General features: G+C 37.6%; 2 protein-coding genes across 6 annotated transcripts; both read left to right on the top strand.

The window, feature by feature from the left end:
- The first annotated feature begins 23,920 nt into the window (after nt 1–23,920).
- On the top strand, nt 23,921–43,391 carry wbp4 (WW domain binding protein 4). The gene is made up of 10 exons (XM_053638329.1): nt 23,921–24,061; nt 24,223–24,295; nt 24,439–24,501; nt 24,773–24,896; nt 25,501–25,644; nt 26,512–26,579; nt 28,050–28,119; nt 29,237–29,397; nt 42,733–42,932; nt 43,020–43,391. Coding segments are annotated over exons 1-10 (1,110 nt in total). The 5' UTR covers nt 23,921–24,059; the 3' UTR covers nt 43,225–43,391.
- Nucleotides 43,392–54,934: 11,543 nt separating this feature from the next.
- Nucleotides 54,935–67,553, top strand: LOC128616056 (coiled-coil domain-containing protein 122-like). Of its 5 annotated transcripts, XM_053638528.1 has the most exons (8): nt 54,936–55,045; nt 55,212–55,339; nt 55,650–55,778; nt 55,941–55,997; nt 59,788–59,893; nt 60,701–61,093; nt 65,914–66,030; nt 66,871–67,543. In XM_053638528.1, the coding sequence occupies exons 4-8, from the start codon at nt 55,966–55,968 to the stop codon at nt 67,027–67,029; spliced, it is 807 nt and encodes a 268-aa protein (XP_053494503.1). In that variant the 5' UTR covers nt 54,936–55,045; nt 55,212–55,339; nt 55,650–55,778; nt 55,941–55,965; the 3' UTR covers nt 67,030–67,543. The 5 variants fall into 5 exon arrangements, with proteins under 5 accessions (XP_053494506.1, XP_053494503.1, XP_053494505.1 ...); XM_053638530.1 differs by lacking the exon at nt 54,936–55,045 and having other exon boundaries at nt 55,338–55,399; XM_053638529.1 differs by lacking the exons at nt 54,936–55,045; nt 55,212–55,339 and adding an exon at nt 55,367–55,471.
- The last annotated feature ends 4,536 nt before the right edge of the window (nt 67,554–72,089 follow it).

The following is a 72,089-nucleotide window of genomic DNA, read 5'->3' as shown; positions in this document are numbered from 1 at the left end:
AATCCTGTCTCGGAGGTCTCCAGACAGTTCCTTGGACTTCATGGCTTGGTTTGTGCTCTGACATGCATTGTTAACTGTGGGAAATTATATAGACAGGTGTGTGCCTTTCCAAATCATGTCCAATCAACTGAATTTACCACAGGTGGACTCCAATCAAGTTGTAGAAACATCTCAAGGATGACCAGTTTCCACTGATCACCTGACCTCAACAGGATGCACCTGAACTCAATTTTGAGTGTCATGGCAAAGGCTGTGAATACTTATGCACATGTTTTTTTTTGGTTTTTATTTTTAATAAATTTGCAAAGATTTCAAACAAACTTCTTTCACGTTGTCATTATGGGGTATTGTTTGTAGAATTTTGAGGAAAATAATTAATTTAATCCATCTTGGAGTAAGGCTGTAACATACCAAAATGTGGAAAAAGTGAAGCACTGTAAATACTTTCAGATATATGCACTGTATATAGCGCTTTTATCCAAAGCACTTTACACTTTGTCTCATTCACCCATGGTAGCAGAGCTGCTATGCAAGGCGCTAAATTGCCATCGGGAGCAACTTGGGGTTCAGCGTCTTGCCCAAGGACACTTTGGCATGTGGAGTCACGCAGGCCAGGAATCGAACCACCAACCCTATGATTCGTGGACAACCCGCTCTACCACCTGAGCCATAGCCGCCAATGATGTTTACGATGCAAAATTTGATGGAGAAGATAAAAATAATGATTAATTTTCTTTAGATATTTTATATACGGGTCGTTAGATCTAGAATTCTGTCCACTATAAATCACATACAGAGATAAAGTAGTGCAATAAGATTACATTTATTTGAATGAATTATAATAAATAGTTATTAGAGAGAGAGAGAACGAGCAAGCGAGTGAGCGAGAGAGAGCGCATGTATGAATAACCTGCATCTGTGCTCTACTAGTGTTGGGTCCAAGTCCACCTTTGTTGAGTTAGAGTTGAGACCAAGTCCTTAACCAATCGAGTCTGAGTCCAAGTTGAGTGCAGCAGAGTCCAGAAAGTAATTAAATTGGAAAAAAAAAAGTTAAATTGCAATTGTAAACTCAACACTGAGCTGTTAAATAAATATTTTAACCTTCACAAACTAATGGCAACGTAAACGTAACAAAAAATACCACTATTACAAATCAATGGCACTATCTTGCCATTGCCACCTTTTTTTTTTCCATGTCATCTGCACCTCTACTAGTTTTCTATCAAAAAATGGTTTCAAAGAAAAAAAGGGCTATGTAGGTATATGTAGAACTTTTATTATATTAGAAGTGTATGAAAATACAAATAAACCTGTTTTGTTTTTGTATCACAATATATTGTGTCCTCCAGATCAAGTTGACATTTCAATGATTTGATGCGTCTCCCCCACAGTTATATAGGCTGAGAGAGAGAGAGTACAGAGTAGAGTTACATTTAGCAGCATGTGATAACAAGCTTCATGCTTTATTACTGCTTTTAATCGGTCTATGAATGACAACAAACTCATTTCTGAACACAGCTCTGTTCTTGAACATTTTTAATTTTAATTCCTAAAATGGAAAAAAAAAACCTTCCTATCAGCAGGGTGATGTTTTTTATTATGATATTTACTATGTTAAGAAGTACATTTCACATTTTACGTGAAATTCTAGACTGGAATTACCAAATGCTAATGTTTAGGAGTGGGCGATATGACTACAATCTTATTTCACAATAACGATACATTTTCTCAGGTAGGTCTGTCAGTAGTATTTAAGTAAGAAATTCTGCGGAAATTTAATAAAGCAATTAAATGTAAAACAAAATAGACCACTGTATGACATACACAGTGATTCTTATTAAATTTACTGAATTTATTCCGTCTAATGAGAGAGTGATTGCTTTTCTCTTTGTGTTTTGTTATTTGATTAACATTAATGACACAGACAGGTATATTAGAGTGCTGTCACTTTAAGACCTAATTTAAGACCAACTGTTTACATTCACTTAAGCCATAAACGACTGTGTTTGCATGAATACTTGGCCAGACCTGCAGTTTGACATGATGTTTGTATGTACTTATTTGACCGTCCAAGCGTAATAAGCCACTAAAGAGAATTTAATAGACTATGCATGAATGCTGCTCACGTTCCTATAGTGAAGTGTACTAGCAGCAAAACTCTTTCATACGATTCATTTTACAATGATTAAACTATTATAGTAGTATTATTATAGTGTGTATATATGTATGTATGTATGTATGTATGTATGTATATATGTGTGTATGTATGTGTGTATGTATGTGTATATATATACACTAGTAGAAGATAAACTTCACTACAAAACTCATCTTTCAGATAATCAGTTTCAATACAGAGTGTATATTCCTTGCAGCCTCAATGCCCTTGTTCTCCAGCATAATCATTTCAATCCCCTGAGTGACCATGTCAGAAAGGAAGATGCCTGGTAGCGCTTGATGATGGGGATGAGCTTTAGCTCGGCCCGCAGGCCACCCAGCTTACCCTGTCTTTGGAGTCTCTGTAGATTTTATCAGCTGTGTAAAGTGATCGCGAGGTTGTGATAAACAACCAACCTTAACATAACTAGAAAAACCATAGCTAATCTGGAAAGATGCTGAGCCTTGCATTGTGCACAGGTCGCCATTTTGGTCAGATCCACAATAAATGCAAAATTACCTACTTCCTGTTGGGTAGAACTAATGACTGCCATTTTGAAAGTTGTCCGGCATTCAGTGCTTGGGGCCTAATAAATATAGGTGCAAGCAGCGATGACAGGCCCAAGCACAACAGTGCCATCGCCACCAGGTAGATGTATGAAAATTATGCATAGTGAAGCGAGTGCAGTAGAGTAAAACATCCAAATATACAAAGAAAAGAGTATTAAAGTTGTGTTACCATGTATGATGCGTTACCACTGTAACACTATTTAAGATATCAACACTCCTTTTGCAATTTTACAGCAGCTTTGTCTCAACAATATTGTGACCAAGTTTGAAGCGATTCATGTAAAAATAAAAAGACTATTTGAAGGCCTGTTTTAAGTGACACACTTCCTGCTGACAGTTGGTGGTGCTATGACCGTGATTCACAATGGTCACAGCCATTTGCTCAGCCCCCCATGACAGCTCAAGTTTCATCTAAATCAGTCGCTGCATGCAGAAGATATAAGACACTTCAATTTTTCTTTTTTTTTCGCCAGAAACTTATTGCCTCGCCATGGTGAAACTGTTTGAAATATCAAAAGTCCCTTTGCAATTTTGCATGTTCAATGTCTTGGCATAATGTTGACCAAGTTTGGTGAAAATGCAGAGCCTGCAATTTTCAAAAAGTCCAAAATGGCCGACTTCCTTTTTGGCAGAGCTAATGAATGTCACTGTGAAGAGTGTCTAGCTTGATGAGAACAATATATCTACTGACTATGGTAGTGACTGTAGGTAAAACTGGCAACACCAATTTAGTCAAAAGGGGGCGATACAGAGCCCCCTTCCACTCCCATGCCTTAGCTTTTGCCTATTCTTAACGCCTGACGTGTGTGCCAAATCACATCCTTTTTTTTTTTTTTTTGCCATAAACATACTGCCTCACCATGGCAAAACCATTTGAGATATCTTCATTGTCTTGCCATTATGTTGACAAAGTTTGGTGACAATAGCATGAATCCCCTAGAAGGAGTATTTAAAAGTTCACCGCATGTACTTTTCACCAAATCCAAAATGGCCGATTCCCTGTTGGACACAGCTAATGATGTCCGCGCAAAAGTTGTTCAGGTCGATGAGAACAATATGTGTACTGAGCTTCGTACATACAACTATGTACGATTTATGCCCTAAGGATTTGTACCATGTAAAAGGGGGCTCTACAGAGCACCCCCACCACACCCATGTGCTATCTTTTCCTGGGCCTAATGGCTAACAACTGAATTTCATGAGTTTTTGAGCATGTTAAGGGCCCTAAAAGCCCCCAAAACCTTGAAAAAATAATTATAAATATAGCTTCAAGCAGCGATGACAGGCCCAAGCCCCGGCGGCATGGCCACCCTGGTGACTTTAGGGCAACTGTGCATGGTGGGCAATGTGCATTTAAATTGAGTAAATGTAAAAAAAAAAAATCGTTTGAATATGCCACATTTACTGCAGCCAGCTCCATTTAAATTTAGATCACTTTTATGTCATAGGTCAATATCTAATGACTGTGAAGTTATCATTTGCAGCTCAAAATTTTGAGAAATCTAGTATATGTCTCAAGGTCTTTTTTTTGTTGTTTGGGTTTTTTTTTGTGTTTTTTTTTTTTACATTTTTACTAACATAATTATTAAACTAATTATATAAAACTAGGTTGTCAGTGCACTACAAATAAACTGGTTCTATGACTTTATTTTGTTATTCAAACTTATAGAAAAAGACCAGGCCTAAGAGATTTCTTAATGCAGGCCAAAGCACACAGCAATGTAAGGGTTAAACTCTAGTCTAAACCATTAAGAGTGTAACTAACACACACACAGAGGCAGAGTGAGATCAAATGCTCAGACTGTTTACCAGTTAGTTGAGCCAGAAGATTCAACAACATTTTAAACAAAAAAATCTATACTGTGACAAAAATTAATCTTTGCTCGTGTCTAAATATACACCCAAATGCAATACCTACTAAAAGTAATTATACCTGAAAACAGTGTTCTCGGCAAACTGTTCACAGCAACATCTTGTCTCAACCCCGTTTAAAAATGCTATGCTCCCATCTAGTGGTTATACTTTGTATATACTATGATTTTAGTTATTTAGTCATCTTTCTTTCAAACAGATAGCACTAATCTTCCTATTTTTACCTTGCACATACTTCTTGAATTGAAAAAATAGAATATAATGTGTTTATTTCTAATATATTTTATGTATTATTTTATATAGAAATAAATGTTGCATAATTTATTGTTTAAAAGATGAGACCCTTCCTGTTTCCCTTTTTGTCATTAATATAATCCCTCGCCATGGAAACACCGTTCAAGATATCCAATGTCCGTTCACAATTTAGCATCTTCAGTGTATTGCCACCATGTTGAAAAAGTGTGTGAATCATATAAACCCCCCTAGGAGGGGTAGTTAAAAATTCAGAGCCTGATTTTTCAAAAAAACCCACATTCTAACCAAAATAGCTGACTTCCTGTTGGTCGGAGCTAATGACTGTAAATTAGAAAGTTGCCCGGCATGATGAGAACTATGTCATTTTGAAAGTTGTCCGGCTTGATGAGAACAATATACATTGTGGGAAAGTATTGAATGCGTCAACATTTTTTTCAGTAAATATATATCCAATGAGGCTATTCACATGATATTTTCACCAGACATCAGTATTAACTCAAGAAATATGGTAATATAAAGAATTCACAACATTAAAGTCCATAAATAAAGTTGTGTGTAATAAAGTGGAAAAAAGTATTTAACACACTAAGAAAAAGCAGTTCTCCAAGGCAAGGTAAGGCAAGGAACCAGCTGAACTCCACAAGTAATTATACCTCCTATCTGTGCAAATTAATATCAGCTGGGTTAGTAAATTGATGGTCAATAAAAAGACTTTTTCGTTACCAAGTTGTCACACAAGAAACATACCATGAAGGGTATAAGCAAAGAGCTCTCCCAAGACCTTCGCAACCTTATTGTTGCAAAACATATTGATGTAATCGGACACAGACGTATTTCAAAACTTCTGAATCCTCCAGTAAGCACCAGATAGGTGCCAACGAGTAACAATATAATTTAAAAATGGTATAAATGTAAACATAAATGTAAACATAACATGCTATGACTGAGTATTCAGTAGCTTAGCATATACCAAATATGGACATAGCAGTTATTGTGGTAGCAGCTAGGTAAATTGTATAATAGTGACACTAAATTAAATACTATATTTTTACAACACAGTAGCAGCAAAAATGCAATAGAGTCAATGCAGGAATGTGCAAATATTGCAATGGGAGTGGGATGGTGTTCAGTTCAGAGAGTGTCTGTGTGTGTTTGTGTGCATCAGTCCAGTCTCTGAGTATTGAGGAGTCTGATAGCTTGGGGAAAGAAGCTGTTACACAGTCTGGCCACGAGGGCCCGAATGCTTTGGTACCTTTTCCAGACGGCTGGTGGCTTTGCGAATACAGCGTGTGGTGTAAATGTCTGTGATGGAGGGGAGAGAGACCCCGATGATCTTCTCAGCTGTCTTCACTATCCGCTGCAGGAGCTTGCGATCCAATGAGGTGCAATTTCTAAACCAGTGATGCAGCTGCTCAGGATGCTCTCAATAGTTCCTTTGCAGAACATGGTGAGGATGAGGGGTGGGAGATGGGCTTTCTTCAGCCTTCGCAGAAAGAAGAGACGCTGCTGGGGTTTCTTGGTTATGGAGCTGGTGTTGAAGGATCAGGTGAGGTTCTCCGTAAGGTGAACACCAAGGAATTTGGTGCTCTTGAAGATCTCCATGGAGGAGCCATCGATGTTCAGTGGAGATTAGTCTCTCCGTGCTCTCCTGAAGTCAACAACCATCTTTCATGTCCACATTCAGAGACAGGAATGATGAATAGAGCCCTTTATCGGAAGATTCTTGAGAATAATCTGCTGCCATCCACCAGAATGATGAAGATGAGTCGTGGGTGGACCTTCCAGCAAGACAACGATCCAAAGCATACAGTAAATGACACTCTCAATTGGTTTCAGAGAAAAAAAATCAAGGCATTAGAATGGCCTAGTCAATCACCTGACTTGAATCCAATTGAACAAGATTTAAAGACAATATGTTTAGAAGAATGGGCCAAAATCAGCTGCAGCTGATTAATTTCTTCATACAGGAAGCACCTTGAAGCTGTCATTACAAACAAAGGCTTCTCCACTAAGTATTAAATAAGTTTCAGTTAGCGTGTTCAATACTTTTTCCTGTCATTCCTTTTTATAACACAAAACTTGGTTGTGTTATGGACTTTAATGTTTGGATTTCTTTATATGTGTGGATTTCTTGAGTTAATACCAAAGTCTGGTGAAACTTTCATGTGGATAACCTCATTGGAAATATATTTACTGGAAAAAATGTTGACACGTCCAATACTTATTTCCCCCACTGCATGTACAGAGTTTGGTGACTGTAAATAAAACACGCTTTTGCCTACTCTTAACGACTTACTCTGACGCAGGGCTGCACGGTTATGGCCAAAATGGTCATTTTGATCAATATAGAGATCTCGATTATTTATCATGATTATTAATTGATTTTAGTGACAACATATTTTTATTGCAATTTCACATTTATTAAGTTTTTCTCATGCCACAATATTGTTACACCACGGCCAGCAGATGGCACTGTGGCGCGGCTTCTGACTGGACACATGACTCTTGTTTTGGTTTGTTCGCTTCCTGTTTAGACATTGGCTTATGTCCGAGGGTGTAGCTTAATTTGAGCCAGGTGTCCATGATTAGTTTGATTATGCTTGTTATTTAAACCCCTCGTGTGGCTGCGCACTTCACGCAGTATTATATGTTGTAACGTTAAGGGAGTATAGCTACAGCTCTGTGTGTGAGTGCCAATGCGTGTAGCATACTAGCGGTCTCATGTCTCTGTTCTGTTCTCGAGTGATGCCTAGGCTATAGTTCCATGTTTACCCCAGTTGATCTTATTCAGCATAGACCGCGATCCCTGTGTATCGTTACAGAATACTGCGGGGGGCGGCATTCCAGTGCTGCCGGGGGCGGCATCCAGCGTCCCAGTGCTGCCGAGGGCGGCATCCAGTGTCCCAGTGCCTCCGGGGGCGGCGCCCAGCGTTCCAGCACCACAGGGGGTGGTGCTCCGCCAGTCTGCTGCCTGGCGGAGGCCGCCTCGTTTTCCGTGGCAGCGAGAGACAGCTTTTACAGGGGCCCAGGACCCCATTGGAGGGCGGGTTTTGGCACTCCGGGAGTGGCGCCTTTGGAGGGGGGTTCTGTTACGCCATGGCCAGCAGATGGAATACAGAATGCAGCACTTCGCGCAGTATTATATGTTGTAACATTAAGGGAGTATAGCTATAGCTCCGTGTGTGAGTGCCAATGCGTGTAGCATGCTAGCGGTCTCATGTCTCTGTTCTGTTCTCGAGTGATGCCTAAACTATAGTTCCATGTTTACCCCAGTTGATCTTATTTAGTATAGCCCACGATCCCTGTTTACGGTTACAAATATAACACACAAGTAGGCATGAGAAAACTTGAGCTGGTCAATTATGACAGAATTTAGGAACACAGTGTGAGCCATGACAAATTAATTTGCCTTCTGATAAACTAAATGTAATATTTTCAGTTAATTTTACAGACTGTATGCAAAAAACAAACGTTAACCTGTTCCACCTTGTAAACAAATACAGTAAACATCAATGTTCAGTCTTTGAAGTCTGCTCCTCTTAAATATATTTAAAGCTACACTATTAGACATTTTCCGCTGTCATGGTTCTGGGCTGGAGTCAGTTCTCAAACCGCTCTGTGTATATTGTGTATATATCTGAATAATCTCATATAGGACGTGATTGAGTGAGTTCATTTACCCATCAGATGGGAAGTGCTTTAGTTTAATGGTGTTCATTACTGATGCTCCAATCAGGATTGTTACAGCTGATACCGATCCAGATACCAATCTTTTTTTGTTTAAGCTTTAATCAGGAGGTCATGAACAGTTAAATGTAAGCTCTCTGCTCATGGTAACTGTTAATTGAGTTAAAAATAATAGCAATGAGATACTGTTGGTTAATTGATAAAAAAAAATAAGCGTAAAATATTTCTTTTTAAATATCTTAAAAATAATAGAGAGTCCTAATTAAAAGTAGACTAACACAGACATGATCCATATTAGGAAAAAGGCTAATACCTTACTAAGCATAATGTCAAACTGATATTAAATGCAACCCATAGTAATTAAACATTACTTAATTTCTAATTTTATTTATATTTAATGAAGTTATTATAATATCTATTTTTTATATATTAAAAGATTTATTTATAACTAAGCACATTTTCTGTCTTTACATTTTAGTGGTTTTATTTTTGTTTGTTTATCAGTTTTAGATTGGTTCCCCTAGTACAGTGTACATGTCTGCTGATAATATTGTGTTTTGGGGGAGGGGCTTAAATCAAAACATGGAAACTGAAGTTAACTTTTCTTGTGATATCTGTCAACTGTGAGTTTAAATGAAGTGAATTAGGAAGTCAAATGATGTGCAGAGTTACTCGTCATCATAATGGCTTCTTTGCAGTATTTCCACACTTGTTCGGTTGACTGAGGAGATGAAAAGCAGTGTGAAAGTAACTGTTGCGCGGTGTAGATGCATTTTGGACTTCCTGTAGTTTTTAATCTCGATTGTATTACACAACTCCGAACAGGTCACTCACACCGGCGCGAATAAATATTTATTCACAGTCACACAAAGTACTTTTCAGTCACAAATGCACAGTGAAAATGCCCAAAGTGTCAATATTTTGTGCGGCCACCATTATTTTCCAGCACTGCCTTAATCCTCTTGAGCATGGAGTTCACCAGAGCTTCACAGGTTGGCACTGGAGTCTTCTTCCACTCCTCCATGACGACATCACGGAGCTGGTGGATGTTAGAGACCTTGTGCTTCACCACCTTCCGTTTGAGGATGCCCCACAGATGCTCAATAGAGTTTAGTCCATCACCTTCACCCTCAGCTTCTTTAGCAAGGCAGTGGTCGTCTTGGAGGTGTGTTTGGGTTCATTATCATGCTGGAATACTGCCCTGTGGCCCAGTCTCCGAAGGGAGGGGATCATGCTCTGCTTCAGTATGTCACAGAACATGTTGGCATTCATGGTTGCCTCAATGAACTGTAGCTCCCCAGTGCCGGCAGCATTCATGCAGACCCAGACCATGACACTCCCACCACCATGCTTGACTGTAGGCAAGACACACTTGTCTTTGTATTCCTCACCTGGTTGCCACCACATGCTTGACACCTTCTGAACCAAATAAGTTTATCTTGGTCTCATCAGACCACAGTTCCAGTAATCCATGTCCTTAGTCTGCTTGTCTTCAGCAAACTGTTTGCAGACTTTCTTGTGCATCATCTTTAGAAGAGGCTTCCTTCTGGGACGACAGCCATGCAGACCAATTTGATGCAGTGTGCGGCGTATGGTCTGAGCACTGACAGGCTGACCCCCCACCCCTTCAACCTCTGCAGCAATGCTGACAGCACTCATACGTCTATTTCCCAAAGACAACCTCTGGATATGACGCTGAGCACGTGCACTCAACTTCTTTGATCGACCATGGCGAGGCCTGTTCTGAGTGGAACCTGTCCTGTTAAACCGCTGTATGGTCTTGGCCACCGTGCTGCAGCTCAGTGTCAGGGTCTTGGCAATCTTCTTATAGCCTAGGCCATCTTTATGTAGAGCAACAATTCTTTTTTTCAGATCCTCAGAGTTTTTTGCCATGAGGTGCCATGTTGAACTTCCAGTGACCAGTATGGGGGAGTGTGAGAGGGATGACACCAAATTTAACACATCTGCTCCTCATTCACACCTGAGACCTTGTAACACTAACAAGTCACATGACACCGGGGAGGGAAAATGGCTAATTGGGCCCGATTTTGACATTTTCACTTAGGGGTGTACTCACTTTTGTTGCCAGCGGTTTAGACATTAATGGCTGTGTGTTGAGTTATTTTGAGGGGACAGCAAATTTACACTGTTACACAAGCTGTACACTCACTACTTTACATTGTAGCAAAGTGTCATTTTCTTCAGTGTTGTGAGGGGTGTACTCACTTTTGTGAGATACTGTACATGTGATCAGCCCCTGTGACCAAACATACAGCTCAAGTTTCATTTAAATCACTCATTGCATGCAGAAGATATGAGATACTTCCTGTTTCCATTTTTTGCCATAAATTTATTGCGTTTGTGATATCAGTAATCCCTTTGTAATTTTGGATCTTTAATAGCTTGGCATAATTTTGTCCATGTTTGGTGACAATCACATGAATCATCTAGGAGAAGTATTTAAATGTTCAGAGCATGCAATTTTCAAAAAATCCACATTAAATTCAAAATGGCCGACTTCTTGTTGGGTAGAGCTAACGACTGTCACCTTGAAAGTTGTCCGGCATGATGAGAATAATATATGTATGGAGTTTGGTGACTGTAGTTAAAACTAACCCCCACACTTTTGTCAAGAGGTGGTGCTACAGAGCTCCCACTCCACACCCTTTTCTACAGCTTTGCCAGTGTCTAACAGCCCACAACTCTGATATGTGTGTCGAGTTTCATGTAATTTGAAACATGCTAAGAGCCTCAAAAACACCCAAGAAGATTATTAAAGTTTGTTGCATTGCCATGGCAACAGTATTTAAGATATGAAGAATACTTTCACAGGTCTACATCTGCCATGTTTTGACATTATTCTGACAAGGTTTGAATCAAATCAGGTAAAAATAAGAGGGTGATTTCAAAGCATTTTGAGAAGTTACTCACTTCCTGCCAGTTGGTAGCGTTATGACTTTGACTCACAATAGTTGCATCCATGTGATTGGCCTCCTTCACCAAACATACAGCTGAAGTTTCATCCAAATCAATCAATGTATGCAAAAGTTATAACACTTCCTGTTTCCCTTTTCTTGCCATGAATTTGTTTCAACACTGCCAAACCGTTCAAGATATTTACGGCACTCACAATTTAGCATCCTCAATGTCTTGACTTCATGCTGAGCCATTTGGTGGTGACTGGATGGATCCCCTAGGAGGAGTATATCAAATTCCAAAGCATGCATTTTTCAAACAACCCTAAATAGCCAACTTCCTGTTGGGCAGATCTAATGGTGTACAACAATCTGCCGACTTGATAAGATCCCGTGCCCTTTTTGCCTCTAACTACATAAGTGTCCTTTTTGCAAGATTTTTTTTTAGTTTTTTATTAGTTCCGTTGTGTATCTATTTAAATTTGGCCCATGGCACCAATTCTCAATTAAGTGCGTGTCCGGCAACTGCCCAAGTCTATCTCTCAATGTTTTTGAAAAATGCAGCTTAAATGGGAGTGGATGGTTGTGCGAAGAAGGGATGGGGAGTGGGCGTGGCAGGGAAAGTCTGGGGAGGAAGAGGGGAGTGAGCCTTCAGAACACTCACAATAAAGATGGATAGTGACAAAGATGGGAAAGTCCCGGGACTTAGTACCACATCATTGTGTAGACCCAAATTGCTTTCATGAGCAAGTCTGAAGTCCACCTTTCTCCAATTCTAATAGCTCTCCTGAGAAAACACACTGGAACTTGTACACCACTGAAACAAACACTTGCGACCCATTTGAACGCCTCTCTCATCTATTACGTCTGTAGGAAAGCACCATGTGCTGTCATGAATAATTAAGAGATAGCATCTTCTCATAGGATAAGAACACACAGGCTCATGAATAATTATGAGACACCCACATGTCATCGATGTACTATAGTACATTACCAGAAGATGAAAATAGTGAAAAAAGCTCAAAATTAACCAGTTGTCTCTTACAATTAAAATGAACGGATGCTAAGATAGTCTTTTATGATGTGCGACATGAACACCTCTGTTAAAATCTCAGAAAATGTAGCTTAGTGTTACATGACGCTTTAAGTTCTAATTCTGTGAGACCGCACGAGCCCTTGCTGCTCCCTTTTCGACTTTCCTCGTCAGTCAACACAGTGAAATTAAACCACTATTACAACATCTCAATACAGCCAGCCTAAATTAGTCAATAGTACGGTGGCCGTGAAGTGCAAAACACATTAACAAATCAGAAAACACATTAACAAATCAGACAAAACGGAAAAGGTAGGTACATTTTGTGAATGGATTATTTACCACTGATTGGATGACACATCTTTCAATCAAGATGCACAGGAAGTAAGAAATTGTAAACTTCTTTGCTTCTTGTACACAGAACTTTAAATCTGAGAAGATAAAAGTTTGTATTGGTAAGAAAGGAGAAGATGGAATTTATTAAGCGCTACTTTGGAAGGATATTCATATGCCAGGATTTTGGATATGCTATTAACATACCACAACATAAAAATTAGCTTGTGCTCGCTAAAACACATCTGAAGGACGCAGGTCTGTGTAGAAGAAAAAACTATTCCCCATTAAATGAAGTCAGGAATGCGATAACCAGGGCTGCGTGGACCAGGAGAGTTGTTCGGCTACTAAACAATGTAGTTAGTATAGAAAATATTTATGAAGTATAAACTATATGTGTAACTAACATTTAGAATTATTAATTAAGCATAATTTAATAATCAATATTAGTTAACAAGCATAATCTATATGTATAATCAATATTTAGAAGCATAATCTAAATCCATAGAACACTTTTGATCAGTTATATTCTAAGTGTGTATTAAGTTAGATGAATTCTGTGTCTTACTGTACAATAATTGTTTTTCTGTATCAGCCTGCACCTCTCTGCGCAGCAATAAATTGGCATTAGACATTAGCTGAAAACTGCTTTTGTAAGTAAATATCTTTGAGGCCGGATACCAATTAACGAGTTAGGATAGGGCCTCAGAAAGGGAGGTAGATATCAGCTAGGACAGCAGATAGAAACAGACAGAAGCTCATTGAGACCAAGGTTATTATAGTTTTGCATTTTTCATTAGTTTTTATTTCTATTTTGTTTTGACTTTATGTTTTCAAGTTCAGTTTAGTTTTAATTGGTTTTAAAGTGTGTTTGCTAGTTTAGTTTCTATTTTTTGAAAATGCTTAGTTTTAGTGTTAGTTTTTGTGTTAGTTTTAGCCTTTTGTAATATGGGTTATTTGTCAACGCCAGAAAAAGTATTGTGTAATAAAAACTCAACAAAAACATCATACAATTTTAGAAATATGTATTCAACAATAACACCAGTACATAAAATGTACATATCTGACTCACAGCTCTGCTCTCGCTTTTTATCCCTGAGCAGCCGCACAGCCTTGACGATGTTGGAGCCGTTATCTGTCACAATCAGCAGCACCTTGTCTTCTCCTATACCCCATGCATCTAATGTCTGATCAATACAGCGATCAATGGACTCCCCTGTGTGTGGGTGCTCCAATTGGTGCAGGTTAAGCAGAGCATGGTGAACCTGGCCTCCAGGCGGATGATAAAAACACGTTGACACACCCATGAAAGATGCTGTTAATCCTCTCCTGCTCCAACCATCTACAAATTGGGTCAGCTTCCTCGCATCCTTAATGATCTCTTTTCATTTCTGCTTTGCCGTATCCATCTTAGCCCCGATAAGGCTGTTGACTCTTGCAGCTCCAGGTGTTTTGAACTTTGGTTCGAGTAAAGTAGTGAACTTTTTGAAGGCAATCGACTCACGCAGTTGTGTAGACATCCCAGTATCAATAAACATATTAACCAGCGCTTCCTCCCACTTGTGGTGTTCCTGCGTATTTACTAACCAGCAGCTATCGGTTCGCACTGCTGTAGTGTTCTCTGTCCTGCGGTAGTCTCCGTCATGCTGCTAGCGCTGTACCGGGGTAAGCTTCTGTTTCGGGGGAGGGGGGCTTGGCGTTCTCCTTTACCTTATTAAGGTAAACTAGGTTAGCCTCCTTGTGTGCGCTTCTCAAATGTACATTCAAATTCGTGGGATTTTTCCCTTTAATAAATTGTCCACATATTTCACCACCTTCCACTGCAACACACGTGCTTTTATCTGACACACAGTCATATTCAAAGTAATCCCAAATAGGACTCTGCTGCTTTCTTCCGACTTTCGGTACCGCCATGATGCCAGGCGAGGAGCATGGACTATGCTGTGTTTAAATTGACATGGAATGTCATAATTTCTGGGTTCCCAGTCGGAAATATCAACTCTGAAAGATATTTGCTCTATGAAAGACATTGACAAAGACGAAAACTAAGGACATTTACTCTATAATTGTATTTTATTTTAGTTAGCTTTGCAAACAGACAATACAGTTTTAGTTAGTTATAATTTTTTTGTAATGCCTCGTTTTTATTTCGATTTCAGTTAACGACAATGTTTGTTCACATCTAGTTTTCGTTATTTGGTTCGTTTTCGTTTACGATTATAACCTTGATTGAGACATAAGAAGGGAGTGTTGGTCAGAGAGAAACAAAAATCAAAGACTCTGTCTGAGTGAAACCTTTTTTTAAAAAAAAGAAACCTTGTCCTCATAAAACCTTTTCAAAAAAAACAACTAAATGTGCATGCTCCACAAATTTAAGATAACATATAGACATGAATATTTAATTGTGACAAAGAAGATTCATCTGTTTTTAATGAGAAAAGGTAAAACCCCGCCTAAGATGAGTATGCTGTGGAGAAAGGTATATAAAGGGCTGTGTGTGTTTGCATAATTTAGACTTTCTGCAGACTGTCTCACTTTATTGTTTCAAAAAAGTTTAATTACTTTTTGACATCTACAAACGCTCTGTCTCTGAAGTTTTTTGACTTAGGCTGGAAAGATTGTTTGCCACGACATTAGCACTTCAACTGAAACACAAGTTACGTGTAAAATGTGATGTTATGCGGTTGCTGCAAGTACTTAACCCACAGGGGACAGCTCAGAGGACTTGACAGCTGTATTGATTTGTGCCATTAAAATATATATATATATATATATATATATATATATATATATATATATATATATATATATATATATATGTATACAGTATCTCACAAAGGTGAGTACACCCCTCACATTTTTGTAAATATTTGATATCTTTTCATGTGACAACACTGAAGAAATGACACTTTGCTACAATGTAAAGTAGTGAGTGTACAGCTTGTGGAACAGTGTAAATTTGCTGTCCCCTCAAAATAACTCAACACACAGCCATTAATGTCTAAACCGCTGGCAACAAAAGTGAGTACACCCCTAAGTGAAAATGTCAAAATCGGGCCCAATTAGCCATTTTCCCTCCCCGGTGTCATGTGACTTGTTAGTGTTACAAGGTCTCAGGTGTGAATGGGGAGCAGATGTGTTAAATTTGGTGTCTTCGCTCTCACATTCCCTCATACTGGTCACTGGAAGTTCAACTTCAATTGACTTGACTGATGGGGTTATACCTCCCCCCTGAACAAAAGGTGCCAAGTGTTTCCAAAAGTATATGGCAAAAGAAGTTGGCAAAATCTCTGAATTTGAACATGTCTCTAATTCTGCTGCTTATCCACAGGAAGTCATACAAGGCTCTTTCCATCAGAGTGATGCGCGATTTGTTTTTAACAGAACAGACAGTGTGCAATGAACAGTGTGACAGCAGTAATGATGAGCAAACTGAAGGATGTGCTGACATGGACAACAAATGACTTGGATGCTGTTCTCTTGCATGGTGATGAGCTGTTCAGTCAATGCGATTACAGAGCAAGATTGGTGATCCAACACAGCATGGTTATGTTGTGATTGCAGAATTGCCAGTAATGCACACATTTTTTCAATAAATTATGGTGATTCATACACTGGATGTATTGTTGTTAAATGTTATGATGAAGCACTGCGAGATGTATCTATGTCTATAGAAGAAGCACTTCAGAGGGCTTTGCTTCGGTTTGATACATGTTTGTTGAACTTTAAAGACAACATTTGTGCATTTATAAAGGAGGGATCACTATTTGCTGTAGTTGATTCTTATTCACGTAATGATAAAGGTATGGCTGAATATGCTAAAGGCACAAGCATAGTATCTTACTGTAAGAACATATACATGTTGTTAAGCTTGCTTTGTCACTGAATGCTCAAGGAATACCATTTGAAGTGACTGGCATGAGAGCAAGAGCAATTGGTAAGGCCACAACTATTGAGACAACTTGTACGTCTGGTCAACAAGGCAGTGTTGCACTGTTTCACCTAAGAGGACAGATGAGCTGAGTAAGTCTTATATTGGGACCGTAGTAAACAAAGCTGTGTGTGCAAAACAACGACTGCAAGGAATGAAAGGAGACAAGAGCAAAACAAGACAAAACTAACACCACTGAGCCAGGTACATGTTCATTTACTAATGGATGTTGTCATTGTTGGAGATGCCATAATTAATTACTTCAGTTTTAAACCTTTAACATCTGAAGTAGACCTTTTTGCTGCAGCAGACATTTTTCAAATAAATGTGATGACCTTTAATCCTGACAGATGGAAATCACATATCCCAAGTGGACAGTTATTGACAGATGCAATCTATTTGAAGTACTGTAATGGCAATCACTATGACATAGTTACATGTGGACAAAAACATGGAAAGACAATTCCTTGAGACAAAGAAGCAGTGCAAACAGTGGCTATATATATATATATATGAGTGCTTGTTAAACAAAAACGTGATACAGGTGCAGGTGGTCATGTGACAGTAATATGGTGCAGTGGCTGCTGGGAAATGAAGTCCAGAGTTACCTCCTTGATACATGACAGAACCCCCACCAAGGGCGCTTCTCCCGGAGCACCCAAAAATGCACTCCCTCCATCTGGTGGTCCTGGCTCCTCGGGCAAAATGTCCCCAGCAGAACTAGGAGACTGAGCGGCGTCCTCAGCGGAGCAAGAAAGCAACTCAACGTCCTCAGTGTAACATGTAAGCAGAGCAACATCCTCAGCAGAACAGGTAAGTAGATCGACATCCTCAGTGGAACAGGTAAGCAGAGTGACATCCTCAACGGCGCTGGAGCTCAGAGCGACGTCCTCAGAGGGCCTGGAGCTCAGAGCGACGTCTGCGGGGCAGGACAGCAGGACAACTTCCTCCACAGGACAGGAGAAGGGAGCGATGTTCTCCGCGAGGCCCGAGGGACGCTCCAATATTTCCAAGAGGCCATAGAGGGGAGCGAGGTTCTCCGGGAGGCCAGGGAGGGGAGCAAGGTTCTCTGCGAGGCCAACGGGAGGAACGATGCTCTCCGGGGAGCACGAGGGGGAAACAATTCCCTCCGTGGAGCAGGAAGGGGGAGTGACATACGGCGCTCAGCAATGAAGAGGAATGACGTCTTCAGCGGAACATGGAGGCAGAGGGACGTCCTCAACAAAGCAGGAAGGCAGAGCAACGTCCTCAGCTGAACAGAAAGGCTGAGTGGTGTCCTCAGCTGAGCAGAAAAGCGGAGTGCCTTCCTCAGCGGAGTGGTAAAGCCGAGCGATGCCATCAGCGGTGCAGAAAAGCAGGGCGAGTTCCTCAGCGGAGCAGGCAAGCACAGCGGCGTTGTGCGCGGGGTTGGAGAACGGAGGGGAGCACTTGGGTATGTCAGGACACGGAGCAACGTGTTCAGCCAACCTGGGCGACTGAGCGACGTCCTCAGCTGAACCGAAAAGCTGAGCGGCGTCCTCAGACAGGCAGGGAGGCTGCCTTTCGTTCTCCACTGACTCCGTTTGCTGAACTAGATCCATAATAGGGGAGGGAGGGTAGGAGATGGTACTAGCCCAGACAACAGACTCCCACTTGTACCCAGACTCCTCCTCCTGTTGGCGTGTCGTGGCGTAGTCCTCCGCGAACATAGGTGGTAGAGTGAAGCATGTGAAAGGTACAGTGCATCCGGAAAGTACTCACAGCGCTTCACTTTCTCCACATTTTGTTATGTTACAGGCTTATTCCAAAATGGATTAAATTAAGTATTTTCCTTAAAATTCTACAAACAATACCCCATAATGACAACATGAAAGAAGTTTGTTTGTAATCTTTGCAAATTTATTAAAAATAAAATTTAAAAAAAGCACATGTACATAAGTATTTATAGCCTTTGCTCAATACTTTGTTGAAGCACCTTTGGCACCAATTACAGCCTCAAGTCTTTTTGAGTATGATGCTACAAGCTTAGCACACCTATTTTTGGGCAGTTTCTCCCATTCTTCTTTGCAGGACCTCTCAAGCTCCATCAGGTTGGATGGGGAGCTTCGGTGCACAGCCATTTTCTCCAGAGATGTTCAATCGGGTTCAAGTCTGGGCTCTGGCTGGGCCACTCAAGGACATTCACAGAGTTGTCCTGTAGCCACTCCTTTGTTATCTAGTTTTATTCGTATGTTTTGGATAGCGGAAAGGCATACACCGACTGAGCTTCAATCTGATTGGAGAACCGAGGACCCTCTGCCAATCAGATTGATTTATTATTATTTATTGATTTGATTGATTGATGCTCACAGTGTCTTATATCGCCGTGATCGGGTTATTATTGGAGTGAATGGACTGCTGGAGTGCCTGCTCTGAGCGTCTCTTACCGCCACGGACGGGTTTACATTGGAGTCAATTGAGAACCCAGAGCGTTTCATACAGACGCGGAAGAGTCCCTTTTGCGTCAGTATCAGATGCCTAGGGGCATGACAAATCGTCTGTATTTTACGAGTTAGGAATGAGAACAGCAAAAACGTATGTTAAGACAATAATGCACCTATCACATTCTCGCGAGTTTGACACGTGTACTAAAGTGTTCAACTCATGTTTATCTAAATGTGTTTCTGTGGGAGAGAGAAATAGTTTGTATGGTTCATATCACTAATTGGATAATTGGTTTTGACAGGTCTAGGTCAAAGGTCATCATCAATTATAATGATCTTGGCAGGTCAAAGGTCATCATCATCAAATATCATCAATTATAATTATGTTAGCAGGTCATCATCATCAAATATAATTATGTTGGCAGGTTATCATCATCAATTATAATTATGTTAAATCCGGTTCCAGTGCAATCTCACGCACACACACCACTTCTTTCACATAGATTGTATTCATACATAGTATGGTGCATTCCCATGAATATCCCCTGAGTCAGGCCTAGGTCAAAAGGTTAATGATAATTATCGTTACATGTTCTTTCCTATAGTTTTCCAGTGCATTCCACACACACACACACACACACACATACACACACATACATACATAAGGCTGATGAAATGATTAATAATGAATTTCCATACACATCCAACCAAAAACATCACACATACACACGCACACACACACACGCGCACACACACACACACACACACACACACACACACACACACACAGAAGATACCCTGACCAATCAGAACAAAAGAAATTAAAATTGCTCCATCCATTAGGTGTCGGTATATACACCATAAGTTTATAGAAGAAGAAGAAAAACCCACCCACACCCACCCTCTTGATTTAAAATACTCTGTGCTTACAACAACGTGTATGAGCTTTCAACATGGCTGATGCTTGTCCTAATGACCAAAAAAAAGCTCACTCTTTTTTTGGAAGATTAGAAAAAATTTTAGAGCATGAAAAGATTCAATATTGGGTTATGTCAAACGGATGTACAGCCAAATTTTTTTCCAGTGCAGAAAAAGGGAACCATTTTGCTTTTCAAGTTCTCGGTCCCGGGTCACAACCTTTGGAGCCGTGCTACTGAGAGCGTAATTTTAACGAGGGTGACTGGAAAAAGGTCAGAAAATGGTGAAAGGATTTTGACTACATTGTTAGGATGGACTTCTTTTCCCTGGATGCGTACAGGCATAAATGGAGCAGTACATCTCTGCAATGTAAATACCACATCAGAGCTACAAATTTCTCCAAGAACCAGGTTTCACTGCACTGTGTTGCTGTATTAACCAGTGACGATGCACCGGACCAGCTGGCACAATCTACAACGCTACTTCCATCAAATCGATGAATTATTCCAAAAAATTGGAAGAAACAAAGAAACAACAAAAATAAAACTAAGGCTACAAGATCTCTTCTGTGATCGTCAATATACTACTCTTGAGCAGAAACTCCACCTTCCCCAAGACCCTTCCCCACTTGATATATAAATGAGTCTGACTAGATATCGAGTCAAAGCGTTCTGAGCATCAGCAAGCAATATGACTTGTGAACTCAGCCCCGTTTTCTACAACTCTGATGCTACCCCGGATGATGATGATTATGTGACCAATTCGGGTTTTGAAGACAGCAAAAACCTAGGAAAAAGAAATCTGACCTATCTGACAACGAACGATGAAACTGACGGGTGTATAACCAACACCGTGCTAGCCATCATACGTGCGGTTACAGGAGAACTGTTGGACAGAATTATCCAACAAGATCTGAAGGACAACTGCCACAGCTGCGCAATCGATCACCCGAGTCAACTCCAACACGCGTGTTTGTTCAATCCTGACGAGTACTATCTGCACCTAAACACCTACAGATTGCTGAAAAAAACATGGCAAGAGGTCTGAAATTGTGTGGTATCAAACACATTCCATCCCTGTAAAAAATTCAAGGTATTGCTGAAGCCACAGTGTGTGAATGGCGAGATGAGCCTCACATCAAACCGTGCTGAACGAGGTCAAGGAGAAAACCAAACACATTTTCAGCGAGCAGGTGTATGAAGACGTTGTGGACTACTGGACCTTTCCCTCATCTCTGGAACCCGCTGACCAGCTGTATACATGGGAAACTTCAAAACACGCCATGTCTATTCTGACTGCGAGAAAAGCCTGAAGCCAAACGAAGAAAAATGCTGAAGACATTGGTAAATAACGTGTGTCCTTAACACATTTGTGTGTATCAAGTTTTATCTTACATGTATTGATAAAACGTTTGAATGCAAAACTAATCATGTATCTAAACATCATGTATCTAATCATGTGATTTAAATTGTTTAGAAATGAAAATGTTACTTTGATTGAATTTGTAATACCATGCTCACCTGTTCTGATATAAAATGCTTATTCTACACTTGTGTTTGATCGTTCTTGTGTTGACACTCGAAATGACTGAACGATTGATGAAGAATATATTTTATACGCCATCAGAACCTGGTTCGTATGGTGGTGTTAAGAGTTTGCAAAGAGCTATTGTTGAGGAAATAGGTAAAAGAGCTAATGATACTGAAATAAAAAACTGGTTAGCAGAGCAGGATGCGTACAGTCTACATAAACCAGTATCTATAAAATTTAAAAGAAACATGGTTTTTGTAAAGAACATCAATGAACAATGGCAAGCTGATTTAGTCGATATGAGCAACCTGTCAGAGAGTAACGACAACGTGAAATTTATGATCACGTGCATAGATATTTTATCCAAATACTCGAGGCAACTAAAGCCTTTGATTCCATTCTAAAGGAAGGTAGAGTCCACAAAAAACTATAAACTGACCAGGGGAAGGAGTTTTTTAACAAAAATTTTCAAACATTAATGAAAAAACATGACATTGTTCACTTTGCTATGGGTACGGGGCAAAAAGCATCGGTGTGTGAAAGGTTCAAAAGAACACTAAAGACCAGGATGTGGAGATATTTTACCACTTTTATCACGAGAAAATACACCGACATAGTCCAGGATTTGATTCAAGCGTACAATCACAATTACCATTCCAGCATCAAAACCCATCGAGGTCAACGAAGCCAATTCCTTCAGAGTATTTAAAACCCTCTACGGACTGTTCATACCTAAATTAAAGAAACTAAAATTCAAGTTTAAAGTCGGTGATATCGTTAGAATTTCCCGTTTAACAAGACAGTTTGAAAAAGGATACGAGCAAAACTTTACAGATGAATATTTTACAATCTCCGAACAGATACCGAGAGATCCCCCGGTATATAAATTACAAGACTATGATGGTGAAAAAATTGAGGGAACATTTTATGGCGTTTAAAATTGAGAAAATCTTGTCTGAAAAGTTTCCTTCATGCAGAGCTGGTTCAGGAATGTTTTCAGGCTCATCCATGGTTCATGACCCTATATCTCCCACCATACTCCCCTTTCCTTAAAACAATTGACGGATTCTTCTGTACTTGGAGGTGGAAGGTGTATGATCGCCAACCTCATGAGCATGTCACCCTCCTTTGTGCCATGGATAAGGCTTGCAATGACATAACCACAGAGCAGTGTCAAGCCTGGATTCATCATGCCAGAAGATTTTTCCCATGGTGCATGAACAATGAGGATATTCACTGTGATGTTGATTTATGGCCAAATGTTGAAGATTGGCGTGATGTTAATTAATTTGAGATTATCTCCATTTACAGTAATTTGTTTCAATTTGAATTTATTTTGTTTCACAATGCGACCACTGTATTGTTGTAAAAATACTGTAAAATAAAAGATCTTTCCTGCATAAATGACTTTTGATGTGTTTGATGTGATATTTGTTATATAAATGTTTTTATTGTGGCTTTTGTCAGTTTGGTTGGATAATGTAAGTGTAATATCTATTGTGCTGACTCTATATACTGTATTACAGTACAGTAACATTCTACACCAAGAGTGATTTGAAATGTGTATCTTGCATTGTCTCTGTTGAATTAACTGATTGTTAAAATTATTAAACTGAAAGAAGATCATACTGTTGTGTTTTGGTGATTACACTAAATGTTCTCATTACATGTTACAATAATCTTGTGTTTTGAAACAATGATTTTGTTGAAAGAAAATATACCTGTAATGAAAGCATGAGATCAGGTTTTGAAAGAATGACTAGCTGTGTTAAAAGTGTGATCAGTTTGGAGTTTTATACTAGGAGTTTAAAAAACAAACAAACAAACAAACAAACAAAAAAAAAACCACTAACTTGTGAAAGTTGTACCAATGCAAATTTTTTTTTAAAAAAAAACTAATACACTAATCACCTATTTCTAACACGGGGTTTGGACGAGAAAGAAAACCTAATTCACCCAACCAGTATTTTTATGGATGTTCAACAGAAAGGAACTGTGTTATGGTCACAATTATAGAAACCTTAAAAAGTATATTAACACTGATAGTAACAGCATCAACAACCACAGCAAATTACAAACAGGAATGTTTCACTTATTTAAATTCCAAATGAAAAATAAAACATTGTTTAATGGAAACTGAATAGCTTAATTAATACTTTTTATATGCTGTAATTAAAAAAAGATATAAACCGTAGCATTTAACATGTGACATGTGACGTTTTTACGCATGCGCGGCGGATAGACTCGCGAAACTGTTAACGCATGCGTGGTAAAGGGCAGTCTCATCACTCCCTAATTTGCATATCGGGCAACCGGCTCCGGGGTGCAGAGATACTTGCTTCCTCCCTATGAGTGTCGCGCAAGCTGATTACGTCAAATCCACGCGACAAATGTTATTTAGCTAAGTAGCGAGATAAGATTCGTCTCTAATGGATAAATTACGATAAATTGTGGACGTAATGTAAGTCACAGTAGTGTAAATGTTGAGTTGCATATAAGAGTATTTTTCCTCAAACTTATTTAATGTATCTTCTCTGGGTATTCTTTCTTCTGTCACATTTGAATGAACGTGTGAGAGTTTATCCATGCATGTAACCATGTTATCTTTTGTAATAAATGAAGGGCTGACTATTGGAAATCCCAACCCAAAAAATTCTGCCAGTATTGCAAGTGCTGGATTGCAGACAACAAGCCGGTGAGTAGTGCATGTTCCTGATACCAATTCCCCAAATCTAGAATTAGTATTCGCAGTATTGTTGTTGTTGTTGCTGCTGTAACGTAGTTGTTATGCCTTTAGAATATTTACTATGTTTGTTTCTTTTTGTTGTATCGGAACAGAGTATAGAATTTCATGAGAGAGGAAAAAATCACAAACAGAATGTTGCCGCCAAAATCGACGAGGTAAGTTAAAGCTTTTTCCTATATTTAAGAAGACCTAAATAAGCTCTTTTAAAGCAATAAAAGCGACAAATTATCCCCGCGTATATCTGGTTAATTTAGCACGTCTCTACATGTAAAGACCAGCAGAGGCTGCTGTAATGAAAAAAATCGAGGGGTAAAAAATGGTATCATCATAAGCCATGGTTCATTTGTGTAGAGATTAGGGGTGGCTGTGTGGTGATGGTGCATATGACCTAATATTTCTCACCCCTCCCTCATGTTTTTATTACAGATTAAAAAGACTAGCAGTGACAAAGCTAAGAAGGTAGAAAAAATGTCCAAGGAGTTTGCAGCAATGGAAGAGGCTGCTATGAAAGCGTACGAAGATGACATGAAAAGACTAAAAGCAGAAGCAGGTAACATGTCACTCTACAGTTTTACCCAATATCAGAAAAAAAAGCTTTCTCTTCACATTCCGATGTTGTTTTTTCTGCTGAATTATTCAAATTTTTGCACCAGTTTAAGTTTGTTTGCACCTTTTTTGCATGTAAATACTTGAGTTAATATTTTTCCTTGATGTATAATAATTTTTGAGTGAGTGATGAAAGCATAAAGTTGTAGCAGAAGTTATGTGTATGTGCTCACTTTTAGCACAGTATGCAAAATCCTCAAAGAATTACAGCTTATAATTAATCAATAAAAAATAAATTAGACTTTCATCTAATTAGAATAGTCTTACAGCATAACAAAATTACATTGGCCTATAGAATTACCTAAGAAAATTAAAAGGACATATTCGGAACAGGTTGATCATGTAGAGCAAAACCATAAGCAAGTGTGACTTTGAGTGTGCAAGTAGCCTAATTACAGTATCATTGCTTACATATTGATATGCATGATACAGTGAAGGTTTTGTATTCCCATATGACTTGAGTTGGTTGTTCTACACCATTATTGAATCTAAAATAAAGATAAATAAAACAGTTTCTCCCAGTTCACTATCTGTTTAATTGGGCTTAGAAACTCCTGTTCAGACTCAAAGAAAAGCTCAAAAATATAAGGTTGAAGATACTGTGGAACCTGACAGCAAGATTGAATCTGATGACTGGGTCCAGGGAACAACTGACAATGGACAAATTTACTACTACAACACAACAACTGGAGGTCAGTTTCTACATAAACCTCATGCTTTACTGCACACACTCTACGTTTACATGGACAACAATAATCCGATATTAACCTGATTAAGACGATACTCTGATTAAGAAACTACCAGGTAAACAGCAACTGTTGATTACCTTGACTAAAGTCATACTCGTAGTAAACACAAATCGAATTAAGACATATGGAGTACTCCCTGTTTTAGTCACATTATCGATGTGCGTTACAGACATGAAAAAACACCTTAATCACACTATTAACATCGTGTGGGACTTTTCATCGCATTTTGCGACAGGACACGATCACACACGGCAGTGCTCAACTGTTTTACGGCAAACAAGAGAGCATGGCTGCTTCCGAAACCACGTACTTACCTACTGTATAGTAGGCGAAGTACATGTGTTTCAGCTAATATAGTAGTAGTAGTAGTAGTAGTAGTAGTAGTCAAACAGTCGTCTATTTGCACGTATAGCATGACAAATAATTAACTGCATTTGAAGCGTTCGTAAAAATTTTAAATAAAATTACCCCAAACTGTATACGGTACCATAACGAAGACGAACTGTACGACGATACGTGAAATTCTGGAGTGAACGTAATGGGGTGACGTAATGATGTGTGCTGTTAATCACTCTATGTTCTGTAACCTGTAAAACGGGAACATGAAAGAAGTATTTTTAAAGCGACTCATGTAAACACGTTAATCACAATATTGTCTTACTCAGAATAAGGTCAATAATTAGATTATTGCTGTCCATGTAAACGTAGTCACTGTTACCAAAACAAGTCAACAGTTGTTCAGATCGTTTGTTGTGAAATTTGACGTCATTACATTATGCACAGATTACTTAAGTATGTCATTGATTTTAGAGTCTCAGTGGGAGAAACCAGAAGGAATTCAAGGTCAAAGTGAGTCATCAGCTACAGAAAAAACTGAGGTGAATTTTTTGCATTTTATTCAATCAAGATATATAAATTTTTCACAGTTGAATAAAAGATCAAATTAAATGTTAGGTCATTCATACAGTGAGGGAAAAAAGTATTTGATCCCCTGCTGATTTTGTACGTTTGCCCACTGACAAAGAAATGATCAGTCTATAATTTTAATGGTAGATTTATTTGAACAGTGAGAGACAGAATAACACACAAGTCTGGAATGGGCTACAAGACCATTGCCAAGCAGCTTGGTGAGAAGGTGACAACAGTTGGTGCGATTATTCGCAAATGGAAGAAACACAAAAGAACTGTCAATATCCCTCGGCCTGGGGGCCATGCAAGATCTCACCTCGTGGAGTTGCAATGATCATGAGAACAGTGAGGAATCAGCCCAGAACTACACGGGAGGATCTTGTCAATGATCTCAAGGCAGCTGGGACCATAGTCACCAAGAAAACAATTGGTAACACACTACGCCGTGAAGGACTGAAATCCTGCAGCGCCCGCAAGGTCCCCCTGCTCAAGAAAGCACATATACATGCCCGTCTGAAGTTTGCCAGTGAACATCTGAATGATTCTGAAGACAACTGGGTGAAAGTGTTGTGGTCAGATGAGACCAAAATGGAGCTCTTTGGCATCAACTCAACTCGCCGTGTTTGGAGGAGGAGGAATGACCCCAAGAACACCATCCCCACCGTCAAACATGGAGGTGGAAACATTATGCTTTGGGGGTGTTTTTCTGCTAAGGGGACAGGACAACTTCACCGCATCAAAGGGACGATGGACGGGGCCATGTACCATCAAATCTTGGGTGAGAACCTCCTTCCCTCAGCCAGGGCATTGAAAATGGGTCGTGGATGGGTATTCCAGCATGACAATGACCCAAAACACACGGCCAAGGCAACAAAGGAGTGGCTCAAGAAGAAGCACATTAAGGTCCTGGAGTGGCCTAGCCAGTCTCCAGACCTTAATCCCATAGAAAATCTGTGGAGGGAGCTGAAGGTTCGAGTTGCCAAACGTCAGCCTCGAAACCTTAATGACTTGGAGAAGATCTGCAAAGAGGAGTGGGACAAAATCCCTCCTGAGATGTTTGCAAACCTGGTGGCCAACTACAAGAAACGTCTGACCTCTGTGATTGCCAACAAGGGTTTTGCCACCAAGTATTAAGTCATGTTTTGCAGAGGGGTCAAATACATATTTCCCTCATTAAAATGCAAATCAATTTATAACATTTTTGACATGCATTTTTTTGGATTTTTCTTGTTGTTATTCTGTCTCTCACTGTTCAAATAAATCTACCATTAAAATTATAGACTGATCATTTCTTTGTCAGTGGGCAAACGTACAAAATCAGCAGGGGATCAAATACTTTTTTCCCTCACTGTAAGCAATAAATAAGTTAGTAATTAATTTTGAATAGTCATTCAAAATTAGGATATACATACTGAACGCATTTTATTTTTTTTAAATAGACAGGAAGTGTATGGATGGAAGCTACGAGCCCAGAGGGATATATGTATTACTATAACACAGAGACTGGAGGTGAGTTCTGGTTTACACAAGATGATATTTTAGACCCCATTTATATATGGTAGTTTTCATGCATCCCGAGTATCAGGAATTTATTTGGTTATTGATTATTTTCATAAAATTCCAGGTATAACTGCATCCAATACAGGTTTAAGCCAATTAATATCTGATTGCATAAACCACTTAAGGAGGGCTGATGTGCCTTTGAGCCAAAATTTATACACACATAAATGCATTCATCTCTCCATGTCATATCTGACCAACAAAATTTCTAATACATTATGTCATAGTGCACATGTTCTATCTAACTATCACATTTAAAATCAATATAAATTAAAATATTATAAATGCTTGTGGATATAATCACATGAAGCAAAAGTGTGTAGCCAAGGTGCCTTACCTGTAGCATTTGTTATTCACAGCACTATATACAGTCCTCTCAAAAACTATTGGAACAGCAAGGCCAATTCATTGGTTTGTGCTGTAGACTGAAGACATTTGAGTTTGAAATCAAAAGATGAATATGAGAAGAGTGTTTAGCATTTCAGCTTTTATTTCCTGGAATTACATAGAACATAGCACCTTTTTGCATTAGACCACCCAATTTGTTGGCAAGCAAAAATATTGCAGCATGTGACTGACAGGTGTTTCTTGCTACCCAGGTGTGTCCTGTTAAGCCCAGTTCACACTGCACTATCAGATGCCGACCAACGCCAACAATCACCAACCTTTTAATAGTTGGTTGTTGGATTTAGAATGTTTGGAAACATGACTGTCAGGTTCACACTGCACCAACAGACACCAACAAACTTTTTTTACGGACTGGTTTTGTCAGACTGGTTTTGAAATGGATAATGCGTTTACCAAAATGAAAATTTTTATATTACTAGTGTCTTTGTGTCATTATTTGCCTGAAAAGATGAAAAGTGAAACGAAAGGTTGTTGCGATGTGAGAGACAGGCACTTATTTACATTTATACAGAGAACTGCAGACAGAGGATGTGCACTTTCAAAATTTTGGGTTCGCTTCTAATACTACAAACAATTACACTGTAATACTGAAAACTAGATCTTTCTCGGGCTGTTTGTCCGAAGAGACAGAAATATGTGTAAACTTCTCTATTTTCAGAGTCTACGTGGGAAAAGCCATCTGCATTTTCTCCTAAAGAGGGAAACCCATCTGAAACAAACGTGGAACACAAGGTTCAATTTATCTCCCAGCCAGAATCCCTCTCTGCCAAAGGGGCTTCAAATTCCAAACAGTCTCAAGCTCCCAAAATTAGCTTCAGGGTAAGAGCCTATAATTAGATATATACAGTTGAAATCATACGTTTATATATGCCTTGCAGAATCTGCAAAATATTAATAATTTAAAAAAAAGAGGAATCATAAAACTGTATTTTCTTTATTTAGTACTGCCTTGAATTATATTATATTTCACATAAGAGGTTTACATATAGTCCACAAAACACAATAATAACTCAATTTACACAAATGAACCAGTTCAAAAGTTTACCTATGCTTGATTCTTAATACTGTGTGTTGTTACCTTGATGATCAATGACCGTTTTTATGTTTTGCTATAGCTGTTTATCTAGTTTAGTTTAGTTTAATTTAGTCCTGTGCAGTTAAACTGCCCACTCTTCTTAAGAAAAATCATCCAGGTGCTGCACATTATTTGGTTTTCCAGCATCTTCTACATATTTGACCCCTTTCCAACAGTGGCTATATGATTTCCATCTTTTCACATTTACAATGCTGATTTCTTCTGTGTTTGTGTATATTTCATACTAAATTGTTTCAGAAATTGAAACAATATCTAAGCTAAAACAAAGGCAACTGAGTAAACCCAAAATACAGTTTTTGAATGGTAATGTTCTTTATTAAAACAAAAAAAGTTATCAAATACCAACTGGGCCTGTGTGAAAATTTATTTGCCACCGTAGTTACTAATTCCCCTAATCTATGAAACTGCATTCTTATGAATGCATAAGAATTATTGCATTCTTATGCATTATTGGGGTTCAGCTGGACTAGACACAACCAGGCCTTATTATGGCAAACCCTGTTCAATCAAATAAACACTTAAATAGAAAAACTCTGCACAGTTGTGAACCTTCCCAGAAGTGGCCGACCTTCCAAAATTCCTCCAAGAGCACTGCATCTACTCATCCAGGAAGTCACAAAAGAATCAAGGACAACATCAAAGGACCTATGGGCCTGTCTTGCATCAATAAACATAAGTCACTGTACATGACTCCACTGTCAGAAAACACCGGTCAAAAATGGCATCCATGGAAGTGTTGTGAGGGGAAAAAAACACTTCTAACCCAGAAGAACATTAAGGCTCATCTGAATTTTGCCAAAACAGACCTTGATGATCCTCAAAACTTTTGGGAGAGTGTTCAATGGACTGATGAGTCGAAAGTAAAACTGTTTGGAAGACAGGGCTCCTGTTATCTGGTGTAAACAAAACACAGAATTGCACAAAAAGAACATCATTCCTATGGTCAAGCATGGTGGAGGAAGTGTGATGGTGTGGGGATGCGTTGCTGCTTCAGGTCCTGGGCAGCTTGCAATAATTGAGGGAAACATGAATTCTGCTCTCTAACAGAAAATCCTAAAGGAGAATGTCCAGTCCGTAAGTTGAAACTCAGGCGCAACTGGATTATTCAGCAAGACAATGATCCAAAGCATAGGAGTAAATCCTAGTCCTAGAAGTAAGTGAAAGACTGATCTCCAGTTATCTGAAGCATTTGGTTGCAGTTAAAGCAGTTATTGCAGCTAAAGATGGCACAACCAGATTCTAACTTTAAGGGGACAATTAGTTTTTATAAGATAATACTTTATTAATCCCCAGATGGAGAAATTAGGGTATCACAGCATCAGCAAGACAGGTGAAGAAAAAAGAGATCAGAACAATACAGAATATACAAAAGATGTATAAATATGTATAGACATAAGCGTGTGTGTGTGTGTGTTTGTGTGTGTATATATATATAATATATATATAAAAACACATAACACACATGAGCAGTATATACACAACAAACAACAATGTACAGTCCCACTATACAAATCGCATATATACAGTGTACAAAATACCATGGGAGATAGTTGTTGGATAACTTTTTTTGCTTCAATAAAAAAACAAAACTGTATTGTGTGTTTATGCAGGTTGCCTTTGTTTTATGTTGTATTTTGTTTGAAGCTCTAAAATTTTTTGTATGTGATATACACAAAAACAGAAGAAATCAAATACAAATACCTTTTCACAGCACTGTAAGACAACTGAGGGACTCATAAACAACTATTACAAAATGTGCAAACATTCATTGACTCTCTAGAAGGCAGCACGATACATTAAGAGCCAGGGGTGTGTAAAATCTTTAACAGGATGATCGGTAGAAATTATGATTTTGACTTCTGGCAAACATGTAAATCTTACTGAGGGAAACTTTTGAAAAAAAATTGCAGCAAAATCAAACATTTTTGGCCACAACAATCACAAAAAACTCCTGTACAGACTTTTTTTGTGATCATTGCGGCCAAAAATGCTTGATTTTGCTGTGACTTTTTTCAAAATTTGCTGAATAAATATCTTATGTAGCAGTACTAAATGGAAAAAAATAAGACCTTTTAAACAAAATAACAATTTACACTGATCATTCTGTTCAAAAGTTTACATCCCCGTGGCTCTTAATGGTAGTGTGTTGCCTTCTTGAGCCTCAGTGAATGTTTGCACCTTTTGTTATACAGAGTGTCCCAAAAGTCTCCATACATAGGGAGTATGGAGTATGCCAGCACCATGTCAGTGCCTTTGTTCATTTATTTGTTTGTGGATATCCACTTCTCGGTTGATCTGCAACACTTCCAGTCTTTTTGAATTTGTTAAAAAGTTTGGCAACATTACCCACCCTTGACAGAAAGACTTGGTCTATGGGTGGCCCCAAGCCCACGCACATGTAATGGGCCTGAGGATTCAGTGAGAATTTTGGCACGTGCACTGACTGTGGAGGAAGGGAAACAGCCACTGGCAGAGTGCATTAGCATTTAGCTGAGTATGCATATTTTAGATATTCACAATAAATCTATTTTTTATCTTAAATTCACTCATTTCTCAGATTTGTTACTCAACATTGTCAAGAGTCTTCATATGTTTTCATAGGTGATTGAATCGGAGTATCCATTTTATGATTAGCGGATGTGTAAAGCATTATTTTATCATTAGTGATGAATTATTATTCCCTTTAATGTCATTGTTTTTGGAGATATGCAGTTGCCATCATACATGTACTGTCTTCTTTCTGTGTGGCACAGGTCATGTCCATAGGTTAATTTTCCATTGATTTATGGACACAAGAAATATGTGCAACAGTTGTCATTTTTTATTTGATTCCTTATTGCTTATCACCCTATAGAAAGACATGTGTCCCACACATATGTACCACAGTTCAAATCAATAGGACCTGCAGTGCATAAGGAGAAGATTTTTTATAATTTTGGACAAATTTTCAATGTACTGGAAAATCTATGGTCCCAATGAGAAATAAGGCATGTATACCAATTTTCAGACATTTTGTACTTATGGGTCAGAGGGAAAAATCATGTAGAATTTGGGCGTGGCCTGTAGCGCCACCTATGGGCTCGTGTGGTCCATTTGTGGTGTGGCAGTTACTCGTGGCCTGTAGAATCAATGTGCCAAATACTTTCCAGACTTTTTACCATTCAGTTCTTGAATTATTGGGGACTTTAGGGAGGTAAGGATGATAATAATAATAAGAAGAAGAGGAAGTAGAAGAAGAATACTATCAGTAACAATGTTTCTTCCCGACGGAGGAATCCTAATAAGTATGAAAAATTCTGGAATACAATTTGCTAAAATTTTTTATTCCCCCATATGTATGGAGACTTTTGGGACACCCTGTAGTTGTGTATGAGTCCCTCAGTGTCCTCAGTGTGAAAAGATGGCTCTCTGCATAATACAGATGTGGCCCTTAAGAATGCACATTTTTCATGTGGTTTCATGTGATTCGTCACTTGTGATCAAGCGGCACCCTGCAGGCACACTTATTAACTTAATTAAATTAATTTCTTAATTTAAATAAATTTGTTGTGCCTCATACAATACACAAAAATATTAAGTTTCTCATCAAAACATGATTTCATTGCTTATGTTAAATGTAATCTAAACAAGTTTCTAATTTCAATATTTAATTATGTAACATGAGCGTTATCAATTCACATAGTACAAGTATTATAATTATTGTATTTAAATTAACATTGCTAAAATGTGTGTGGTAGATAACACAGCGGTAACTTGTTGGTTGCAGAATGCCAGCAACCTGGGTTCGATCCTCAGCTCAGGTGAGAGTGTGGATTCAATGAGGGGGTTTTTCACTGTAGAAAGTCCATTCGTCTGTGCACGTGTAAATATGAATATCCTTCCTCAAAGTAGTGTTGAATTAATTCCATTTTCTCCTTTCTTGCAAGAAACTTTTGTTCTTTTCTTGGATTTAAAGTTTCACTACTGAAAAAACTGGTTTAAAGTGAACACAGAAGTACAGGCCAGATCAGACTGCTCTTGGCCACTTCAACTTGGCAATGATTAGTCTTCAATCGATATTTAAATAGGCCTAGGCTTATAGATTATTACATTAAATATTTAACATTGAATTAACATCATTCTCTGATAGTGTCTGATCATTTATTAACTGCACAATTAATGTCATGATTTCGAGAAAACAAAATATCCACAATAAAATATGAATAAAAAATAGCCTAATAATGGACATACATATTTAGTAATATGGATATTGGAAAATCCATGTTTACACGTTACTGCATGAGTGTAATGCAGTGAATCATTATTTTGTGTGCTTTGTAAACGCACACTTCATTGCGCTCTCTGCAGGTATTGATGAGATAATGTGTACTAAAATATTGCTTAATTCAATTTTTTAATGGCAATTTAAATATTTTAACAGTTGTGTGAAAGAGTTGCAATTGCAGCGTTGCCCACTCTCACACATTTACTAAGTCTAAGTGATTGTGCTATTAAATGTGCTAAATAGATGCTTTTCTCCAATGCATAACTTACATTTTACTCCTATTTTATATGTTCTGCAAACATTATGAATTGAAAGTAATACACATTTCCATTTCGCAAAACAATTTGTCATAACAGCAGCCGAGTCGTTGTTAAACTTTAAAGATGTGCGTGCATGCATGTTAAACAGATGGAGCGCAGTAGAGAAAAGAGAAGTTAGACTAAAATATGCATTTTGATCAAATATTTGTTGCTGGACATCAGCTTTATGCAAGGAATGGTATTTTTAAGGTCTAAATGCAGAAAACATAGATTTTTTAAAATGTTTAAATGCAGTAAACATGGATGAAAACATTCATACTTCAAGTCCACCTTCTCATAATCCTTGTGGAGACAGGCTGCCTTTGAACTGCAGGAATATACTAAGGTGTTAACAAGATGAGTTTATGGTCTGATCCAATAAGTAGAGTATTTTCAAAGTGACTTTGGGTCACTTTGCCACCATGTCATTTGTGAGACGCGTGTCCAAACCAAAGCCAAAACACCCAGTGAAAGTTCATGTTAGGGGAGCCATATCCAGACTGGGACCAGCTCCTTGCAATATCTGAAGGGTTAATGGATAGGTGTTTGTTTGAAGATGCTATTATAAAAGAAACCTGCACTCACTACATTAGGGAATATTTTGGAGTCCATCAATGCTTTTTCCAGGACAATGACCCAAAAGAGCACTGCTGCAAGCATAGTCCTTGCTGCAGAGGGTTGCTGCTATTGGGTGACGACTCTGATATGAATCCCATTGAGATGGTGTGGCATGCTCTGAATGACTATATTCGGAAAGAAGCAAAACCAACTACAAAGTCTGATTTAATGGCTGCTATACAGTGGCAAGAAAACCACTGTAAGAAAACCTTTTGTAATTTCATGGTTTTCTGAATAAATTTGTCATAATATGTGATCTGATCTTCATCTAAGTCAAGGGTATTGACAGATATAATATGTCTAAAATAAATTCAACACAAAAATGAGTTATTATTTAACACAAAATAAATTCTGATCTTTCATGTCTTTATTGAGAACAAAAAAAACCTCATAGTGCTTGTGGAAAAAGTATGTGAACCCTTGAGTTAATGACCTGAAAAAAGCTAACTGGAGTCAGGTTTTAGCACACCTGGAGTCTCGTTAAGAAAATGAGTTTGGAGGTGTGGACTACAGCTACTTTGACTGATAAAGACCCCTCAATTTTTTGGAGTTTGCTCTGCACAAGAAGCACACGCTTATGTGAGCCATGCCTCGCCAAAAAGAGCTATCAGAGGATCTACGATCAAGAACTGCTGATTTACATAAAGTTGGAAAGGGTTACAAACTGACTTCAAAGACTTTAGAAATTCACCAGTCTACAGTTAGGCAAACATTCTACAAATGGAGACACTTTGGAACTGTTGCTACTCTACCAAGAAGTGGGTGCCCAGTCAAAATGACACCAAGAGCACAACTAAGATTCATCAATGAGGTAAAGACACAACCCCGAATGACAGCCAAAGATTTGAAGACATCATTGGAACTGGCTAACATCTCTGTTCATGAGTCTACAATACGTAAAACCTTGAACAAGCAGGGTATCTACGGCAGGACACCACGAAGGAAGCCACTGCTTACTAAAAAGAACATTGCCGCACGCCTGAAGTTTGCAAAAGAGTACATTGACACTCCACAGTGGTATTGGCAAAATGTTTTGTGGACTGATGAAACTGAGACTGAACTATTTGGAAAAACCACGCAGCACTACATCTGGCATAGAAAGGGCACGGCCTATAATCATGAAAACATCATCCCAACCGTAAAGTATGGTGGAGGAAACATCATGATTTGGGCCTGCTTTGCTGCATCAGGGCCTGGCCAGCTTGCAATCATTGAGGGGAAGATGAATTCCCAAGAATATCAGACAATTCTTCAGGATAATGTGAGAATGTCTGTACGCCAGCTGAAACTGTGTAGAAGTTGGGTGATGCAACAGGACAACGACCCAAAACACAAGTCCACAACAGAATGGGTTCAGAAAAACAAAATCTGCCTTTCGGAGTGGCCGAGTCAGAGCCCAGACCTCAACCCAATAGAGATGCTATGGAATGACTTCAAAAGAGCCAGACACATGAGACATCCAAAGAATATGACCGAGCTAAAGCAGTTCTGCCAGGAAGAATGGGCTAAAATTCCTCCTGAACGATGTGCAGGTCTGATCCACGGCTGCAGGAAGCGCCTGGTTGAGGTTATTGCTGCCAAGGGGGGGTCAACCAGTTATTAATTGTAAGGGTTCACTTACTTTTTGAATGTTGAATGAGTGTGTTCAATAAAGACATGAGGGATCAGATTTTTTTTGTGTTATTATTTTATTCACATTATATTTGTCAATTCCCTTGACTTAGATGAAGATCAGATCACATTTTTGACAAATTTATTCAGAAAATCATGAAATTCCAAAAGGTTCACATACTTTTTCTTGCCACTGTAAATAAATTCTGGTGTGAGGAACTTAAATAGACTGTTTAAGGTTCTTTCAGGGTGGACACACTGGAATGTAGCATACAGAGGCTAAAGTTTAATGCCATAAAATGAAAATACTGTACATTTCTGATATGTCACACCCCGTGAATGGAAGGTGGAAAAGATCATCTTCTCCAGCTTCTCCAAAATAGACGACTGACTTCGGTCCATCTTTTAAATCCATAGAACAAACATACTGCAACTACTGCTAAAATCACTGGATTAAAATAATTCCGATACTAATTACTGTATACACTTTGCAAATTATATTTAATAAAAGCTTAATTGTATTGAAAAATGATCAGTAATTTAATTGCTTAGGCAATACATGGGTATAACTTTGTTTTGAAAAGTGGTAGGGATAAAGACGTCGGGGTGGTTCACTCACCTTTTCTACTTATCGCACCATAGCATGCATTGTGCTGTTTCTTTGTTAGATAGGACTTATGTACCGTAGTCTAATCAATGGATATAATTGATGGACTGTAATTAGGACGATAAATCTGAATGACCAAAATATTAATATAACAATAAAAGATACACAGCCTACAATTAATTAATAATTGTTTATATTATTAATTAAAATACTATTAATAATAATTAATTAAATGCAGTTAATGTTTATGATAATGTTAATAATTACATAGGATATGCTACAGTACATTTTGTTATTATCAATCATCTAACCATTACCAATGAGTAGACCACTGTACTGAGGTGGAACTCCGCACAAAAGAAAAAAAAAAAGGCTTGGCTATATAAATCTACAAGGTATGAAAATGTAACTTAATTCTTTGCGGTTTCCTTTCAGATTATTGGCTGAGTGAATGAAAACCAGTAACCTAAAGCACTTTACTAGGAGGTAATTAACTCACCAAAGGCATCCTGTAAGAGATTAATCAGATTCATACATAACATAAATGCAATATTACAATACATAAATACACATCTACACATGATAGTCAGGATGTGTGAATCACGTTGTGAACAGAGTTGGGTGTAACGCGTTCCTGTAATCTAATTACTTTTTCTGATAATGCAGTAATATAACGCATTACATTTTAAATTTATGTAATATAATCACAGTTACTGAGGTCAATAAAATTACATTATTTGCGTTACAAATTTATTGTTAAGAAAACTATAATAAGTAAAATGCATTTTAAAAATAAATCACGTTTTTCCCCAAAGAATTTTTTTTTAGCCCCAAATAATTCTCCACTTGAAGCGGTTTGTCACTACGTAACTGAACATCAGTAAAAGAAGACAGCCTGTAATTTTATATCTTCAGTAAACTAAGGCGAGACCAATCAGACAGGGTTTATAAGAAAATACGTGGAAACACTCGTGTCTTATTGGCTGACAGCTCTCAATTCTCATAGTCAGTGTGAGGAAAAATGGATATATGCCAACTTTTACTTATTTATTTTTTTTAACCAGTAAAGAGGAAACTGGAACACTAACCATCCTATGATGCTGAGCAGGTGTGAACTGTAAATGTCTGTATGACTTCCAGTTTACGTGAAGATGATATGAGCAGAGCATAAGGAAAAATAATGTACTTTGCATGGCACTATAGCAGCTAAACCCATACAATGATAGTTGTGCCTCCTCTTGGCTAGCGTCAGTAAATTAGCCTGGCTAGGAAAGTTTTATATTTTATCGGTCTGGTAGTCCTACAAACAGTGAGGTTTTATAATAGATCCAATTTTTTCTCATCATGTCATACATTGACATACACTAAAATTACTGAAAGAACTATGATGTCACTTTGTAGAGTATTTTTGTAGGTTTGATATGTTTTGAAAGTAACCTGAAAGTAAAGTAATTAGTCCTCTGATTATTTTTACATGCAGTAATCAGTAATGTAATCAAATTTCAGTTTTAAAGTAGTAATTAGTAATCTGTCATGGATTACTTTTTTTGAGAAACTTACCCAACACTGGTTGTGAATATGCTCTTTCTGTAACAACATATTTGATCAATGTTGCCACGTTTAAATTAATACATAAAATGTTTGAATATTTGGTTTAATTTTGCACTTTCTTGTTGACTAAAATATTATTTTTGATTATTATTAGATGGCATCTTAGTTAGAGTAAAATGTACAAAAATGAATGAATATGGCATGATGAACTATTGACTAAATTTCTGTGAAAATTTGACTAATTATGACTAAAACTGTCTAAATGCAATAAAGCGAAGCAAAATAAAAGTGCTAAATAAGAGTGCTACAGTAATGTAGGTATTTATGCATCAATGGTCAAACTTTAAATTAAATTAATTTATACCACAGAGCTGTTGAGTTCTTGATTCCAATTGGCTGACAGACATTCTGAGATTTGAAGTCATTTTTCAGTAAATACACAGCTAAAGTAGTCCCAGTCAGGTCTTGACCACATTACAGTTCCGTATCACTTCACCAAGTTAACTGAAATAACGGAAAAATTAGCCTACTGTCTAACCAGAAATATGTCATTAATAATTGACGACGGGCTGTTGAATTATTAGAAAAATAATGCACACTCGCATTATGCGGCCACGTGGCGAAGTGGTGGCTTGAGCCATTGATATGCAGTTATTGGAGCGAAAGCAAGAAAAAAGAGAGTGAGAGAGAGCACGTGTTTTAAGCCAGTGAACAAGTATCAATATTTATTTATTTACTTGTATTTTCTGCAGTAAAAAAATAAATAAATAAAGCCCTGTGAACAAGTAGGCTGATCAATATTTATTTATTTGTTCTATTTTTATATTATCAGCATGAAACAAAACAAATAATAAACCTGTGAGCTCTCTCTCCCCCTCCCCATCCCCCACAATAACTGCATATCAATGGCTCAAACCTCTGTTACTAGCTCTAAAATGATGCTGCAGTATTAGCAACAGAAGCTTGATATGGGATGCGTAATAAATTAGTTCCACACACAGGAGGGTTTTAAGGACAAAAACCTGACAAATGTCTTGAAATAAAACAGCTGAACAATGTCTTGAGGTGAGGTAACTGTGGTATAAGCGGAATAAGTGACTCTGGTCCATTGAATTATTAGAAAATAACGGCCACCTCAGGGTATGCATTATTTTCTAATAATTCAACAGCCCATCGTCAATTACTCCTTACGTAAATCAAATTCACATGCCAAACATGTAAAAAATAAATTAATTAATTAATAATAATAATAAAAATACTATTAATAACTGAATTATTGATGATTTATTGGTGTGTGAGCAGTACATGTATTGTACAATAAACTTGAATTATGGACTTCTGTGTTCAAGTTAAACCAGTTTTTTAGATAGTGAAACTTTAAATATAATAAAAGAACAAAAGTTTCCATTGGCAAGAAATGAGAAAATGAAAGTCATTCAACGCTACTTTGAGGAAGGACATTCATTACACATGCACAGAGGAATAGATTTTCTACAACAGGAAAAAAAAAAGTTCATTGAATCCACACTCTCACCTGAGCTGAGGATCGAAACCAGGTCGCTGACATTCTGCAACAACCGTGTTACTATTGGGCTATTTTACCACACAAGTCTTAGCCATGTTTAGTTAAATACTATAGTTATAGTACCTGTACTATATTAATTGATAACTCTCACTTGATATAATTCAGTCTTGTAATTAGAAACTTGTTTAAATTAGGTTTAGCATACGCAATGTAATCATGTTTTTCATGAGAAATGTAATATTTTTATGTAAACCATATGTAATATTTTTTTTCTTAAATTTAACCGACCACACGTTCCATTTTTCCAGTGTAGGCTTGACGTATCATGTGCTCTGCTGCTTATTTCAAAATGGTTCTGAGGGAAGTTAACAGATCTGTTGGCCAAGCACAAGCAGATCTTGGGCTTGAGTGCAAGAAACAGCACTGTTTGGTTGGAAAAAAAAGAGTATATGCTCTGGCAGAACTACTGTATCTACTAGCAAGCCGTGTTTGTTCAAATGAAACATGACTGCCCCCTAACTGGTCTTGTTTTTCCTGTGCCCGCAGCATGTGCATGATACCACGTGAAATCTCAGGATCCCTTTTCCTTTGATGCGCATGGTCACATTTGTATAACCATTGTTGGAAAGGGATAAAATATGCAGAAGATGATGGAAAAGCAAAGAATATGCGCAGTTTAACTGCTCAGGACAAACAAGCAGTCCCTTAAGGATTTTGTGATTTGGCGATTGCCAAAATTAACGCAAAATCAAGCAAACGCCGCAATATTCGGTGCAGCTTGAAATTTTTCTAAATACCACATTTTTTCTGCTGATTTGGGCCAATACATGTCATGTGACTTCATCACAACACGCTTTCATCCAGAGCACTCTTCGATTCACAAGCCTGAAAGATGAGTACAGCTTAAAGGTTTCATTTACCAACAAAGATTGCTATGAAAGACGTGCAAAACAATTTTGTGCAATTGCAATTTCACCAATTCAAGCAAATTTTGAAACAACCCACAGCAAAATCAAGCATTTTTGTCCACAACAATCACAAAAAACTCTCAGAAATCCTTCACAGACTAAACAAGGGACTCATGAACAACTATCACAAAACATAACAACAGTCATTGATCTTCCAGGTCACACACAGTATTAAGGATCAAGCGTGTGTAAATCCAAAAGATGCTGGTATGCTGTGTAAAATGTAAATAAAAACAGAATGCAATGATTTGCAAACCTCATTGTTATTCACAATAGTACATAGAAAACATATCAAATGTTTAAACTGAGGAAATGTACCATTTTAAAAAAAAAAAAAAAAAAAAAGGTTATTTTGAATTTGATGGCCATAACACGTCTCAAAATAGATGGGATGGGGGCAACAAAAGGCTAGAAAAGTAAGTGTTACTGAAAAGAAACAGCTGGAGGTTAATTGGCAAGAGGTCAGTAACATTATTTGGTATAAAAAGAGTATCTTAGAGAGGCAGAGTCTTTCAGAAGTAAAGATGGGCATCTGTGGAAAAACTGCGTCTGTAGTTTGTGGAACAATTTCAGAATAGTGTTCCTCAGTGTAAAATCCCTCAGTGAATATCTCATCATCTGCAGTACATATACATGCTGTATACAGTACAGCACAGAAATCTCTGTGGGTCAATCTCAAGGGACAATCAGTAGTGCATGCCTGTGATATCTGGGTCCTCAAGTGGCACTTCATTAAAAACAGGCATGATTCTGTAATGGAAATCACTTCATGGGCTTCCACCCCATCTTTACCTTTGAGAGACTCTAAAAAAAAATGTTCGTAGTTTAAACATTTGATATGTTTTATTTGTACTATTGTGAATAACCTATGGGTTTATGAGATTTGCAAATCATTGCATTCCGTTTTTATTTACATTTTACACAGCATCCCAACTGTTTTTGGAATTGGGGTTGTACTTATTTCATTATTGTGTGTGCAGAGTATATGTAAACATCTGTTACATGAAATAGCTTACTCAGGGCAGTACTGAATATAAAACAAAATTCAATTATGATCCCTCTTAATTATTATTATTATTATTATTATATATATATATATATATTTTTTTTTTTTTTTTTTTTTTTTTTTACATTTTGCAGATTCTGCAAGGCATATGTAAACTTATAACCACAACTGTATATGTTCACTGGATGCACTGTGTTTAGAAGAGTCATACGTACACGCTTCTTATCAGAAGTAATTATTGTGTGTTGTGTTTTTTTATGCAATATTTTTAACAATTACCTTTGAATTGTTTAGATAGTTGATTGAATAGTTTCATATTTAATAATATATAAGCAGCTGGTCAGTAGTAAAATAGAGTCAAATGAAAATTTCAATGGTCAACTCATGTAAAGGGATGAAAAGTCCCAATTCATCTAATTACCTGGAAGCATACTACACCCTGATAAAGCAGAAATATATAAGTAACTGTTTAAAAAATATGTTTGCAGCCATTCTCAAATGTTTGACAGTGATGTCTGCATACTAACCAGTCTGTGTACTGCTTAAAGTGATGATAAAATAGTCGCTATATCATGGTAGATTTTAGATTAAAGAGTATACTCTCTCCAGAAACGAAAGGAAGAAGTAGCAGACCTACCAAGGGATTATGAAAAAGAAATTAAAGTGGAAGATTTGCAAGAAGAAGAAGAATATAAAGGGAATGTAGAATCATCTGCACCCACAGAAAAGAAAAAAACCCCTGCAAAGAAAATCAGAAAGGCAAACCCATATGGAGACTGGGAACAGATTCAGGAGGATGAGGACCCATAGTAAGTACATGGTTGCCTTATTTGACACTGAGGCATTGTATGTACTTTATTTATTTGTACTACTAAATGTGTTTCCTCTATCTGCAGTGAAAATGTGGATTTGCAGCTGCCACAGAAAGAAAGTGGAGGTTCTACGTACATGTCCTCTGATGTTCCCCCAGAGCCCAAAACTAAGTTCAAGGAACGCACCATCACCTCTCTGGGAGATGAAAGCTTGGGAGCCATATTCAAAAAGAGAAAGACGGAGAACGGAAAACCCAAGAGCCTTCGGCAAAGAGAGAAGGACGATTGAGAATTTTATGCCTTGGCATCACTTCCCACAAATATTTTAATATACTACTTATCGGAGCATAATTTCGATTTTTTTACTGCTCTCATCACTTCTGGAAAGTTTTTAGATTTTGTATTTGTTACCCGTTTGTGGTGTGCATTTGAAAAAAAAAATTCTCAAACTGACAAGCAGAATCTCTGTTTTTATTCCAGTTCATGAAACCATAGTTAACTAGTACATGTTGAAAACATACTTATTAACTGATTTTACAGTTCCCAAATTGTATTTTACATTTCACATAGCATCATCACAAATTTCATGGGAAGAGATATATTTAAAAAAAAAAAAAAAAAAAAAAGAATGAATCCTGTTTGTTTGTAGGTATGTCGTTTGAATGAGAGGCTGTGTGTGTTTGTGCACATTAATAAAAATGTTAGCCACTAAATGGTAAATGATCTGCTCTTATATAGTGCCTTTTAACATTAGCGGTTCTTCAAAGTGCTTTTTATATTGCTTCCCATTCACACACACACACACACACACACACACAAGGCACTAGCCAGCCATCAGGAGCAACTTGGGGCTCAGTGTCGAACCGCCAAACCTGCGATTATTAGACACAACCCCCCCCCCCCCCCCCCCCCCCCCCCCCCCCCCCCCCCCCGCCGGGACACAGCTACCCCAACTACTACTGTTGTAATATCATTTATTCTTCTGTGACACAACATAAGGTCAAATAGCTGGTCATTACACTGTGATTGTGAAGGAAACAATCATGCTTGAGGCATGTTAATTTTTTCCCCCTTGATCCACTTTATCCTTTTAATCTAGATGCTAAAACGTGCTGTTTTCTCATGCATTTCTGTTGTTCTGTCCTACATTAGTACTAAACATTTCACAAATTACAGTATGCTTAATCACTGGTGTATTTCATATGTAATGTACCAAAATTTAAGTCCTTGAGAGCTGTAGAGTACAACTTCAAGATTGTGTTATCATTATTACACATAAAGCATCAACAGAGATTATGTAACATGTAGCTTTACAAGACACTTTAAAACCCTGAAAGTAAAAAGGCAGCAAAACTAAAAAAAAAAAATTACTATTCTGTGCCTTTATAGTGGTATAAACTTTTTACTGTATGGACAATGAATAAAATGTATGATTCATTTGGTTGTTGAAAGAATTCAGTTTCCAATTTTGCATAAACTCTTTGACTATGTTCTTTCCCCTGAAATGTACAATCTATTGGATGGATGGAGGAATGGATAATCTGTAGATGATATATATTTAATAGGTACAGGTTAGGATTGTGCTTCACATGAGGATGTCAAATGAGTCATCAACTACAATGGCAGAGTCACTGATGCATAGCAGTTAATGCTCAGCTAGTGCAAAATTAACAATTAAAAATATGCAGTCTGGTAAGTCCACAGAAAGCTACATTATTAGGCAAGACAAGAGGGCTATCCACTACTCTTGTACAAAAGATAGAGAAAGAGTCCAGTTCTGCAATTGGACAGCGTCTCACTGTAAGTCTATACCTTAGCACAACGTGACTTAAAGCTGTTCTTTACAAAGTCCAGTACCGCTTCTCTCTTGGCATTATCCTGTAGCTTGTGGAAAATTATTAGAAAATACATTTTATATTTTCTTATCACCTAGTTTATAATTCATGTTTATAATTTATTTTATAATACTGGTCTTTATGTAACTCAGAGAAGTGACTCTGAATTGTGGTCTACTTGTGAAGGGCAACTTGACATGAGAAAAACAACTTCATTATTATCAAATGGCCTTAATTTGCTTAAGTTGAGAAGTAAAAACCTTGATAGATTAACAGGCAGAACTCACAGTACACATGTAGGGGGTATGTGTGTCAAATATTGATAAGGAGGTCAGCCTGACCTGGTGTGGCCTCAGCGGCCTTACATGCCATAGATAATAAATGGTAACTGGTTGAATTATAGGGATGGGGAGACATTTAGTGGCAGTACAGAGTTAGTGTGAGTTAGAATTAGCCAATTAGATATCAGGTCCTCCAGCTGCTCACCACCCCTTATAAACTCATAGGAGAGGGAGATATTTAACATTGTCTTTGATGTATTACATATGAATTTGTTTCATCCCAACATACATTTCACATACAGTGCATCCGGAAAGTATTCACAGCGCTTCACTTTCTCCACATTTTGTTATGTTACAGTCTTATTCCAAAATGGATTAAATTAATTATTTTTCTCAAAATTCTACAAACAATACCCCATAATGACAACGTGAAAGAAGTTTGTTTGAAATTTTTGCAAATTTATTTTTTTTTTAAAAAAAAAGCACATGTACATAAGTATTCACAGCCTTTGCTCAATACTTTGTTGAAGCGCCTTTGGCACCAATTACAGCCTCAAGTCTTTTTGAGTATGATGCTACAAGCTTGGCACACCTATTTTTCGGCAGTTTCTCCCATTCTTCTTTGCAGGACCTCTCAAAGGATTAAAGGATAAATCCTAGCAGAACCCTCAAAGAATTAAAGTGCATCAGTAGCTGAGTAAGAAAGTCAAGTGAATCTTTGGCATAATCGCAGTCAAATAAGAGAGGCGAGCTTACGCAAAATGAAAGCTTACACCCACTAAACACCAAACAATTCAAACAGGTATACCATGCTTTATTCAAATTTCTTCGCAAGTGATGAGAGATGGAGTGTGGAAGGCATCGAGGACGTCGGTGTTTCTTCGTGTAAATCAGCTTCACGTCACTGAGGATTTCATCGAGTTTGATAGGGAAAGAAGACCGCTGCGTTGGCCCAGTATTGATAAGAAGCACTGGGTGCTGTGTGGTCGAGGAGCAGTGATGCCACAGGACTGCTATGTGATGGAGCATCAGTGATGATACAGGTCAGGAGTGCTGAGGGGACCATGGTGAGGTTGAAAACATAAGGTGTGTTTCAAATAAGCCAGCAATAAGGAATCATGATACATGTGTATTATACTGCCATATAATCCATCCATTTTCTGTACCGCTTATCCTTACTGGGTCGCGGGGAGCGTGGGGCACAAGGTAGGGGACACCCTGGACAGGGTGCCAATCCATTGCAGGGCACAATCACACACACATTCACACACCCATTCATACACTACGAACACTTTTTTGGACATACCCAAAAAGCCTACAATGCATATCTTGGGACTGGGGAGGAAACCGGAGTACCCAGAGGAAACCCCCGAAGCATGGGGAGAATGTGCAAACTCCTCACACACAGGGCCGCAACGGGAAATCGAACCCTCAACCCTGGAGGTGTGAGGCAAACACACATATATATATAATTTTAAAGAATCATACTGCAGTTATATTGCATACTGCATGTCAGGAGTGCTGCAAGGTGAAGATCAATAATGGTACAGGTTAGGAATAATGAAACCCAATGATGTTACAAGTGGAGGGTCAGTGATGTTGGCTTGCCGCTGGCAGTTGAAGGAGCAGTGATGGCAGGCGGCTAATAGGTGGAGGATTAGTAATGGCTGGATGCTTCTTCCAAAATTCCTCTACCTTTTTCAGTCCATTCCTTTGTTTTCACCCAAATCTTTCTTCAAGAATATAGACCAATTATTCTCCTCTTTTATATGGGCAGGAAAAATTCCCAGGGTTTCCAAATTTTCACTTCAAAAGAGTTGACTAAGTGGTGGCCTCTCATTGCCCGGTGATTGTATTATTATTGGGTGACTAATATTCAGAAACTGGTGCTCTGGGTGCAGGCCCCCTCTCTTCCATGGTGCCACTTAGAAGCAAAGTCTTGTATTTCAACTTCCCTCCCTGCTATGGTGTTCTCCTCCCTTCCTATACCCCTTTCACACTACACAGATAATCCAATAGTATGTACCTCTCTAAAAATAAATTTAAAATAAATAGAAAATTTAAATTGATCTCGGCCTCAACCATGGCACCTATATGTAATAGCCACCTCTTTCCCCCCTCCTTTATAGATTCCACATTCTCTTTTTGGGAAAAGAAGGGTCTGAAATGCTTTGAGGTTCTTTTCATTAATGATGCGTTTGCAAGCTTTTCTGAATTGTTCTTGTCATTCAGCCTGCCTCCGTCTCACCTATTCCATTTCTTTCAAATTAGGCATTGTGTCTCCTCCCTATTCGCTGGGTTTCCCTCCTTACCTACAAAGTCTGCATGGGAAAAGGTGTTCAAACTGAATCCTCAAAAGGTTGGTATTATTTCACAGATATATGCAACGATCTGGTCAAAGGACAATTCTTACAATATCAAAACCATTAGTGCTTGGGAAGAAGGAATTGGGCCTGGAGCTTGAGGATGATTACTGGGGCAGAGCATTAGATAATATATGTACATATATGTACACCACATCATGTGCAAGACTTAGTTTCATACAATTTAAAGTGGTCCCTAAAGCTCACCTCTCTAGGAGTAAACTATCTAAAATATATCCCAATGTTCCTGACGTGTGAAAAATGCAAACTTTCACCCTGTAACCTCAGTCATATGTTTGCACTCTGTCCCAAACTGCAGAACTTTTGGAGCTCTTTCTTTGAAACTATGTCCGACGCTCTTAAAATCAAATTAGATGTCTGTCCTTTAATTGCCATCTTTGGTGTTCCATCTCAGCGTCAGCCTCTGAGTGATAAACAAGCTAGTGTTGTAGCTTTTGCATCGTTACTTGCTGTGCAGAATACTGCTCTCTTGGACCTCTCCACAACTCCCCTCTATTTCAGTCTGGCTTAGAGATGTTATGTTCTTTTTAAAATTTGAAAATCAAGGAAAACATCAGAGGCAGGGGTGAATCATTTTTGGGAAAATTGCAACAATTTATTACCTATTTCAATGATGTACACACCCTGGAGGTGGATTGAGGGAAGGTATATGGTAAATACTAATCATCTTACTTTTTTTTGTTTTGTGTTTTTTTTTGTTTTGTTTGTTGTTGTTTTTTTGTTTCCCCCTTTCTTTTGGTTTTGGCTGTGATTATTTTGTTGGGGCTGTTGGATTGGGGTGTTATAATATGTAAAATGTGATTTTTCCAATAAAAAAAATAAATAAAAAGTAACGGCTGGTTGCTGGTCAGTGATGGCTGGCTGCTTGTAGGTGGAGGAGCAGTGATGGCTGAATGCTGTTAGGTAGAGGAGCAGTGATGGCTGGCTGCTTGTAGGTGGAGGAGCAGTGACGGCTGGCTGCTTGTAGGTGGAGGAGCAGTGACTGCTGGGTGCTGGTACAGTAGGTGGAGAAGTGATGTTGGCTGGGTGCACTTGTTGGAGCAGTGGCACCTTTGGAGCTGTTTGCTGGATGTTGAAGTTTTGCTGTTGGTCCTTTTCATCTTTTTGGATTTGCTCTTGCTTCCAAGATGACCATCTTTTAAGTGTTGTTTTTTTCTGTCAGGTTTTTTTTTTTTTTGCTTCAATTGTCAACTTCAGCTGAATGAATCTTTTAACGATTCTTTCTTGTACTCCACATCATGATGGAAGCCTACTGGAGAGTGAATGAGTTTCTTTCTCCAAGACAGCCACTGCGTCTTGGTCCAAAATAGTTCCTCAATTTGTTTAAGGAAATCATAGGCTTCTTGTGAGGGACAACAAAGATCACCTGAAACACCTCAAACTCTTTTCCCCAAGATGCTGTTTTCTCCAATAGTATGTTCCTGCAATACTGGAGGCTGCATTTTCAGAACCGTAGTCCTAGGACCGCATTTCAAGGAAAAAAGTGCAACCAAAGCAGCATTTCCACCAAATACTAACTACTTATAGTTTTAAAGGTTTATTACACCCAAATACTACTTGGTTGCTAATTTGTGTGACTAATTAGCATAAATAACTCATCAAGTAAAATAAAGAAGGAATCATATGCTATGGTCTTTTCAGTCACTAGATCTCAACCAGATATTTTAAAGTACAGAGGCAAGACACAAGGATGGCTCTGGGGGCAGATTCAAGATTGTGTACATTTTATAAAATGATAAATAATAACTGAACACACACACACACACAAATCCCATTTGTTCATCAGCTGCCACATGGACAGAACTTCTGTCGTCACTGAATCCTGAGAGAGAGAAAGATGGATTGAGAGAAAGAAGTGAATGAAATAAGGAACATTTACTTGAACATGTTCAACTCTGTAATAATAAATTTCATATTTAAAAGAGCTTAGTGACCACAGAGCACACGTATACACACACACACACACACACACACACACACACACACACACACACATTATATACTATACATATATAATTAATATATATCAATCTTCCTGCCAATTAATTTTCATATTACTGTTATTGTGTACTGTTCAAAGATTTGGAAAATTGTACTTTGATGCTTTGGGAACACTGTTTCTTGAAACTTTCTTGTGAGGAAAAAAATAGAGAGAGATGCAAGAAATCCAAATAGAAATAACATGTTATCGACATGACTTTTCCTGACCCTTAAATATTTAAAGCCCAGATTGTAAATTATGTAGCAGCACTACCTACCAAATGAATGTTCTCCCTTCTTTCCTCAATTGTTTGTGTATCCCTCTATTAAATTCCTCCACTTCACTGAAATAGGAAATGGAGAGCATAATCACTTATGAGTTAACAGAAATACTGTTAACCCTTAACAAAAGGATACATTGGACATTGTGGAGGAAAAAATGACATTTTCTACTCTTACCTGTGATGATAATCAAAACCAGAACCTGCTCAGCCTCCTGCAAAGACAAATTCTGCAGCACAGCCAGGCCATACATGATGGCCTATCAAAAGAAAATGGTTAATTTAAATATACACGGGTCTGTACAAAAGCAGCATACAGTATAGTATACAGTAGGGTTTGAAAATGCAGGAGCAGGAACATGCACAAATACATTATATTGTTAGGCATACCTCTGGAAATAGAACACCACAGATTTACTGCACTTCATCCATGAAGTTCAGTTGTATTGGTGTTCTATGCAGTACTGACTTCAGATAAGTAAAAAGGATGCCTTGTTGTTCTTCACTGTCGAGGTAGACAGGTACCCTGGAAGAGGACTTCTGAGGAAACCACTTTGAAGTCTTTGCATTGAATACACCCTATGGATAAATTATTTTGCCACAATTATCACAGTTATTTTGTGGTAATCAGATTTTTAAGTGTTTTGTGTGGTAGCAGTCAAAGAACAACTGACATTAAAGCTAGAATATGCAGAAAACGAACGAGACTAAGCTACATTTTGAAAGCAAACAACCGAAAATATCCCACTCCCTACCTTTATGACTTCTTTCAAAGCCAAACCTCCAAAACAAATGAACGTGCACTGCCTGAGTACTGCTGGTGGAAGATTCTGGTGAAGATCAATGATTGCATGGGCAGAGTGTGTGCCGGTAGACAGGTATGTATTCAGAGAAGCAGGTAGGCGAACAATCACAGACAGGGTTTTTATTGGCCTGTGACTGCAATAGATAACGGAATTTTTTCTTTTCGTTATCAGAGCACTTGATTTATTGAGTGCTGTTGGACTACACAAATGCAACAAAAATTCTTCTTGAATACATTGAATATCCTAGCTTTAAATGTCAGTTACATTAAATATATACATAAAGTCCACATAGCTGATGATATTTCTAACAAAAGCCCTGGTTGAATCTTTACTGAGAGTTAGTGATGAAAAATGTGAATAATGTCAAAGTACCGCCAAATGCTGTTCAGCTGAGTGTAACTGCACAATGAAGTCCACCAGACTCTTTTCCTCTGCAATGACAGCCTGCATATGGACTGGAACTTCCTCAGTGATGACACTCTGTCTTGACCCTCTGAATACTGGGTATTCAGAATTCAGAAGGGTTCCCTGTAGCAAGCTTCTGGCCTCATCAGTCCAGAAGGCAAACCTCTGGCCATGCCTTTCAAACATTAACAAGAAGATTCATCTAAACTAAATATTGCATAGGAAAAAGATAAAGTATTGGTGCACAATTGCCATAAATAAATAATCAAAAAAGACACTGCCATCCAGAGTCTTACATCTATTGTAACTGATGGTCTACTGATAACATTATGTTAATGTAGTCAACATATTGTTTAGGGCTGTTTTTAATCTCCTGTCATACTATTATCTACATTGAGCTAAATCTGTGTCCTTGAAATCACTTCATATAGACTATGCAGTCCATGACCGAATCTAATGTGGTATTTTAACAGTCAATTATTATGCAGGCCTTTCTGTTATTTCTGACTATTAAAAATGTCAAATATCTCATTCAACATTACAAAAACAATGTCAAAATGAAGAGACATGCTGATATATTGTGGGTAAACAGACAGTCAGCACAGTTTAAATATTAAGATTATTTTAACTTAATTAAAATGGTAAAACAATCAGCATTAAACTAGCTTTCAAAATGAAGACAGTAGCATTTAATGTAGCTGACAGACACATTATATCAACATGCTTTTGTCATATTTTAAGTTTAATGTGCTAGCTAGAATTTATTATCATACTCATTAAGTCCACACATAGTTGGGGCTTGCCAGTCTCACTACAGTTTCATTAAACAAATATACTAACAGTACGTTTTACAGCATTAGAAGCTAATATATGGTGGTTTCTAAGTTCATTTAAGACTATAGTTAGCAACTCTGTCACTTTGGCTACGTTAACTTTGCTGTCCAATTCAACGCATCACAATTGTTTTTAATGTTAAACAAATAAAAATTGATTCACATTTGTTTTTCACACTCTGATTGTTGTCCATCTTCTATGTTGCCAGAAAACACATGCGGTCATTGGTCCTCTAATTCAGTAGGTGGCGTTGTCGCTAAAAACCTAGGTTCCTAGAAAATGCAGCCTCCGGTATTGCAGGATCAACCTCAATCCAGACCGCAGAATCTCTCACCATCTTCAAAAAACAGCTAAAGACCCACCTCTTCCATGAACACCTAACCAACCCATAAAAAAAGAAAAAAAATTACTCTGGCACTTACACCTCTACTCTGCACACTTTGCTTCTTCTGGAACTCAATGGATCTTGTATGGTAGCACTACTTGTGTTGTTCTCCGCTTGATATATCGCTTTGCTTGTATTTTCTCATTTGTAAGTCGCTTTGGATAAAAGCATCTGCTAAATGAATAAATGTAAATGTAAGCACATGTAGCCCTATGGATGCTTCCCTCTGTATTATATGAATATTTATTGGCCTGTACTGTGTTCCATTGGTAGAGTTGCCACTGTAATAATATGCCACTACTTGCTTCCACTGTGTTGTGTTTCTAGCCAACATAAACACACAAGCATGTGTTGCTACTCATGTGTGACCTGATAAAATGACATATTTGCCTGTGAGCATGTGCAACTCAACACTTTGAGTGACTGTCATTTCATCCAAGGACACAGTATTAGGGAACACTTTATACATAGTTAAAAGACAACAGAGAACATGAGGCAACAGCCTGAAGAGTCTCTGCAACGACACAGCACCCTCACCATGAGTCTCAGCTCCCTGGGTCTTTCACTGTACCTTATTTTTAATAAACACAACTTTAAAATTACCCATGGCGAAATAAAGAAAGTGCAAATACACTAAGTATGATTACCTCACAATTTTTTTGGTGTTGTAAGTTTATGTTATATTTAAATCTATATATTTTGAGCCAACCATTTTCCCCCTCTCGCATCAGTGGGGAAACCATACATTCGTACTCCTTTCTCTGAGCAATTGTAGCATCCCCATGCAGCACAGTAAACCAAGGTGGAGACACTATACAAGGACAACATTGAGGAAAGGACACAGACAAAATGCTTGACATGCTTTTCATTTATTTATAAATCCATTGCTGTAAATGAGTACATAGCAAGAGTCAAAATACATCAAATATATGTGTATGAACATGTGTTTTAAGTTATTTTTCATTTGAACATATTATTTATTAATGTATATTTTAATAAGTGCAGGGGTACATAAGAATTGTAATCATTAAAATTAATTTAATTTTTACAATACAATACAACACTCTTATAATGCTGCTAGTCCACTGACCCATTGTGCAGTGCAATATATAAAATATATATATATATATATATATATATGTCCCATTTAGATGGGTCATGTAAGGATCAATTAGACCTGTTCAGTTCAGTTTTTTTTAACCCTTGTTTGACAGACAAAACTGGTTTAATGAAAACTTTCACAGATTGATTTGACTCTCTGATAGCTTCATACATCCCAATTAAACAAATGAGACAAAAATATTATACATGGTAATTTATTTATTGAGGAAAATGATCCAATATTACATATCTGTGATTGGCAAAAGTATGTGAACCTGTAGGATTATCAGTTTAATTTGAAGGTGAAATTACAGCTGGGTGTTTTCAGTCAATGGGATGATAATCAGGTGTGAGTGAGCACCCGGTTTAATTTAAAGAACAGGGATCTATCAGAGTCTGATCTTCACAACATGTGTTTGTGGAAGTTTATCATGGCGTAAACAAATGAGATTTTTGAGGACCTCAGAAAAAGAGTTCTTGAAGCTCATGAGGCTGGAAAAGGTTACAAAACCATATCTGAAGTGTTTGGACTCCACCGGTGCACAGTCAGACATATATCAGGAAATTTAAGACTGTTGTTACCCTTACCAGGAGTGGTCGACCAACAAAGATCACTCCAAGAGCAGGACGTGTAACAGTCCGCAAGGTCACTAAGCAGCCAGGGTAACTTCTTAGTAACTAAAGGCCTCTCTCACATTGGCTAATGTTAATGTTCATGAGTCCACCATCAGGAGATCACTGAACAACAGTGGTGTGCATGGCAGGGTTGCAAGGAGAAAGCCACTTCTCTCCAAAAAGAACATTGTTGCATGTCTGCTGTTTGCTAAAGATCACATGGACAAGCCAGAATGCAAGTGGAACAATATTTTGGGTATAGATGAGACCAAAATAGAATTTTTGGTTTAACTAAGAAGGGTTATGTTTGGAGAAAGGAAAACACAGAATACCAGCATAAGAACCTTATCCCATCTGTGACATATGCTGGTGGTAGTATCATGGTTTGAGCCTGTTTTGCTGCATCTGGGCCAGGACAGCTTGCGATCATTGATGGAACAATAAATTCTGAATTAATGTATAATTTAATAAGTGCAGGGGTACATAAGAATTGTAAACATTAAAATTAATTTAATTTAATTTATACAATACAATACAATACAATACAATACAACACTCTTATAATGCTGCTAGTCCACTGACCCATTGTGCAGTGAGTTGACAATCATTGATAGTCACCTGTTGGTCTCGTGTCCTATCTGAAAGTCATAAAGATGACATTAGTGATTGCCCTTGACTAACGTACAATTTTAAGAATATAAAAAATATATATTAACTTTAAACAACAGCAACATGGTCTTTAACCATGGTATGTTAACAGTGCAGGTAAGGATAATTGACCACACTAATCCTCATATTAGTGGATTTATAAAAAATAAAAAAATTAATAAAAAAAATAATTAAAAAAAACATCCCTGTTGTAACTATACATACATATATATACATACATATTACATACACATGTCAGTGTGTTATATAAAGAATTTAAATCAGTGCATGTATTGGCTACTAATTACCTCAAAATCCGCATTTCTGTCTGTCTAACTCCATAGATACAAATAGACCGCCAAGAACATCCGGGAACTATCTGAAGTCTACATGAGTCACGTGACGATCAAGCGTTTTGAACTTCCGTTGACGTAGCTCTGGCTGTGTCTGGAACCGCTCACTGGTTCACTCATTCCCTATATGGGGAAGAAGGACGCTGGTTATGCCTCACTGAGAGCACTCTGTCGCGGACATTATGGATTATATCGTCAAACAGTAAAGTCCATTTTCTCACTGTTCATTGTATTAGTTGATAAAGAGAACAAAAACAAGTGATTGTCATGTTTATTTACTATTAGGCTTATTTATTATATTTAAATAAAAACACTACTGTCTGTCACTTTGTTTGTTTGTTTGTTTGTTTGTTTGTTTATTTATTTAGAAGAAGGGGGGGAAAAAGCCAGCATCTCTCTCTCAAGGGCTCTGTGTGAAACTATCCCCAAAACGGGATTGACTTCCAGTCGTGTTCAAGATATTTCAAAATAAAAGCCTCCACCTTGTCCGCTGCAGGTGTTCAGTTTTCCATGACTAGTGGTGTGAATTAAGACAAAGCATCTCATCAACTGCGAGGTTGCTAGATCTAGCTATATAGCATACGCTTTGTCATGCTAAAACAGGCATATATTTTCTGAAATGTAGCTGGTTAAGTATTTTTGCTTAACATTTTAAAAGCGCTGCACATTTGAATTCAAGCATTATTATAAGCACTTATAATTTTAGTACCTGAAAATGAGTTGTTATTATTATCCACATAAGTTTTGTTGAGTTACTCTACCTTCTAAGAGCAACAAAATTATTATTTTTTTTATGTTGTTTATAGAGGCACTGAGAGCAACCAACAAATCGCAGCACACTACATTCGCCAATTATAACTGCAATTGAAATTGTGTGCTCTGGCCAGAAAAGACTCAAATATAACTTCAGTCTTCACTCCGTGTAAAATACAGCGGTAGGTCCAGGGCTCTTGTTAAGTCAACAACAACAACAACAATAATAAACCAAATATATGCCAGGTTTGGTGGTTCTAATGAATGAGGTTGTTCTGGATGTTCATTTGGTTGCCCGTTCCTTCACATGATTCACGCGCTTACTCTTCTGTCCAAAATAACAGCCACCTAAAAGACAGCTAACTATAGATGACCATGTCCAGCAAGAAAAGATCCTCCAGGTAAACATTAAAACTTTCTATAATTAAGTATTGAGCATTGTAATAAGCATAGACAAAACCAAATATTACCAAGACATTAGTTTAATCGTTAAAATAAATAAAATAATTATAACTCTGCCCGTTGAATGTACCAAGTATCTGACCCTAGCTAGCTAACTGTAGGTAGCTGAATTTTGTGAAAGGCAATAGTTGCTAGCCATTTGCTAATAAGTATACAACGTTACAGTTTTATTGCCAATTCCGCTGTGATAAGAACCCAAAAATAACATAAACAAACGATTAGATAAGGCAGAGATATACCCTGCAACTTCACCTGAGTAAATATAAGTTGTGGTTTGAAATTCAGACTTATTTTGGCTGTAAATCCGTAATTCTCTACTGTAAACATTATGGTATGTTATTCTTTATCATTGGTGAATTCAGGTGATGCGACTCCTCTGAGCCGACATGCCCGGTTTTTTTTAAAAAATTGCTTATATATATATAATGTGTGTGTGTGTGTGTGTGTGTGTCCCATTTAGATGGGTCATGTAAGGATCAATTAGACCTGTTCAGTTCAGTTTTTTTTTTACCCTTGTTTGACAGACAAAGCTGGTTTAATGAAAACTTTCACAGATTGATTTGACTCTCTGATAGCTTCATACATCCCAATTAAACAAATGAGACAAAAATATTATACTTGGGCATTTATTTATTGAGGAAAATGACCCAATATTACATATCTGTGAGTGACAAAAGTATGTGAACCTGTAGGATTATCCGTTTAATTTGAAGGTGAAATTACAGTCGGGTGTTTTCAGTCAATGGGATGATAATCAGGTGTGAGTGAGCACCCTGTTTTATTTAAAGAACAGGGATCTATCAGAGTCTGATCTTCACAACATGTGTTTGTGGAAGTTTATCATGGCGTAAACAAATGAGATTTTTGAGGACCTCAGAAAAAGAGTTCTTGAAGCTCATGAGGCTGGAAAAGGTTACAAAACCATATCTGAAGTGTTTGGACTCCACCGGTGCACAGTCAGACATATATCAGGAAATTTAAGACTGTTGTTACCCTTCCCAGGAATGGTCGACCAACAAAGATCACTCCAAGAGCAGGACGTGTAACAGTCCGCAAGGTCACTAAGCAGCCAGGGTAACTTCTAAGTAACTAAAGGCCTCTCTCACATTGGATAATGTTAATGTTCATGAGTCCACCATCAGGAGATCACTGAACAGCAGTGGTGTGCATGGCAGGGTTGCAAGGAGAAAGCCACTTCTCTCCAAAAAGAACATTGTTGCATGTCTGCTGTTTGCTAAAGATCACATGGACAAGCCAGAATGCTATTGGAACAATATTTTGGGAATAGATGAGACCAAAATAGAATTTTTGGTTTAACTAAGAAGGGTTATGTTTGGAGAAAGGAAAACACAGAATTCCAGCATAAGAACCTTATCCCATCTGTGACATATGCTGGTGGTAGTATCATGGTTTGAGCCTGTTTTGCTGCATCTGGGCCAGGACAGCTTGCCATCATTGGTGGAACAATAAATACTGAATTATACTAGGGAATTCTAAAGGAAAATGTCAGGATGTCTGTCCATGAACTGAATCTCAAGAGAGAGTGGGTCATGCAGCAAGAACGAAAATAAGCACTCGTCATTCTCCAAAAGAACGGTTAAAGAAGAATAAAGTTAATGTTTTGGAATGGCCAAGTCAAAGTCCTGAACTTAATCCAATAGAAATGTTGTGGAAGGACCTGAAGCAAGTAGTTGATGTGAGGAAGCCCACCAACATCCCAGAGTTGAAGCCGTTCTGAACTGAAGAATGTGCTAAAATTCCTCCAGGCCGATGTGCAGGACTGATCAACAGTTCAACTGATCAAAAGTTGACATCACATACTTTTGTCACTCACAGATGTGTAATATTGGATCATTTTCCTCAATAAGCAAATTACCAAGTATAATATTTTTGTCTCATTTGTTTAACTGGGTTCTCTTTATCTACTTTTAGGACTTGTGTGAAAATTTTATTATGTTTTAGGTCATATTTATGGCAGGTATATAGAAATTTCTAAAGAGTTCGCAAACTTTCAAGCCCCACTCTATATGGGTCATACTTGGCTCAGATAGATTGTCTGGATGTGTGAATTTTTTCCCAGTTCAGTTTTTTTTAAATCTCTAAAGATATGTTTGACCTGAGTGCGACCTCATAAAACATTGTTATCGGCCTAAGGAGACTTATTTCATTCACACTCACACATTATACTATCAGGGAGAAATATTAATTCATACAAAACTGGATATGTGAAAACTTTCACAGATTAGTTTAATAATTCTTTTGGTTGGTTTCACACATATTGGCATTTTGAAATATTTATGTACTAAGCCATAAAAGGAATTAAAGCCTTGTTTCACAGTTCAGTGTTTGTCTTTTAAAATTTGTTTGAATTCATTGAGTTCACAGCTTACCAGAAAAATCTGGGGGAAAAACTGGATTTGTGAAAACTTTCACAGATTGATTTGGTAAATGTTTTACTCACTGTAGCACATATTGTATCATTGGATTGTCAAACAAGAAGGGTTCAAGACTTCCTTTTATGGCTTAGACAATGAACAATTTATGGCTCAGAAGATAAATATTTCAAAATGCCAATATGTGTGAAAACAAACAAAATCTGAGTTTTTACACATCCAGTTTTGTCTGAAACTAGTGTTTTTACTCATAGTGTTGAATAATACTGACCTGTTAAGGCCTGTAACACTGACTTCTCTGATAAGCTGTCGACTCAAGAGCTCAAACTGTGATTAAATAATAGATTATTTGAGTGTAGTATTACCCATCTAGTGGGTCAATTATAAGAATTATAAGGCTTTATTTCCTTATTATGGCTTAGAACATAAAGATTTCACAATACCAACATATATGAGTAAAATCAAACTGGGCAAGTATTCACAACTCCAGTTTTAACTGGAAATAATGTTTATCTATCATAATAGGCAAAGTGTTCCATGAATATGTCCTCCCAGGTGCTATTACACAGGTTTTTTTTGGAAGATGTAAACTAAAACAAGGGTTAAGATATAAAATATGTACTGTGAAACAATTCACAAATCATGACGGTCTATTTGATCCTTGTATGACCCATCTAAATGGTCTTTTTTTTTTTTATAAGCTTTTTTATCTAATGCCATGGACTGTTATCCACTGACACAGCCTGTATGTCATTGTTACACAATGCCATGGGAATAGAGCTGTAAGACAATATCAAAAGCAACCAAAAATGTTTATGATAGTTTTCACAAGTCAGTCTCTTACTAAAACCTGAGAATCTGCATGAACTCAGATGGTATGTTTATTGGAAATAGCCGTTAAACATGAAGACCATGTATTTTTCACCTTCCTAACTCACTGACTTCAAAAAGTTTTGACGGACAAAAATTTTGCTGTGGAAAAATTAACTAACTGGGGAAAAAAATAATCAAACTAGTCAAGATGATAGTGATTTCAGTCTTCCACTTGTTTAACTTTTTTTGAGTTACACGGATTATAAAATAAATAGTTGCAATAAAAAAAAAAAAACACGGATGTCGGACCAGGGGAACCGCATCACCTGAATTCACAAATCATGAAGAATAACATATGATAATGTTTACATGTCTACAGTAGTGCATTCTGGATTTACGGCCAAAAGAAGTATGAATTTCAAACCACAAACTATCTTTACTACAGTTGCAAACCTCTACATCTATTCTGCTCATTCTGCCATTAATCAGACTCACTCTTTCATTTTGTTGTCTCCTGTGACAGTGAGCAAGAGTTCACTCTCTGCAGTGCACTTCTAGAGGCCACACAACAGGCGGAGTCTCAAGCTGCAGAGCTAAAGGAGAAACAGCATATCCTAAACTCAGTTCAGGTTTCAGCAGTTTACCTTTTAAAATACTTTTTACTTGTTTTTTTTCTTGTTTGTTTGTTTTCGTTTTTTTTTTTTTTTTTGCGTTATTAAAACGTGTCACATTAGTGCTTACTTAAAATTTCACACACAAGAAATTAAGTCAGATTTCTTCAGTGTTCAGTTCTGTTAACTTAATTCAGCAAAAGTAAAGACGTCATTTAAGGAAATTTGAGTAGTGATGACACATTTCTTTTAGTCCTTTAATTTGTTAATTGTTAAAAAGTGTGATTCTGAACGTCTACCGTTAAAAAAATATTGGAAGCCACTGTGTTCGTCGGGAACCTCAGATCTGCAAAAATGTGATGGAAAATGTTTGCCTTCTTCCCTAGATCTCAAAACAATCCTGTCTCAGAGGACTAAAGACACTTTCTTAGGCTTCGTAGTCCTGTGAAAAAATACTTGCCCCATCCTGATTTCTTCTTTTTTTGTGTATATGTCCTACTATATAGTTTTAGCTCTTCGAACTAAATACAACATAAAACAAAGGCAACCTGAGTAAACATACAATATAGTTAAAATATATATATGTATATATCACCCATGTGAAAAAAATTCAGAGGAGCCTTAATGTTCTTCTGGGTTAGCAGTGGTTTTTGCCTTGCCACTCTTCCATGGATGCCATTTTTGCCCAGTGTCTTTTTGACAGTGGAGTTATGAACAGTGACCTTTATGATGCAAGAGAGGCCTGTAGGTCCTTTGATGTTGTCCTTGGGTCTTTTGTGACTTCCTGGATGAGTAATTGCTGTGCTTGTTTTTCACAACTTGCAGGGTACACTATCAAAGATGGTAAAGAGCTATGACACTGTTTCCAATAACATTAAACTGAAGGAGCAACAAATCAGTGCCATCAATAATGAGACTGAACAGGTACAAAGGCAACTTGAGAGACAGCAGACAGAGATACAGGTGATCCAGATGGAAAACATGAAACTCAGCTACATCATAGAAGAGCAATTAGAGAGCTCACATTTCTTGTTGGCTTGGTACAACACTTACCATAATAAAATGGAGAGCTACAAAATGTCAGTCTCTGCAATGGAGAGCCAAGCAGCTATTCATAAGGAGTTGATGGAAAAAAGGGAAGAGGTGAAGAGACTCAAAGAGCACAGAAAGGAACTGAAGGTGGACTTACAGAATCCAGATGCTATACGACAGGTTCAGGTACAGTATCAAAAAACATAGTTTTCATTCGTCATTGACATATAAGGAAGGGTAAATTAAAAATCATACATATATCTTGCAATTGTTGAGACATTTGTAATACTGTGTACTAAGGTTGTGTCGTGATTTTCAAAGCTCAAAGCACTGATGATGTAGTGAGTTTCAGTCACACATCACTTAAGGTGGGTGTATGAGCGTGTCAGATGGGGGCACCAGCTAAGGAATTTCACCTTAACAGTATGAGAACAATCCAAAAGGACTGTTCAATAAATGAGAACTTATGTGAATTGAAGGAAGGTTGCCAACTGACTTATCTGAAGGATTTGTGAGATTCTTAATAACTAGTAGAGGCTCTGAACATTAAGAAGAAACAGTTGAAATAAAATGAATTTTATTAACACTAGGCATGCAAGAGTAAATATCACAACTACTAAAAGATACTAATAAATGAATATGCACTCCTCATGAATAATAAACTATTGACTAAACAAAAGATGCCAAATTAGCACATGAAAAACATGAGGTGAACGCAGATGGATAAATGCAGTGCTATTGAGTTGACCCCAGATACAGTTAGGTCCGCATATATTTGAACAGTGACGCTATTTTCATCATATTGGCTCTGTATGCCACCACAATGGATTTGAAATGAAACAACTGAGATGCAATTGCACCGCAGACTTTCAGCTTTAATTCAAAGGGTTGAACAAAAATATCATATGAAACGTTTAGGAACTACAACCATTTTTATACACAGTTCCCTTATTTCAGGGGCTCAAATATAATACTTCGGCTCATGAGCATTCCAAGCCTTCTCCATACTTTTTTCTTCCCATCATTCTGGTACAGGCTGATCTTAGTTTCATCTGTCCAAAGAATACTTTTCCAGAACTGGGCTGGTTTTTTTTTATATAATTTTTGGCAAAGTCTAATCTGGCCTTTCTATTCTTGAGGCTTATGAATGGTTTGCACCTTGTGGTGAACCCTCTGTATTTGCTCTCTTGAAGTCTTTTCTTTATGGTAGACTTTTATAACGATATGCCTACCTCCTGGAGAGTGTTGTGTCACTTGGCTGGATGTTGTGAAGGGATTTTTCTTTACCATGGAAAGGATCCTACGATCATACCCACTGTTGTCTTCCATAGACGTCCAGGCCTTTTTGTGTTGTAGAGCTCACCAGTGCATTCTTTTTTCTCAGAATGTACCAAACTGTTGATTTGGCCACTCCTAATGTTCCTGCTATCTCTCTGATGGATTTTAAAATTTATTTACAGCCTAAGGATGCCCTGTTTCACTTGCATTGAGAGCTCCTTTGACAGCATGCTGTAGGTTCACAGCAACAGCTTCCAAATGAGAATGCCACACCTAGTATCAACTCCAGACCTTTTACCTGCTTAATTGATGAAGAAATAATGAAGGAATAGCCCACACCTGTCCATGAAACAGCTTTTGAGTCAAATGTCCCATTACTTTTGGTCCCTTGAAAAAGAGGGGGCTACAAATTAAAGAGCTGTAATTCCTAAACCCTTCATCCAATGTGGATGTGAATACATTTAAATTAAAGATGAGAGACTGCACTTTAAGCCCATATTCATTATTTAACTGTAACTTCTATTAGGCTGTTAAACTATTAGGCCCACGTGTAGCTAGAAGTAATCTTTCTGATCACATGGTTACTCTGGATGGTCATTCTGTTTCATCATGTGCAGCAGTTAAAGACCTTGGAGTGATTATTGACTCCAGCCTATCATTTGATGCTCATGTAGATAATATTACTAGGATAGCCTTCTTTCATCTCAGAAATATTTCTAAAATAAGAAACATATTGTCACTACATGATGCGGAAATACTAGTTCATGCATTCGTCACCTCTAGATTAGATTACTGTAATGCCTTACTGTCTGGATGTTCCAGTAGGAATATAAATAAGCTCCAGTTAGTCCAGAATGCAGCTGCTAGAGTCCTAACTAGAACTAGAAGGTACGACCATATCACACCGATATTATCAATACTGCATTGGCTCCCAGTAAAATCTCGCATTAACTATAAAATACTTTTATTAACCTATAAAGCACTAAATGGTCTCGCGCCACAATATCTAAGCGACCTTTTGGTTTTATATAATCCGCCACGCCTACTGCGATCAAAAGATGCAGGCTATTTGACGGTACCTCGAATAGTGAAGGCTACAGCAGGGGGAAGAGCTTTCTCTTATAGAGCCCCACAGTTATGGAACAGTCTTCCTATTAGTGTTCGGGACTCAGACACAGTCTCAGTGTTTAAGTCTAGGCTTAAAACGTATTTGTTTACTCAAGCCTACCCTGACTAGATTCTGTTCTACTACTTCGCAGTCATAATAATCTTTTTTCTCCCTCTCTCCTTTCGCCGAGCCCCACATGAATTTATGGAGATACTAGAGATCCAGATCCTTTCTGCCTCTGGATGGAGCTCAAATCTTCTCTAATTCCAGACTGCTGGGACTACGGCTGCTCCTAAGGCCATACAGACTTCATATAAATCCATAATGAACTTTTTCACACTATCTGTTGTTACCCAGATGAGGATGGGTTCCCTTCTGAGTCGGGTTCCTCTCAAGGTTTCTTCCTCTTAAAACATCTTAGGGAGTTTTTCCTTGCCACCGTCGCCACTCAGTGGCTTGCTCAGTTGGGATAAATTCGCACCTTTAATATCTGTATACCATGTTGATATTTCTGTAAAGCTGCTTTGAGACAATGTCTATTGTAAAAAGCGCTATACAAATAAAATTGAATTGAATTGAATTGAACTTCAATATGTTTTGGTAAACAGCCAAAATAGCAAAACCTGTATCAGTGTCTAAATATATATGGACATAACTATAAATGTTATCTAAGCAAATTAGACAAATGTATACTGCAATTCTAAACTAATGCCTAATAATGTCTCTGCAAAGAGGTTTGGTAAGCTCATATATACATTCCACACAGTCGGGTGATCAGTCTGGTGGCAGAGACGTCTTTTACTGGTGATGCAGATTGCGTGCGTTGGGAAAGGCACAGAGTCACATTCCAAAAGTTGTTGCCATGCTGTGATGGAGAATGCTGAACTCCTATTGCTCCAGGGAGGTCCTTAGAGTCTGGACCATGCAGTTGGCTCAATTGAAATCTTCACATGGTCCTTTGCAGGCTGGGCTGCATCACTGAGGTGCCATGTGGGTCAGGCAATATTTGCAGATGTGGGGATCCTTACAGTCTGGAACATGCAGCTGATTAGTTATCAGGGTCGGGCACTGACACTAACCTGCTAGCTGCACTGGGTCATTAATTTGGTTCCATGATATTAAGACTGTGTCTGTTCACCAAGCTAAACAAAAATGTAGAAATACTGAGAAAGTTTGTTTTAGTAACCTAATTAACATAAGATTTAAATCATACTCAATGCTACACCTTTGATCTGAAGCTAGGACTGTTAAATATTAAAGGACTGTTAAATATCTCTTATATATAAAGTGCTGCTTGTTAATGAAACTATTACTGATCAGGAGTTTAATTTACTGTGTTTAAGAGAAACGTGGATTAAACCAAATGAGTATGTAGCATTAAATGAAGTTTGTAAGCTTGTCATCCCAGATACAGTTATATACATCAGCACTGTCTAACTGTCAGAGGTTGAGGTGTCACAGTTATTTATAATGATAATTTAAGCACCACACAAAAACCCAGTCAAATATTATTAAGTCGATTAATTTATTATTTAAGACTATATTAATATAAAGTATAAAGGTTCTTTATACTAACATAACGTAGCCACAAAAATAAGTCCACTCAGTGGATTCTGCTAATCACTATTTACAGACCCCCATGGCCAAGTTCTGAATTCTTTGTGAATTTAGAGATATTTTCCCTGGTTGTTTCTTTAGACAAAGCATTAATTGTTTGATGTGTGTGTGTGTGTGTGTGTGTGTGTGTATATATATATATATATATATTTGAGCTGCAACAACTAATCAATAATAATCGATTATGAAAATTGTTGTCAAGGAATCTCATTATCGATTAGTTTGTCTGCGCGTGGTACATTTACTGATTACGTTACTTCTGTTCCGAAAACACGCTTCGGAGAGTAAATACTAAATTTGTGTACCAGATGACATACTATACACGTACTATACGCGTACAAATGACGTACTATACACTATACACTACCGTCTATTGCAGTGTTTCTCAACTGGGGGTCCGCGGTCTGAGGTGTAATTGCAGGGGGTCCATAGGAAAGTTTTAAAAATGTTTAAGTAATATTATATACATATATATATATATATATATATATATATATATATATATATAAAATGTGTGTGTGTGTGTGTATGTATATGTGTATATATATGTATATATATGTATGTATGTGTGTGTGTGTATATATATATGTGTGTATATATATATATATAATATATATTTGTTAAATGTATCAAAACATATTCAAATAAGATGTTTTAAAAGCTGACGAACGTTCATTGATGGTTTTATTTAAAATTTATTTACAAAGAAATGATCATTTGCAAAAACCTATGAGTGGTAGACAAGTTCAAGTGTTGCATTGATGGATAAAATAAATAAAAGATAATTCAGAGAGTCAAATTAAATGTCACACCAACAATATATATGTATATATTATATATAATATAAATGGGAAAATGAAAGTGAGTCCATATACTGTAAGTACCTTATGTATCTTTGTATGTATTTTATATATTTATATGATACTTTATACAGTATATGTTTACATATATTTGGCTGCTGTGTTAAATATAACAGTAGTATGTTTTGTTTTGTTCTTTTTAGAAAGAAATTGACAACTTTAAGGCCCAGATACACAACACAAAAGAGCATGTAAGAAGAAAAGGGATATTATTGGAGAAAGAGAAAAAGAACCAATCACAACTGAGAAAGGATATAGCGGTAAGCTAAAATCAATGCTATTATCTTTAAATTAAAATTAGAATAAATACTTATTTTGTTTTTGTAATAAAATACACCAGGATCATGTGAAGAATTACATAATTGCATCTCAGTGTCACCTTGTCTGGTAAAAGCTGATAAAATATGTGCAAGGCTTATAGAAAGAATGTTATAATCAAACCAAAATTGTAAACTAATGGAGCTGGCTAGAATGTTGACTGGATTTGGAATCTATGCCCATAACGCCAAAATATAATTAAGCTTTTAATTGGAGAGACATTTCACCACAAACCACAAGACCTTCACTAGCAGTTATCCACCAGGTACATCACTTATAAAAGTGAAATTTGTTTACAAAACACAAAAAAATCATCTGTGATAGCGAACACGCTGTTTAAATATCACAAGAACGGAGCTGAAATCATGTGTGCACTCTCCGACATTCAACTCGGGGTGAACACAAAATTTTATTTTAATAACAAAAATATTAAAACAGCTTGTGAGAAATCACTGACATTTTTTTTAATGCCAGGATATGAAGATATTTCATTATCCCTTTGACATAATGTTGTTCATTGAAATTTAAAAAAGCACCATTGTGTTTATATTTATTATATTAATAACAAATTATATATTTTTTTGAGTATATCAAACAAGTAGCCCTCTAGACTATTTTATCCCTTCAGGGAGCCCTCGCTCACAAAAAGGTTGGAGACCCCTGTTCTAGACCTATTGTAGATTTGAAGAATTCATCCAGCACTGTTTATTCTTGAAGAAAAGTTCTAGCAATCTTGATAGGGGTGAAAAGACTTCAAATGTAATCACCCTTTTTCTGTCTAGATTCACAACAGAAGATGCGAGGCGATTGTGAAACGGCTTTGCTGCCAGCTGAACAAAGCTCAATCCAGTCATGGAGAGCTGAGAAGTGACATCTTTCATATGGAGAAAGAGGTGGAACATCTCAAGAAGCAACTAAGTACCTCATACGATGTAGAATGAATCAATGTACAAATGCACACTCTAGTATTAATTCAGTTTGTCCATATAGTGCATGGTACAATATGACAATATGATTTGTGTTCTGCGACAGATTTTTATTCATGATTGTTATCTTGGTTTATTTCCATGGAAGACTTTTTGATGTGGAATGTATAAATTAATGACTAAATTAATTTACAGTGCAATACAGTGTACAATCTGAATAACAAATAATAAACACATATTCTTCATGTCAGTATTTCTATTGCAAACTCATTGTAGAACACTGTATGTCTGAAGGTGGATGGGAAAGATGGCTCAAGAGACAGATGGACTTTGAGTTTCAGGGCTCACTTGATTGTTCCACAAGGCACTTTTCAGCTCTCTCTCAATAACTCAACTGGAAAAAAACCAAAATAAAACATATTCCCCATATTTCGGGGCTTTTACCTCAGTCCAGATCACCAAAACTTTCCAAGTTCACACTCTGAGCGTGTGTGTGTTATGTTCAAGCTCTGTCGGCTCTGTCCCTCTCTCTCAGGTTCACAAATTGTAAAAGTCAGTAAAACAATTACGTTCACAATTAAATATACATTTGGCAGCAGTGCTTTATTTCCATAAAACTGCAGCACTGCTTGCTGAACTGGCTTTTTAGTCTCAAAGCTCGTCATTATTGCCTCGTTTTTTAGATTTTAATGATCTTATATCACATTTTTTTCGTATCACTTAGGCTACAGGACTAAGTTTACCATATTAGTTAACAAGGGGCAAGTCATGTGGAAAACAGTCTTTTCAGAATAAGTCAGAAAAACTTCAGAGACAGAGAGTTTAGTAGATGTCACAAAGTAAATAAACTTTATTGAAACAATAAAGTGAGAGTCTGCAGAAAGTCTAAATTATGCAAACACACATAGCCCTTTATATACCTTTCTCCACACTGTACTCCTCTTAGGCGGGGTTTTGCCTTTCCTCATTAAAAACAGACCAATCTTCTTTGCCACAATTAAATATTCATGTCTATATGATATCTTAAATTTGTGGAGCATGTGCAGTTAGTTGTTTTTCTTGAAAAGGTTTTATGAGGTCAAGGTTTCTTTTTTACAAAAAGGTTTCACTCAGGCAGAGTCCTGACCTTGACCAACACTCACTTCTTAGGCCTTATCCTAACTCGTTAATAGGTATCTGGCCTCAAAATTATTTGCTTCTGTGGAGGAAGATACAGGCTGGTACAGAAAAAACAATTATTGTACAGTAGGACACAGAATTCATCTAACTCTATACACACTTAGAATATAACTTGATCAAACAGTGTTCTGTGGATTTAGATTATGCTTCTAAATATTGATTATACATATAGATTATGCTTGTTAACTAATATTGATTATTCGATTATGCTTAAGTAATAATTCTAAATGTTGGCTATACATATTGAATACACTTCATTAACATATCCAAATGTTAGTTACAGATATTGGTCACACTTCATAAATATTTTCTATAGTCACTATATTTATATAGTATAACTATATTCGCGATCCTGAAACTATATCTGCAACAATCTCTCATATTAGCTCACCTTTTTTCACCCATGTTGATAAGGAAGCTGTCCCTTTCAATGCCTCCTTCAGTTTTTCTTTAATTTTCTGACGCCTTTGTCTGTTTGGCATCGTGCCTTTACTGACTATATAACAAGGTAACTTGCATGTATGGAAATTTAATGAGCTATTTAATTTAGCTAGTACTTACCAACAGATTCCCTCTCAATCAATTTGAAAACTACCGGCGATAAGCATATAAAATGCTGCTAATATTACGAAAAGGTTAGCAGAAGAGCTAGTGGTTTTTGTATACCTGTCTGCCTGTTGAAGCGAGACACATCGCGATTGCGTCATGACAACGAGACTATCTGACGGCAGACTCAAGTCAGACAAATAAATGAGAAAATTCTCAGACTTTCTTGTGATTAATTTGCTACTGTTTTGTGCATGCTCTCGTGTTAATTTGAATTCAAATGATTTTACATAATATAACTTTTTATTAATTAATGTTGCGATGGGCACTTTTAAATAACTTAGAAAAAGGACAGGGGCTTGAACACCCAGAGCCCCACCTTCTGCATGTCCCTAGTAGTTACGACTTCCCAAATCATCAATAAGTACCTGCCTGTAGGACTTGAATGCACCATCTGTTCCCTTACTGGAAATGACATCATGTATTCTGAAGCCTCTCAGCTTGAAAAAAAGGGGAAACCTCTCAGCCAACTTCCGGCTACAAATGTAAGTCGTTTGTTATTGTTGTTGTGACTCTCAACTGATTACTTACGTTAGCGATTTTTAACTTTATTTGGCGTTCTATATATGGTTAAGAGTCTAACAACTTTTAAGTGTTTAATGATTTTTTTATCCACTAGCTTGCATATGATCCTGCTTGACATATTATGACAGAAATACATGTAATTAAGCTAACAAATTTATATGACATATTGCCTGGGTGCAGTTTCCCTGCTATCTATGAATTTAAATGTGAAAAGGCTCCAGTCACAGTGGTGGTATTTCCTCTAACTGTTTTCATAGCTTAGGCTCAGGTCACTGTATTAAAAAAGACACTGGCCACCATGGTGGTGTTTCACCCGGCTATATTGTGAAAAAGGCTCTGGCGATCGTGGTGGTGTTTCCCTCGGCTGTATTGTGAATATAGATGCTGACGCATAACTCTACCTGGCTGCCTGAATTGTCTGCTTTTGTGTGTTATTTGTTAACTCTTGTGATGGGGACTGGGCATCCAAAACCTCAAGTGAGGCAAACCCTGGAGGATTGGATGAATAGCTGTGGCTTAGGTTTCTATGTACAACCTAATGTGGATGGTTTTACTGAAAGACCCAGTGGACTCCATATCCTTGCTTTGGATCATTTGAACCTGAAATGATGCATATGTGTTCCATTTTGATTCTCGATTCTATGTATATATGAAGCAGACATTTGAAAAAAGTGAGGGACAAAGTAAGTTGAGAAAGAAAGGAAAGCAACACAGGGCTATAAAATATGTTGTGGGACAAGAAAGTCCCATGTACAGCATCATGTACAAACCCAATTCCAAAAAAGTTGGGACGCTGTGTGAAATGTAAATATAAACAGAATGCAATGATTTGCAAATCTCAAACCCATATGTTATTCACAACAGAACATAGAAAACAGTCTCAAAAAAGTTGGGACGGGGCAACAAAAGGCTGGAAATTTGCAGATCATTACATTCTGTTTTTATTTACATTTTACACAGCGTCCCAACTTTTTTGGAATTGGGGTTGTATTAGCTCTGTGGGAATTGATGTGATTCCATTTCAGTGCCCATGCACACTCCATTGTGTGTTAAATCACCTGACGATTCTTCTGTTTTTTTTCACACATCAATTTGTAATCATTCAGAACTCACCTTTTCATTTATTAAGCCGTTGTCACGGTGGAGAGGGAGAGACGGATACAAATGCAGCTAAAAGATGTTTATTAATATCCAGGCAGTCAAATCCAAAACATGGGCAAAACTCAGAATCGTGAAACAGGCAAAAGGTCAGGTTATCAACAAACAGAATATCAAAGATAAGACAATCTCAAAAACACTGGGCAAAAAGAGTCAATAATGTAAAACTGGGCAGAGAGATAAACAGGTTGGTATGATCACAAACACAAGGAATGGCGTGTATTCTTTGCAAAGAGTGAGTGCAATGAAAGTCCTTTTAAACTGTGATTGTGCTGTGAATTGGATGCAGGTCTGCAAAATTAGAATGAAGGTGAGAGTGAACATGTCAGTGTGTGAGTGTTCTGGGAATTGCAGTCCATGGCGGCCATGTTTGTAGGCTGCAGTGCAGGATGGGAAACGGAGTTCGTGGCATGAGTAGACCAGCCATGATCTGATGCATAAATTGAACATCACTCACTTTTAACGATGGCTCTTTGCAGTTGTGTGTTCCCAGTTGTCTGTCTGTAGGAGCAGGGCCAATTTCCATACCTGGCAACAATGGTGGCATCCCTCATCCTGATCTCGCTGACATACCTGACACATTATGGGCTCCATCAGGACAAAGTAGGACAGGTAACATGTACACCTTAATCGAGCTAAAGTGAAATATAATTGTCCTGGGTTTTGTAAACAGTACCCTCTGAAAAGGAGGAAGGGATACACCCAGTTATTCTAGCATTATTACAGCAGGGCGTGATTATGCCAATAGTTTCACCATATTAACCCAGTTCCTAAGGCTGGAGGGAAAGGATGGTGTTTTACACACGATTTGTGTAAAATCAATGAACTAGTTATTCCAGTAGTGCCATTAGTGCCTGATTTCCCTCCTATTAGCTCTTCCATTCCACATGATATTTCACTGTTGTAGACCTGTGTTCAGCTTTTTTCAGTGTGCCTGTTTATGAGAACTCAAAGCAACTGTTTGCCTTCACATTCCAAAATCAACACAAAACCTGGACGTGTCTCCCTCAGGGGGTTTGTGGACTCTCCTGCGCTCTTCGCTGTAGTCAGAGACTCCCTTGGCTCTCTCATGCTCCCACAAGGATCTTGTTTGATTTCCTATGCAGATGACCTTCTCTTACCTGCTGTAGATAAAGACACTTGTAAAAGGGTCCATTCAACTGTGCCAACATCTAGCTGAGTGTGGTTTCAAGGCCTCTCGTGAGACATTTCAATGGTGCCAGCCACAAGTACAATATCTGGGGTTCATTATCTCTTAGGGCTCAAAGTGCCTTTCTACTGATCAACAGGATGTGATCAAGGGTAATCTTGCTGCCCCATACCAAATAGCAAATGTTAAGCTTCCTGGGAATTATCAACTATTGCCATCAGTGGATCCCTAATTGCTCTTTTCATGACAAAATCCTGAGGGCTGGGTGTTCAAAGAAAAAAAAAACTGAGATTGAATGGACTTCTGACATGGTGAACTCTTTCCAAGCATTGAGTGCCACCTTATTCTCTGCAACTTCACTGAGGCTGCCTAACTACAGCAAAGACTTCCACTTATATGTGACTGGGGTCATGGGGGCGCTTACAGGCCTGTAGCCTATTTATCCCAAACATTGGAT

This window comes from Ictalurus furcatus, chromosome 12, assembly GCF_023375685.1.
Source record: "Ictalurus furcatus strain D&B chromosome 12, Billie_1.0, whole genome shotgun sequence".
Lineage (NCBI taxonomy): Eukaryota > Metazoa > Chordata > Actinopteri > Siluriformes > Ictaluridae > Ictalurus > Ictalurus furcatus.
Note: the sequence above shows the minus strand (reverse complement) of the source record. Positions and strands in the feature narration are given on the sequence as shown.

Bases quoted from the DNA above. Each gene is read 5' to 3' on its own strand.
- wbp4 (XM_053638329.1), top strand. The intron at 24,502-24,772 runs GTAAGTTAAAGC...TTTTTATTACAG, and splicing joins TTGCCGCCAAAATCGACGAG to ATTAAAAAGACTAGCAGTGA. The intron at 29,398-42,732 runs GTAAGAGCCTAT...TACTCTCTCCAG, and splicing joins CTCCCAAAATTAGCTTCAGG to AAACGAAAGGAAGAAGTAGC.
- LOC128616056 (XM_053638531.1), top strand. From the start codon at position 55,966: ATGACCATGTCCAGCAAGAAAAGATCCTCCAG. The intron at 59,894-60,700 runs GTTTCAGCAGTT...CACAACTTGCAG, and splicing joins ATATCCTAAACTCAGTTCAG to GGTACACTATCAAAGATGGT. The intron at 66,031-66,870 runs GTAAGCTAAAAT...TTTTCTGTCTAG, and splicing joins AACTGAGAAAGGATATAGCG to ATTCACAACAGAAGATGCGA.